A 65,723-nucleotide genomic window follows, 5' to 3' on the forward strand; every position below is an offset into this window, starting at 1 on the left:
AATGGTTTGCCAAGTTTGGTGTGGAAGAACTTGACTGGCCTGCACAGAGCCCTGATCTCAGCCCCACTGAACACCATTGGGATGAGTTGGAATGCTGACTGCAAGCCAGCAGCCTTATGGCCTAACATCAGCACCTGACCTCACTAGTACTCTTGTGGCTAACCGGAAGTGAATCCCCGCAGCCATGTTTCAAAGTCTAACGGACAGCCTTCCCAGAAGAGTGGTGGCTGTTACAACAGCAAAGGGGGGACCAACTCCATATTAATGCCTGTCATTTTGAAATGAAATGTTCAACAAGCACATATGGATGTGATGTTTGGGTTTCCACATACTTTTGGCCATGTAGTTTACATTGTATGTGTTTGTGAGTGAGTGAGAGACCATGTCTATGTGTGAGAGAGATTATGAGTGTTTGAGAGAGAGGGTATGTATATGTGAGAGAGCAAAAGAGCACGTTTATGTGTGTGTATGAGAAAGAGTATGTGTGTGAGAGACACTAACAAGTGAGAGCCAGAAAAAGTATGCACAACTGTGTGTCAGAGAGTGAGAGAGATTGTGTGCATATTTTCTGTCAAAGTATATGAGACTCGGGTAACAGTATTAATACCATTCTATAAGAGAGGGCACACAAAGATATATAAACATGCATACACACAGAAACATATGCACACACAGCATAATGTAAAGTGTGTTTGTGTAAAAAAATAGAGATAAAGCAAATGTGTGTTTGTGCGTGTCGATTTGTATGAGGAAGATACAGAGAAAGTGTGTTGGTGTGTGTGTGTGTGTGTGCGAGAGAGAGAGAGAGAGACAGAGAGAGATGGGGGGAATGTATGTTTATATGTGTGGGTCAGACAGAGAGAGCGTGTGTGTTTTTGTTTGTGTGTGTTCATATGAGTGAGAGTAACTATGGAAACCAGCAAGAAGCACCTGGAGCTCTTTCATTCATATTTATTGTTTGAGCCAAATCACCCTGGGGCAAGGATCTCTTCACATAGCAGCTGTGATGCTCTCTGGGTCCCTGTATGAACTCTCATGCTCACAGTGTCCCTGTAAGTACTCTCACACCCACAGTGTTCCTGTAAGAACTCTCACACTCAGGATGTCCCTGTAAGGACTCTCACACTCACAGTGTCCCTGTGAGGACTCTCACACTCACAGTGTCCCTGTAAGGACTCTCACACTCAGGATGTCCCTGTAAGGACTCTCACACTCAGGATGTCCCTGTAAGGACTCTCACACTCACAGTGTCCCTGTAAGAAATATCACACTCAGGATGTCCCTGTAAGGACTGTCACACTCAGGATGTCCCTGTAAGGACTCTCACACTCAGAATGTCCCTGTAAGTACTCTCACACTCACAGTGTCCCTGTAAGAACTCTCACACTCAGGATGTTCCTGTAATGACTTGTACACTCACAGTGTCCCTGTAAGGACTCTCACACTCAGGATGTTCCTGTAATGACTTGTACACTCACGGTGTCCCTGTGAGGACTCTCACACTCAGGATGTCCCTGTAAGGTCTCTCACACTCACAGTGTCCCTGTAAGAACTCTCACACTCAGGATGTGCTTGTAAGGACTCTCACACTCACAGTGTCCCTGTAAGGACTCTCACACTCAGGATGTCCCTGTAAGGACTGTCACACACACAGTGTCCCTGTAAGGACTCTCACACTCACAGTGTCCCTGTAAGGACTCTACACTCACCCAGATGTCCCTGTAAGGACGTCTCATCACACAGGATGCCTGTTAAGGACTCACACGTTCCTGTGGAAAACTTCAAATCCTGTGACTTAAGTTCACACAAAAGGATGTCATTGTAAGGCTTGACTGGTGATCACGTGGAAAAAATGCTTAATTAAAGGTCTTGTGTATAGATGGATGTGAAATGCCTCTTGTTGTTGGTGTGTAATTGTCGGACACTCTGGTGTACTGATCAGATGTCTTAGTTACGTGTGTGTGTGTGTGTGTGTGTGTGTGAGTACATGTGTGTCCAAGTGTGTATGTATGGACACAAACATAAACACACATGCATATACACAAACACACACACACACACACACACACACACACACACACGCACATATATATATAATGCCCCCCTTTCTCTGTCCCTGTCTCTCTAATAAAGCTGGCCCACAGGGCCTGGAATCAGAGATGCAGTGTAACTCTATACAGCCCTCTATGAGGGAAAACAGATACCGGCTTTGGCCAGTCCCACTGTGAGAGTGGGTCAGCTCCAGTGTCTCACTGCATTCAGAGAGACACAGAGCACAAAACAAACACAGAGAGAGCGGGAGAGAGAGGACAACCGGACCACAGCAGAGACAGAAAGAGAGAGAGAAAGAGCGAAGGAGCACAGAAGAGAGGAAGGAGAAAGAGAGAAAGAGACTGGGACTGTAGTGAGGCTTATACTGGTTTTGCAGAGAGTTGAACCATGTGGTGAGAGAGGGCTTTGTGCAAAAGGCGAGAGGCAATTAGCCCGACCCTGTCCCGCTCCACACCAGTCATCAGCCGCCCCAGGGCTTACCCAAATCTGGGGGGAAAATCTGGTAATCCAAGATGTGCTTAATTAAGGGCTACTCACAGCAGAGAGAATGAGACAGGGATAGACACTACCAGAGAAGGACAGGGAGAGAGAGGAAAGAGAGACAGAGACAGCGCGAGGGAGAGAGGGAGTCAGTGAGAGAAAGAGGGGAGAGAGAGGGGGAGAGGTGGTGGGATCAGGTGACGTCAGCATCTCGCTGGATTGAGGTGTTGAGAGCTGCTGATTATAATCTGGGCTGATTAGGAAACGGAAAGAATCGGAGCGTGTGGGAGAGAGACAGAGGAGAGAGGCCGTGAAGAAAAAGGAGGTTAGAAGGAAAATGATAAATTAACACAGGACAAGAACAAGGACAAAACCAACAAGGACTGGCAAAGGAATAGATAAACTGCTACAACAGCGGCATTCAGGAGAGAGAGAAAATACCTGTGAGTACAGCTCTTTCAGCTCTTTCCATCTGTTCAGAACAACCTGTTGGGGGGCAGGTGCTGGGGGTGGGGAAATAAGACAAATCGAAAGCTGCTTTGAGATCCTGTTTTTCTCCCCCCCCCGGCATAAATATTAACGCCCCCCCAGGAGGCCAACATGCCCACCAACGGGGTGAACAAAGCCCTGAAGCTGCAGTTTGGGCTCATTAACCACGAGAGCCGCTACCTGACGGCCGAGGCCTTCGGCTTCAAGGTGAACGCCTCGGGGCCGAGCCTGAAGAGGAAGCAGATCTGGACCCTGGAGCAAGACGAGCGCCACACGCAGGTGGTCTACCTGCGCAGCCACCTGGGCCGCTACCTGTCCTCCGACCAGGACGGCAAGGTGAGCTGTGAGGCGGAGGAGCCGGGGGAGGGGGCGCGCTTCCTGATCGTGGCGCAGTCGGACGGCCGCTGGGCCCTGCAGTCCCAGCCCTACCTGCGCTTTTTCGGCGGGTCTGAGGACCACCTGTCCTGCTTCGCCCAGACCGTCGGGGAGGCGGAGCTGTGGGCCATGCACCTGGCGCTCCACCCGCAGGCCAACCTGCTGAGCGTGAGCCGCCGCCGCTACGCCCACCTGAGCGGCGAGGAGGGGGAGGTGTCCGTGGACGGGAACATCCCCTGGGGGGTGCGCTCCCTGCTCACCCTGGTGTACCTGGGGGGCCGGTACTGCCTGAAGACCTGCGACAGCCGCTTCCTCAACCACGACGGCAAGCTGGTGCGGGAGCCGGGCCGGGGCACGGGCTACACGCTGGAGCTCCGCGCGGGGAAGCTGGCCTTTAAGGACTGCGAGGGGAAGTACCTGGCCCCCACCGGCCCCACCGGCACGCTGCGCGCAGGCCGCTGCTCCAAGCCCGGCAAGGACGAGCTCTTCGACCTGGAGGAGAGTCACCCGCAGGTGGTGTTCCAAGCCCCCAATGGGAAATACGTCTCCATCCGCCAAGGTAGGAGACCTGTCAATCACTGATTGATTGATTGAATTTTAATTAAGACCTGTGAATCATCAGCTCCACCTGTATGCCTGTGCACGTGTGTGTGAATATGTGTGTGTGTGCATGTGTGTGTGAATATGTGTGTGCGTGTGTGTGTACATGTGTGTGTGAATATGTGTGCGTGTGTGTGAATATGTGTGCGTGTGTGTACATGTGTGTGCATGTGTGTGTGCACATGTGCGTGTGAATATGTGTGCGTGTGTGTGTACATGTGTGTGAATATGTGTGTGCGTGTACATGTGTGTGCATGTGTGCATGTACATGTGTGTGAATAAGTGTGCGCGTGTGTGTACGTGTGTGCATATGTCTGCGCGTGTGTGTATATGTGTGTGTGATAATGTGCGCGTGTGTGTGTGAATATGTGTGCGCGTGTGCGCGCATGTGTGTGAATATGTGCGCGCGTGTGTGTGTACATGTGTGTGCATGTGTGTGAATATGTGTTTTTCTTTTGGTTGTCACTGTTGGGGTAACTGCTTTAGGACCGTGTAAGTTTGTGCGATTGGACAAAAGCATCTGTGGTGACGTAATGTGTTCCATCATGTGATTAAATTGCTAGAGAGATGAGACCTGGAAAGAGCCAGTCAGTGTCCTGCAGGGTAGACTTATGCAGAACACCAAAAGCACACAGTAAATCCAGAGAGCAGATATTGGTCTACAGCAGGGGTCCTCAATCTTATCCAGAAAGGGCCGGTGTGGGTGCAGGCTTTTGTTCCAACCAAGCCGTGACACACCTGATTCTACTGATCAAGGTCCTTAGCCAAGACTACTCTAGTGGTTGATTAGTAGAATCAGGTGTGTAACTGCTCGGTTGGAACAAAAGCCTGCACCCACACCGGCCCTTTCTGGATAAGATTGAGGACCCCTGGTCTACAGCTTTTTTATTATTTAAAGTATCCACAGGTTTTGTACTAAAGTCCTTCTCTAAAACCCTGTTCCACAAAATCCTCTTAATTTGTAGTTTTCAGAGCAATGGTGTGCTAGGGATACAGTCAGCAGGTCCAACGGGTCATGCAGGATTGATGATGGAGCAGGCTTGTGGAGTTGTGCTCATGGAAAATGTAGTTCTGGGCTCAGTGGTTGAATCTGTGCACGTGAATTTCAACTGTGACTAGCCTCTCCACCAATGGAGTCCCGCCAGCCCCTGCCCAGATCTGATCCAATCACAGATCTTTGGATTCTCATTTGGCGGTATGGGGGGAAAAGTGTGGTGTCATTGCTGGGCAGTGGAGGCTACACCCCATACACCCCGTACAGATAAACTTAAGCTAAAACTACATTACATTACATTACATTACAGGCATTTGGCAGACGCTCTTATCCAGAGCGACGTACAACAAAGTGTATATCCATAACCAGGAACTAAGTATGACAATCCCCTAAGAGAAGTACCGGTCCAAGTACAGGGAACAACCGCATAGTTCAACTTGGACCCTGGTGGTTAAACTGATTAACACTAACAACAAGAACGGCAACAACGCAATCTATGGAAAAATAAAAATAAATAAAAATACAAGTAGTCGTTAAGACTGGCGCATCAACTAAGTCACCTATTAAACAGCTGCCTAGTTACACCCCTAAGTTTAGTCATTTACAGGGGGGGAAGGGAGGGATGGGGAGAGGTGCAGCCTGAAGAGGTGGGTCTTCAGTCGTCGACTACAGCCAATTATCTTGAAAAATACAGCATCGAAAGCTCTTTCATCTCACTGGTTAATATTTGGTTGGTTTGTCTTCTCAAACTAAATTCTTGAAGTCTAAATTCTTCTCCTTTGTCCTCTGATGATTAACTGCCCTTGCCTGTATCAGGCAGCTATTTTCTATATTTTATTTTTTACACATGCTTTACACATATTTACCCTGGGTGGTTGGTATCCATGGTGATTCAGCGGTGCTACTCTCAGGCCTGGATTCAGTCAACATATGCCCTTTACCCGGACCTGACTTACAAGCAAATACAAATCTTATCTTTCTACACAAATTAAGTTTAACAAGAGAATTTTGTGGTTGCCAAACAAACTTTTTAAAGAAAAAAACATCTGGTGGGAATGGGTGTAGGTGTTAGGGCGGGGGATGGTTGAGGTGGTAGTTTGGGGAATGGGTGTTGGTGGTTGGGAGAGTGAGGGTGTAGGTGGTATGGTGGGGGTGAGGGGTAGGTGGTAGGGTGGGGGTATAGGCAGTAGGAAGTTTGGGGAATGGGTGTAGGTGTTAGGGCGGGGGATGGTTGAGGTGGTAGTGTGGGGAATGGGTGTTGGTGGTTGGGAGAGTGAGGGTGTAGGTGGTATGGTGGGGGTGAGGGGTAGGTGGTAGGGTGGGGGTATAGGCAGTAGGAAGTTTGGGGAATGGGTGTAGGTGTTAGGGCGGGGGATGGTTGAGGTGGTAGTGTGGGGAATGGGTGTTGGTGGTTGGGAGAGTGAGGGTGTAGATGGTATGGTGGGGGTGAGGGGTAGGTGGTAGGGTGGGGGTATAGGCAGTAGTTTGGGGAATGGGTGTTGGTGGTTGGGAGAGTGAGGGTGTAGATGGTATGGTGGGGGTGACGGGTAGGTGGTAGGGTGGGGGTATAGGCAGTAGGAAGTTTGGGGAATGGGTGTAGGTGTTAGGGCGGGGGATGGTTGAGGTGGTAGTGTGGGGAATGGGTGTTGGTGGTTGGGAGAGTGAGGGTGTAGATGGTATGGTGGGGGTGAGGGGTAGGTGGTAGGGTGGGGGTATAGGCAGTAGGAAGTTTGGGGAATGGGTGTAGGTATTAGGGCTCAAGTGCTTTCAGGTGTTTCGTGGGAAACTGGGCCAGTGACGATCCCCCTCCCCCCACTGCCCACCATCCCTCCCCTGTTCCTCGGACATCGGGGGTGGGGGGGAGAGCGGGGGCGGGGGGGTTGACCAAAACTGAGGAAGCGGCCGCAGTGGTGAAGTGCGCGGTGTGAATTATTGATGTGAAAAGGGCATTTCATTGATGGGGGGGTTCGCGTTTCTGTAACACAAGCTCCCGGGCCAGTGTGTGTGTGTGTGTGTGTGTGTGTGTAGTGTGTGTGTATGTGTGTGCGTGTGTAGTGTGTGTATTGTGTGTGTGTGTGTATGTGTGTAGTTTGTGTAGTGTGTGTGTGTATGTGTGTGTGTAGTGTGTGTGTGTGTGTGTATGTGTGTGCGCGTGTAGTGTGTGTATTGTGTGTGTGTGTGTATGTGTGTGTGTTTATGTGTGTAGTGTGTGTAGTGTGTGTGTGTGCGGCTACCCAAGGGGAATAGTGGGGTCTTTTGATGTGCGAAAGTGGGTGGGACTCACAAAGGACACCTGCGTGTGGAACACAGGTGGGACATCCACCTGCTCACTGACACCTTCCTGAAGCCATAAATCTGCAGCCTGCTGACTCTATTCAGCAGGGAATAACAGGAGGCAGGGGGCAATAACTGTGGGCGGGGGGGGGGGCAATAACTGGAGGGGGGGTGTGAGACCTCATTTTGCCCTGGAAAGAAAAGCGGACACTGGTCATGGTGATAGGGGTGGGATTAATAAAAAAAGAGAGGGAGAGAAAGAGAGAGAGAGTGAGAGAGAGCGAATGAGAAAGAGAGGGAGTGTAGAATTGGTTTACCGTTAATAATTAATAACCTTTTGCTGAATTACCTGTACCTGCTCCAGTCTGGGTTGACATGGTTCCAACCCCCCACCCCCAACCCCCCCAAACCCCACACCAGACATCACCGTAAGCCCCAGTTCAGCTCTGCTAGTCAACGTTGCCATCATATAAGAACTGCACTCGCTTTTTCCATTGGGGGAATCATGTGCTGAGTCCGAATCAGCTTCTGAACTACTGTGTCCTCAAAGTAGGTACTGTCCACTAAGCATACTACGTACTTTGTAGTACGCGATGGGCAGGATACCAAAAATTATTCTCTATACTATTTTCCTTTCACGGCCATGCTTGTGTTTCCTTGTTGCGGATCCTGAGTGCACTCTGCGCAGACTCTGCAGACCCTGAGTGCAGTCTGCGCAGACTCTGCAGACCCTGAGTGCAGTCTGCGCAGACCCTGCAGACCCTGAGTGCAATCTGGGCAGACCCTGCAGACCCTGAGTGCAGTCTGCGCAGACTCTGCAGACCCAGAGTGCAATCTGTGCAGACCCTGCAGACCCTCAGTGCAGTCTGCGCAGACCCTGCAGACCCTGAGTGCAGTCTGGGCAGACCCTGCAGACCCTGAGTGCAGTCTGCGCAGACCCTGCAGACCCTGAGTTCTGGCAGACCCAGAACGCTAGTTTGTGCAGACAGTTCTATGTCTCTGCACATACTTCTCAGGGTAGGGGCAATAGAGTTGCCATTGACAGGTGTGCATTGTTCAGTTAGAGGCTGGAGGGGAGGGGGGGTGACACCGCAGAAACAAATCAGCTTAAGTGGCCGTGTGGGACGGCTTTGCTCTCACCCCTCCAGTCAGCCCGGGGGCGGGGTTTAAATACAGGGGGATTAGGCAGAACCATGCTGAGATATTCTGGGTGGTGTCAGCTGACCCAGTCTGCTCTGAGCAGCAGCGAGAGAGAGAGCAGCAGGGCAGGAGGCTGGGTCCCACACAACAGGAGGTAACAAGTTGGGTCCCACACATCAAGAGGTAACAGGTTGGGCCCCACACATCAAGAGGTAACAGGTTGGGCCCCACACATCAAGAGGTAACAAGTTGGGTCCCACACATCAAGAGGTAACAGGTTGGGCCCCACACATCAAGAGGTAACAGGTTGGGCCCCACACATCAAGAGGTAACAGGTTGGGTCTCACACATCAGGAGGTTATGGGTGGGGCCCATACATCATGAGGTAATGGGCTGGGTCGCACACATCAGGAGATAATAGGTTGGGTCCCACATATCAGGAGGTTATGGGTTGGGTCCCACACATCAGGAGGTTATAGGCTGGGTCCCACACATCAGGAGGTTATGGGCTGAGTCCTGCACATCAGGAGGTTATGGGTTGGGTCCCACACATCAGGAGGTAATGGGCTGGGTCCCACACATTAGGAGGTCATGGGTTGGGTCCCACACATCAGGAGGTTATGGGTTGGGTCTCACAGATCAGGAGGTTATGGGCTGGGTCCGACACATCAGGAGGTAACAGGTTGGGTCCCATACATCAGGAGGTTGTGGGTTGGGTCCCACACATCAGGAGGTTATGGGTTGGGTCCCACACATCAGGAGGTATTGGGCTGGGTCCCACACATTAGGAGGTCATGGGTTGGGTCCCATACATCAGGAGGTTATGGGCTCGGTCTCACATATCAGGAGCTCATGGGTTGGGTCCCACACATCAGGAGGTAATGGGCTGGGTCCCACAAATTAGGAAGTCATGGGCTGGGTCCCACACATCAGGAGGCTATGGGCTGGGTCCCATACATCAGGAGGCAACAAGTTGGGTCCCACACATCAGGAGGTTGTTGGTTTGGCTCTGGGACCTACACAGTGGTACTGAACACTCAGGCTTGACATGTCAGTGAACTGGAGTTCCTGCAGAATGTGCTTTGGTCAGATAAATGAAATGGGGATTAGCTCCTGCCCTGCAAGCCACCCGGATTAAGTCCTATTATTACGGCAGCCTGTGCTGGATTAAGGAGTTCCACAAAGTACATTTTCCTTTCGCAATGAGACGGTCATTAACGTGAACCAATCACAGCCAAAGTCTTCCTTTCGGAAACAAGATGGTCACTACCATAAACCAACCATAGCTAAAGTCTATTTCAAATCATTCATAAATGACTACCCCTTAGCATGTCACCCCTTAGCATATCATCAGCAGCATCAGTGGACATTTACAGAAGGACCTGCTGTAAATCAGTTAACAAAAAACTGCTTTGAGGCTGAAGATATCCGAAAGGATTCCTATGTTGTACTAAGAAATAAGATGTCAAATGAGCATATATATATTTATTTGCATTATAATCTCACCCCTTTCCCATAATTAGTACTCACGTACATTTTCAGTTGCATAATTTGGGGTCGCTTGTTCTTCATTCTCCAGGGCATCCATTTCAATTCACAAGAGAGAGCAGCAGTGTGGATCAGTGATCAGAGCAGCAGTGTGGAGCCGTGGTCAGAGCAGCAGTGTGGTGCAGTGATCAGAGCAGCAGCGTGGAGCAGTGATCAGAGCAGCAGTGTGGAGCAGTGGCCAGAGCAGCAGCGTGGAGCAGTGATCAGAGCAGCAGTGTGGATCAGTGATCAGAGCAGCAGTGTGGAGCCGTGGTCAGAGCAGCAGTGTGGAGCAGTGGTCAGAGCAGCAGCGTGGAGCAGTGATTAGAGCAGCAGTGTGGAGCAGTGGCCAGAGCAGCAGCGTGGAGCAGTGATCAGAGCAGCAGTGTGGAGCAGTGATCAGAGCAGCAGCATGGAGCAGTGATCAGAGCAGCAGTGTGGAGCAGTGGTCAGAGCAGCAGTTTGGAGTAGTGTCCAGGGCAGCAGTTGCTGGAGGGTTTAGCTGCATTGATTTCTGTCACACACTCATTGTGATGTCATTTATTCCTACAGGGGTGAATATCTCAGCCAATCAGGATGACGAGACCGACATGGAGACCTTCCAGATGGAGATTGACAGGCAAAGCAGGAAATGCACATTCAGAACCAAGGAAGGAAACTACTGGACGCTGGTCTCCCATGGAGGCATCCAGTCCACAGCAACAGAAGTGTGAGAGTCAACTTCCCCTATTACCACAAAGTCCCCTACACCACCCAAACACCCCCCATTACCCCACATTCTACTACACTTCCCAAATACCTGCTATTACCCCAAACTCCCCCACACCACCCTAATACCCGCTATTACCACAAATTCCCCCACACCACCCAAATACCCGCTGTTACCACAAACTCCTCTATACCACCCAAATATCTGCTATTACCCCAAACTCCCCTACACCACCCAAATACCTGCTATTACCCCAAAGTCCCTACACCACCCAAATATCCCCTATTACCACAAAGTCCCTACACCACCCAAATACCCTCTATTACCCCAAACTCCCCAACACCACCCAAATACCCGCTATTACCCCAAACTAACCTTACACCACCCAAATACCCGCTATTACCCCAAACTCCCATACACTACCCAAATACCCGCTATTACACCGAACTCCCCTATACCACCCAAATATCTGCTATTACCCCAAAAAGTCCCCTACACTGCCCAAATACCCCCTATTACCCCAAACTAACCCTACACTACCCAAATACCCCCTATTACCCCAAACTCTCCTACACCTCCCAAATATCTGCTATTACCCCAATGTAATAGGAGGAGAATGGGGATGAATATATATATATATATATATATATATATATATATATATTGAGGGTGTAAAAACCCATTAGGAAGAATAGATCCAGCAAGAGAGATGGGGGTATAGTGCAGTCTGCGCAGACCCTGCAGACCCTGAGTGCAGTCTGCGCAGACTCTGCAGACCCTGAGTGCATATTTGGGAGGTGTAGGAGAGTTTGGGGTAATAGGGGGTATTTGGGTAGTGTAGGGTTAGTTTGGGGTAATAGGGGGTATTTGGATTAGGCTCAAGGGTTCCTCTATGGCCAGAATTTCACATATTAGACGAGGCAACTTCAACAAGATGCGAGCACTTCTTGACTGCAAGACTGTGAATGAAAAGTGGTGCAGGTTCAAAAGGGTTATTCTTGAAGCATAATGTAAATTTATTCCAAAGTTCAGAAAAAGTAAGTTTAAGAAGCAGTCCCCAGTGGATGTACAAAGCCATATGGGAGAGTTTGAGAGAGAAAAATATACTGTATAAGATATATTAAAATGACAGCACTGAGAGTAATAAGGCTGAATTTTGTATTATGTGTGCTAAAGTTAAAAAAGAACTACAGGAAGCTAAGAGGCTCTCTGGAAAGAAAAAAATGTAATCCTAAACATTTCTTTAAATACTGTAGTAGGAAAAGGACAGTGAAAGAAGATATCACAAATGAAGAAGGAGCATTGCTTTATAAGAATAAAGATATTGCTGATGCCTTAAATAGTTTTTTTGAGTTTTACTAGAGAGGAGGTTACTAATAGACTGGAATGCATATTCACTACTCAGCAGATTTTGATATAGAGGATAATGAAGAACTGGATGAATTCCTTAAACTAAAGACAAATAAGGCAGCAGGTCCTGATGGCATATACCCAAGGGTACTTAAAGAGGTAGGTGAGGTCATCTTTAAACCACTGGAAGGTATTTTTAGACAGTGCTTAGAAACTGGAGAAATACCTAAAGACTGGAAGCAAGGTAATATAATACCAATATATAAGAAAGGGGACTGTACTGATCCAGGAAACTACAGGCTTGTCAGTTTAACTTGCATCACATGTAAAATACTGGAATCTATCATTAGATAAGTTAAAAGTGTTTCTTGGAAATAGCAACATCCTAAGGGATGTTTTTCACAAGGGAAGGTCATCAATCAATCAAACACATTTCCGGCAGCGGGTGCAAGTCAATGTGTTCATGTCTGACAGACCTTCTGGTATTCTTTGAAGAAGCTACAAAGTGTTTTGAATATAATTTTGATTATATTGTGATAGTATATACTTAGATTTCAAAAAAGGCATTTGATAAAGTACCACATGAGAGACTTGTTAGCAAAATGAAGACACTGGGAATTAGAGGATGTATTTCAGAGTGAATACAAAACTGGCTACAGGGTAGAACACAAATATTAGTAGGAGGGATATTATCTGAGCAGGGAACTGTGGGCAGTGTCCCACAAGGATCAATGCTGGGACCACTGCTCTTTCTCGTTTATATCAATCACCTTGACAGGGACATATAAAGTACTTTAAATTTATAAAGTACTTTAAAAAAGTTAAATTTGCAGATGGTGCAAAATTGGGAGGCTCAGCTAATAGTTTGGAATCAACTGAAGTAATCCAAGAAAATTTAAATAAAATCCAGAAGTGTGGGAAACCTGGCAAATGAAATTCAATATAGCCAAATGTGATGTTCTTCATGTGGGAAATAAAAACATTAGGCAGGATTACTTTATGGGAGGAACAAATTTGGAATGTGCTCAATTTGAAAAAGACTTGGGAGTAATGGTTGATCAAAGCCTTTCGTGATTATTGAGTATAAATCCAAGGAAGTTATACTTATCTTATACAATGCATTATTTAAATCACACAAGGAGTATTGTGAGAAGTTCTGGGGACTGTACTACAGGAAAGATATAGAGGCTCTGGAAAAGGTTCAAAGAAGAGGAACTAAAGTGAATCCTGGTGTGAAAGATAAAAGATACGAGGAAAGACTTAACCTCTTCAAGCTTAGTAAAAGGAGACTTAGGGGCAGTGGCGTTACTAGGGTTGGTGTCACCCGATGGTGTCAACGGGGGTGGGGGGGTGGTGTTGTTGGACGTTGTCGACCGGGGTTATGCATTCAAACGACAAAGCTCTTCTCGTCACATTAATTAACCGCTAATTAAATCAACCGGCAGTAAACTGCATCTGAAAAATTAGCTGTTTCAACGCCTCGCTACAAAAAACACTGCACAAAAATTTTATTGCCAGTCATTTCGGTGTCACCCCCCCCGATGGTGTCACTCTGTGCAGTCCGCACCCCCCGCACCCCCCTAGTGACGCTTCTGCTTAGGGGTGATTTGATTGAAGCTTTTAAATTCATAAAGGGGCTCAAAAAGTGAACTACAAGAAATTCTTCAGGTTGAGTTCAGTTAGTGGAATGAGGGGACATAAATGGAAATTAGCAAAAGTTAAATTCCATACAGTCATAAGGAAGAATTTTTTTCACACAATGAAAAGTCAATGTGTGGAATAGCCTACCAGATCACGTAGCAGAGGCAGAAACTCTGGGGATTTTCAGAACTAGGCTTGATACAGTGTTAGATACTATCTAACACCCCAATCTTACCTATACCATTCAAATGCCCTCTAGTGCCCCAACTTGTTGGGCTGAATGGCCTTCTCTCATCATTATGTTAACATCTCCTATACTACCCAACTGCCCACCAGTACCTTAAATTCCCCTATAGCACCAAACTGCCCTTCAATACCCCAAACTCCACTGTATCTCCTCACTAACCTCTAATACCTTAAATTCTCCTATGCTTGTGTGGTGTCAGTATTTCATTACATTACATTACAGGCATTTAGCAGACGCTCTTATCCAGAGCGACTTACACAACTTTTACATAGCATTTTACATTGTATCCATTTATACAGCTGGATATATACTGAAGCAATTCCGGTTAAGTACCTTGCTCAAGGGTACAACGGCAGTGTCCTTACCCGGGAATCGAACCTACGACCTTTTCCTCTGCCCCCCTACCCTCGCTCACTGCTCTCTGCTGCCCCCCACAGGGCAGCTAACACCATGTTTGAGCTTCAGTGGTTGGGCCGGAGGGTGGCTCTGAGGGCCAGTAATGGGAAATACGTCTGCACAAAGAAGAACGGGCAGCTAGCCGCCGTGAGCGACTCCGTGGGTGAGTGATTCAGTGACTCCGTGGGTGAGTGATTCAGTGACTCTACGGGTGAGTGTATGGCTCAGTGACTCTGTGGGTGAGTGATTCAGTGACTCTACGGGTGAGTGTATGACTCAGCGACTCTACGGGTGAGTGTATGGCTCAGCGACTCTGTGGGTGAGTGATTCAGTGACTCTATGAGTGAGTGTATGGCTCAGCGACTCTGTGGGTGAGTGATTCAGTGACTCTATGAGTGAGTGTATGGCTCAGCGACTCTGTGGGTGAGTGATTCAGTGACTCTATGGGTGTGTGTATGGCTCAGTGACTCTGTGGGTGAGTGATTCAGTGACTCTACGGGTGAGTGTATGACTCAGGACTCTGGGGTGAGTGATGCTCAGCGACTCTGGGGTGAGTGATTCAGTGACTATGAGTGAGTGTATGGCTCAGCGACTCTGTGGGTGAGTGATTCAGTGACTCTATGAGTGAGTGTATGGCTCAGCGACTCTGTGGGTGAGTGATTTAGTGACTCTACGGGTGTGTGTGACTCAGTGACTCTACGGGTGAGTGTATAGCTCAGCGACTCCATGGGTGACTGTGACTCTGGGAGAGTGACTTAGTAATTGTGGATAAGTGTGAGACGCAGTGACTCTGGGTGAGTGAGTCATTAATCAAGATGTGTGAGTATGTGGCTGTTGGTGTGTGACTCAGGATGTGTGAGTATGTGGTTGTTGGTGTGTGACTCAGGATGTGTGAGCATGTGGCTGTTGGTGTGTGACTCAGGATGTGTGAGTATGTGGCTGTTGGTGTGTGACTCAGCATGTGTGAGTATGTGACTGTTGGTGTGTGACTCAGCATGTGTGAGTATGTGACTGTTGGTGTGTGACTCAGGATGTGTGTATGTGGCTGTTGGTGTGTGACTCAGGATGTGTATGTGACTGTTGGTGTGTGACTCAGTATACAGATTCGATTTCATATTAGCTAGTATATTATCATGTCCTCTGAAGTTAAATGTGATCATGTGTGATGGCAGATCTGATTGGTGTTCCATTAATCAATTATGCACTAATTAGCAATAAGAGTAGCAGCAGCTTAAATGTTCAGAACACAAGTTTGAATTATTCTTTCACTCTGAATGGTTTCCAGCGTTCTACAACAATCTTTCATTGCCAGCTGTGTAAACAACTCTCTCCTTCCGTCCTTCCCTCACTCTCTCCTTCCTCCCCTCCCTCAGGGGAGGATGAGCAGCTCTTGTTGAAGCTGATAAACAGGCCGATGCTGATCCTGAGGGGGGAGAATGGCTATGTGTGCCACCACAAGGGCTCCAACACGCTGGACGCCAGCCGGTCCGTCTACGACATCTTCACTCTGCACTTCAGCGACGGAGCGTACCACATCAAAGGTTCCCACAATGCCATGCTCTCGCACTCCGGCCAGATACTCAGCTCCTGCATCCCTCTGTCCTCTCTGCTTCTGACAACAGGAGGTTCTGTGTGGAGTAGTAGGTTCAATTGGGAGCAGGGGGTCGTGTGTGGAACAGGAGGTTCTGTCTGGTGCAGGTGGTTCTGTGCGGGGCAGTCGGTTCTATGTGTATCACACATATCTTATCTTAATCCTCTAGCACTTTCATGTTACACTGACATCTTCCTCCAGCATTTATAATGCACTTGTTATCTTGATGTTGTAGGTCTATCATATCTTGCAGTCATGCCTCATTCAAGTTTGACTTGTCATAACTTTCTGACCTAGCCTATCCTTACAGTGTGAACTGGACTTGATGTTCATAGCTATGGATAACTCTACCTTATCACCCCCACCCAGCACCCCTAATGTTTACACTAATTATTTGCCTGGATGCTGAAATGGCAGCAGATTCAACTGCTTAGTTGGAAAGATGATTTATATACCGGCCAGTGAGCCCCCCCCCTCCTTTGTCCTTTCCTTTCCCTCTCTTGACCTTTTTCTCTGCGTCTTTCTCCTCCCCCCTTCACTGTCTGTCTCAGGGGTGGACGGAAAGTTCTGGTACGTCTCCAGCAGTGGGCTGGTATGCGCCGATGGGGAGGCCCCCGAGGACTTGTTCCTGGAGCTGCTGGAACACGGGCGGATGGGCATCAGGACCCAGAGCGGGCAGTATCTCCGTGGCGACCAGGGCGGCACGCTGAAGGGCGATGGCCAGGCCGCTAACTCCGCCTCCCTGTGGGAGTACTGACCCCTGGAGGACACTGGAGGAACTGCGCCTGATTCTACCAGCAGCTCAGGCAAAGGGCACCGACAGTGGGTTGGGGGGGGTATGTGTTTGCCCCCCCAGGATGATTACTGATTTGGAAAGGGAGGGGCTGCAGGAGTGTGTTCTCTGCTTGAATACTTTTATACGTTTTCACTTCACTTTGTTCTCCTTGCGGGCGGAGTTTCATGTGGGAGTGTACAGACTTTCTGTCTCCATGGTTACAAACTAGACCAGTGACCTTTAGGGCTCAGGGGTCCAACTCGCCCTAGAACACCATGCAGGTATTTTAAACATCTCTGTCCCACGCCCTGGAACATGGCTGCTCTTCATAAGGAATACTGCTAATAATGCCCCTGTCACTGCTGGCTCATGCTAAAATAAACATTTACTTTGTGAAAACAAGCTCAACCTTTTTTTTGTTTTATTTTTACAATGGAAATTTCACATCCAGGAAAAATGAGCGATGATAATAATAAAAAAAAATCCTAAATGTGAAGATCACCTTTGAGGCATTCAGCCTGCATATGCACAACACTACAATGCATGATAATACTGTGTGAGATGTTATCAGGAGATGAAAACTAAGTTAGCAAGCAGGAGGTCACTCTAAAACATTCCAAATTCTCTGCAGAAGTAGGTTGCTATGAACCTAAACCAGAATTTGAGGAAATGTGTGTTAGTACTTCTTCACACAATAACTGACACCTCCAACAACAAAAAACTCTTTGCTGTAAGATGTAAGTTAGCTGTGTAAGCTGTGTGAGTTGCTCTGGGTAAAGAATGGAAGCAGAGTGAGTTGCTCTGGATAAAGAATGGAAGCTGTGTGAGTTGCTCTGGATAAAGAATGGAAGCTGTGTGAGTTGCTCTGGATAAAGAATGGAAGCTGTGTGAGTTGCTCTGGATAAAGAATGGAAGCTGTGAGTTGCTCTGGATAAAGAATGGAAGCTGTGAGTTGCTCTGGATAAAGAATGGAAGCTGTATGAGTTGCTCTGGGTAAAGAATGGAAGCTGAGTGAGTTGCTCTGGATAAAGAATGGAAGTGTGAGTTGCTCTGATAAAGAATGGAAGCTGAGTAGTTGCTTGGATAAAGAATTTGGAAGCTGTTGAGTTGCTCTGGGTAAAGAATGGAAGCTGTGAGTTGCTCTGGGTAAAGAATGGAAGCTGAGTGAGTTGCTCTGGGTAAAGAATGGAAACTGTGAGTTGCTCTGGATAAAGAATGGAAGCTGTGAGTTGCTCTGGATAAAGAATGGAAGCTGTGAGTTGCTCTGGGTAAAGAATGGAAGCTGAGTGAGTTGCTCTGGGTAAAGAATGGAAGCTGAGTGAGTTGCTCTGGATAAAGAATGGTAGCTGTGAGTTGCTCTGGATAAAGAATGGAAGCCGTGAGTTGCTCTGGATAAAGAATGGAAGCTGTGAGTTGCTCTGGATAAAGAATGGAAGATGTGTGAGTTGCTCTGGATAAAGAATGGAAGCTGTATGAGTTGCTCTGGATAAAGAATGGAAGCTGTATGAGTTGCTCTGGATAAAGAATGGAAGCTGTGTGAGTTGCTCTGGATAAAGAATGGAAGCTGTGTGAGTTGCTCTGGATAAAGAATGGAAGCTGTATGAGTTGCTCTGGATAAAGAATGGAAGCTGTGTGAGTTGCTCTGGGTAAAGAATGGAAGCTGTGAGTTGCTCTGGATAAAGAATGGAAGCTGAGTGAGTTGCTCTGGATAAGAGAATTTGCCAAATGCCTAAAATGTAAATGTAAAAAGGAAACAGATGATAGATGGTTGGTAAAGGCCCTTTTTATTTTAAAAACCCACTCACATTAGAAGGCAGGCTGAGCACAGTTCACTTTTTAAATACTTAGCGCCCATGTTTCGACACAGCTGAGTGTGAGCGTCAAGACATGCCTTTGAATGTGTTTGGCAGAGATCACCTGTCTCCAGTGACTTCAATGTGCAAGCCAGGCAGCTAGCCAGTCTGTTAGCCAGTCCGTTTGCTGACACAGATTGGCTTCACAGTGAATGACCCAGCGCCAGTGAAAGACGCACATCTTTTGCTTGCAGTAAAAGTTACATGAAAAACATTTAAGGCTTTTTGCACAAATTCTTCAGGACCATTTTCCACACCTCATCAGGAAGTGTATATTCTCATGGGCACTCAAGGTCTGCGGAAACTCAGTGAAAGTGTGCCTCTAGTGCCCTCTGCTGGACGGCTGTAACCTCACACACTAAATAGTATTTGCACTGTAACAGCCAGTAGTTAATAATGACAGCTTAAACAAAGCATGCAACCTATAATGCCACAGGAAAGATCTAGCAGTGTAAGTAAAAACTATGTTAAATCTGCACCACAAAAATAATGTAAGATTATCAGATCCATTTGACTTTGTATCTGCAGATTTAACTCCAGTCCTGGAGGGCCGCAGTGGCTGCAAGTTTAACTCCAGTTCTGGAGGGCCGCAGTGGCTGCATGTTTAACTCCAGTCCTGGAGGGCTGCGGGGGTAAAGAGGGACCCCACGGTGGTGTGCAGTGGTACGGGGTGAAGTGCAGGGGTACAGGGTGGAGTGTAGGGGTACAGGGTGGAGTGCAGGGGAGTGCGACGGGTGGAGTGCAGGGGTACAGGGTGGAGTGCAGGGGTACGGGTGGAGTGCAGGAGTGCAGTGCAGGGTACGGGGTGGAGTGCAGGGTAGGGTGGATGCAGGTAAGGGTGGGGCAGGGGTACGGGGTGGAGTGCAGGGGTACGGGGTGGTGTGCAGGGGTACGGGGTGGAGTGCAGGGGTACGGGGTGGTGTGCAGGGGTACGGGGTGGAGTGCAGGGGTACAGGGTGGGGTGCAGGGGTACAGGGTGGTGTGCAGGGGTACGGGGTGGTATGGGGGACCCCCGTGTGGCTCAGAGACAGAGAAGCAGACCCTCTCTCAGCCGCTGGTAGGCCTGGATCAGTTTGTGGGCGATCCTCTCGGGCTGTGCCACGCCCAGAGCAGCAGGAGCGCGGGACTCCTGTATCTCCTCACACAGGGCCTGAGAGCAAGAGGAGGGGCTATTAGTGCTAGGCAACCACAGAACCATTCCTGCCATGGCAGCAATTGAACCTATTCCTGACTTTCTGAACATCAGATGAAGTCTGTTGATCATAGCACTAATAATAATAATAATAATAAGAAGAAAGACATTAAATATTAATATCCATCCATCCACTATCTATACCTGCTTATCCTGACCTCAGCCTGCAGTAAGACCCTGCCCCCTGCCCTCTGACCTCAGCCTCCAGTAAGACCCCGCCCCCTGCCCTCTGACCTCAGCCTGCAGTAAGACCCTGCCCCCTGCCCTCTGACCTCAGCCTCCAGTAAGACCCCGCCCCCTGCCCTCTGACCTCAGCCTGCAGTAAGACCCCGCCCCCTGCCCTCTGACCTCAGCCTGCAGTAAGACTCCGCCCCCTGCCCTCTGACCTCAGCCTGCAGTAAGACCCCACGCCCTGCCCTCTGACCTCTGCCTCCAGTAAGACTTGTTGGAGTCTTTGTCCTTGCAATTGCAGGGGGGGCTCTGTTGTCGTGGCAACCTCCTTAAACAGAACCTGAAAAAGGAGGAATAACCAAAGCAGATAAAAACCAGTTCAGATCAGATTTCAAAACCTCATACCCTGGGTCCCCACAAGAAACCTCACACTCTGGGTCCCCAAAGAAACCTCACACCCTGGGTCCCCACAAGAAACTTCACACTCTGGGTCCCCACAAGAAACCTCACACCCTGGGTCCCCACAAGAAACCTCAAGAATTCTCCCTACATGTCAGCTAAGGAGGTGTCAGCAGGTTTCCTGGCCACTGTGGCCTCTGGCTAGCTCTGTAGGAGTCTAGGCCTGAGTAAACCAGCATACAGCGATAAATCCTTTGTTATTTGCGCTAGATGAATAACATTTAACCTCTTAGCGTAAAGCCCCTAGTGGTCGGCACGCTGGCGTGCCAAGATAACTAAACTCAGACATTCAGTGCTACTGCAACCAAAGTATGAGTTAAAAACAGAAACGTGTTGTTTTAGTTTCATTAGTAGATGATACACAACAACTATGCTGAATACGGAGTTTCGCAGCGCCACCATTGTCACTCTGGTCGTTCATTTAACACGCACCCCCTCCCTGCAGTCTCATCTGCAACTACACCCCCCACCCATGACATAATGGACAATACTGTCTATCTGGGTATTCATAAAAATATTCTTTCACCACTCAAAAATCATATTCCGTCATAGCAACAAGATAAACCCAACAACAGCCCTAAGATATGCCTATACAGCAGTGAAAACACTGCTCACTGAATAACGAAATAAATGAGAAAAAGTTTTAAAAAATGATACCATGTCATTCTACAGTCAATATCTGGGACTAAATATTGAATAAATATACAACCCTACTGTTGGTTATACGTGTAGAGATGTCTCTTTTGAGTGGTCATATATTGTCTTGGACAATTCATTTGTGAAATATACACGCATTTATGATGCCTGGGTACCTTCCAAAATAGCTGTGCGTAATACCACACGTGTTGTTTATGGCATTGTCGCCCTTTTTAGTACAGTCTGGCTTGATTGACAATTCATTTATTCAGTAGGTGAGAGTATAAGCTTTCTAACGATGTATAACATGTCTAATTTTGCTTTTGGAATAGCGTTTCATAGGTCAGCGTAATCGAAAGTTTTGTTATCATTGCATTCACTTTCGCATTCGCACTGTGGTAGCAGTAAGGCTGGATTCACACCAGATCAGGCAATGTGGCACCTTGCCACAGGGCTGTGCGGCGGTGTGGGCGTGTCACTACATGGCCCATTTGTGTGACGTCATGTTGTGAACTTGAACCCCTCCCCCTGTCCGCTACTCCAAAAAAGAAAAAAAAAACAACAAACCGAAGGAAGCTTCTTGCAATCGTTATTTTGCAGCGTAGACTGCCAGCCACACGCAGACTCGAAGCTGGGTACACAAATAAACAAGCGAGGACACAACTGGTAGAGTATCATCGTTTGGTCCATGAACTCCATAGTGCTAGGTACAATAAACTAACATGCAAGAACTGCTAAATAGCGAATCTTTTATACAGCTTAATCCGACGTTGGATTTGATTTAGCTAGTAATTATGTTCGTACTCGCTTACCGTACGTCAAATCACGATGCGTCATCATCAAATCTTGAAATGAATAATCATAATCATCTGCATTGCTCGTAAACAGGACTGCTACATGGTAATTCAAACAACTTACGTGATGGGCCACTGCAGCGTGATGTCAGGTTGCGTTCCGGCAAAAGTTGATTCTGGTTCTGCTTTCTTGCCGCAGGCCGCTACGGTTTTTTCCTGCGCCCCATGCGGTCCCCACTGCCGCAGCCTAAACGCACTGCCCCCATTCAAATGAATGGGAAGACTGCCGTTTTACCGCATTGCCTGATCTGGCGTGGATACAGCCCAAAAGACACTGCACCTAACCAAACGTTGTCAACGATTTTTCGTAATTTCTTGGAAAATACTATTATTATTGAGGACTTCTGGGCATAGCTAAGCCATATGTTTGCTGACAGACCTAGCTGACATCATTTTCTGGTGTAAGACAGAAGCGGATAGAACAGTATCATTGATTTACTCTCTGTCTCTGTCTCTATCTACTGAAAACAGATAAGATTTCATCATTGCTATGTAAGTATTACTGTGCAAAATATTTCGGTTATATACGTTATTTTTTAAATTGAGTGTCTTTAAATAGGTTAGTGGTATTTTATAATGAGGATATTTCACACTGTAATGTAAGCGTTCGTTGGTAGTCTAGTAGTTTTTGTGAAGCATGCAACAGTGATGACCAGAGTGTTGGAACATTGCCAAAACGTGGTGATGGACGGTTGAAAATTGTTTTCATATCGTCCCACCCCCATACAAGAGAATAGAGTACATAAATACATACAAGAGTTAATTATTACACATTTAGGTACTGTACAGCATTGTGTGACAATATTTTTGCATTATTGTTAAATCTGACATCAATGTTTCACCTTAAACCTTCATAAGGGGCTCATTCATATGCTTTACAATTGACAAAAAGCATTATATTCCCTTTTGGAGAGATTTTGGATATGTTTCTGGACCCCTAGATATTTTAGACCACTGTACTGATAGAGAGCTTGTAATTACCACTTGGAAATGATGCAAGTGAGTTTCTTGAGTAAAAACAGTTGATTTGTAGTGAAATACGTGAATATGCTGTGATTTACAGCAATGCATAATTTAGACATTTTGGGTAGATTTGGAGACGCTGGGTACACTGCTTAGTTTTTGCTTCGTAGATCTTTAGTAGTTCTACATATCCACCCTTAGATTTTATGAACTTGTGGTCAAGAAGTTTTTGATCCAGGACATGTATACTTTTTTTTTGCCAAGACAATTGCATTTGTGGCACTTTATTTCTTCCAAAATTATGAACATAAAGTAATCTAAGCTAGTATTGTAAATTGTACAAATGTCCTGCTTCATTTAAGCTATTTTTCAAGTGTCTGTGGTGTTCACATCTGGAGTTATAAAGCTTTAAATAGGGTACCCCCTAAATGGGCAAGGATTGGCCAGATTTGGCGTGTGCGCTGAGGGTTTAACTGACTGAAAAGTCCAGGTTATTAACAGCCGCTTGCAGAACCCTCAGAACCTGCAGAGTGTTACCTGGAGACGGCGAAGCAGGGCATGGTGCAGTACACACACCGCCCTCAGGGAGGCGCTCTCCACCCTCAGCTCCACAGCACAGACTGGCCCGCCTCCACACACCTGGCTCACCGTCACCTGCAGCATGAGCGAAGAGTGCGTTTATAACAGTGAGCGGACAGTGCGTTACAAAGAGCGAGGAGTGTGTTGAACAGTGAGTGCAGAGTGGGGCTGGGCAATATATCGATATTATATCGATATCGTGACATGAGACTACACATTGTCTGGGATTTTGTATGTCGTAATATCGTGATATGGCATGAGTGTTGTCTTTTCCTGGTTTTAAAGGCAGCATTACAGTAAAGTGATGCAATTTTCTGAACTTACCTGACTGTTCTAGCTGTTCTATCATTTGCCTTTACCCACTTATTTATTACATAGGCATTACTGATGATTATTTATCACAAATCTCATTGTCTAATTTTGTACCAATATTCATCCCCACAATATCGATATTGAGGTATTTGTTAAAAAAAATATTTATTATATTTGATTTTCTCCATATCGCCCAGCCCTAGTGCAGAGTGTGTTACACAGTGAGTGGAGAGTGTGTTAAACAGAGCAAAGAGTGTGTTAAACAGTGAGGAGAGAGTGTGTTACACAGAGCAAAGAGTGTGTTACACAGTGAGCAGAGAGTGTGTTGCACAGTGAGAGGAGAGTGTGTTACACAGTGAGTGGAGAGTGTTACACAGTCAGCAGAGAGTGTGTTGCACAGTGAGTGGAGAGTGTGTTACACAGTGAGCAGAGAGTGTGTTAAACAGTAAGTGGGGAGTGTGTTACACAGTGAGTGAAGAGTGCGTTACACAGTGAGCAGAGAGTGTGTTACACAGTGAGCAGAGAGTGCGTTACACAGTGAGTGGAGAGTGTGTTACACAGTGAGCGGAGAGTGTGTTACACAGTTAGCAGAGAGTGTGTTACACAGTGAGCAGAGAGTGTGTTGCACAGTCAGCGGAGAGTGTGTTACACAGTGAGCAGAGAGTGTGTTACACAGTGAGTGGAGAGTGCGTTACACAGTGAGTGGAGTGTGTTACACAGTGAGTGGAGAGTGCGATACACAGGGAGGAGAGAGTGCGTTACACAGTGAGCGGAGAGTGTGTTACACAGTGAGCAGAGAGTGTGTTACACAGTGAGCGGAGAGTGTGTTACACAGTGAGCGGAGAGTGTGTTACACAGTGAGCGGAGAGTGTGTTACACAGTGAGCAGAGAGTGTGTTACACAGTGAGCGGAGAGTGTGTTACACAGTGAGCGGAGAGTGTGTTACACAGTGAACAGAGAGTGTGTTACACAGTGAGCAGAGAGTGCGTTACACAGTGAGTGGAGAGTGTGTTACACAGTGAGCGGAGTGTGTGTTATACAGTGAGCAGAGAGTGTGTTACACAGTGAGCAGAGAGTGTGTTATAAAGTAGTGGTGTTTCACCTCTTTGGCGGTCAGCTTCAGTGCGTCTCCCCCAGGACCGTGGGCGTATACAGGGGGGCACCCCTGACCCCCCCTCTGGAACCCGCGTGCATCAGACAGCAGCCAGCCCAGCAGAGCGTTTGGGGTGGGCTCCATCCCCAGCGTGGTCTTCAGCCCACCGCAGGACACCCTGACAGACGCTGCAAACGCTCCGCCCTGGGACACGCCCGCGGCCCCGCCCTGCCGTGGCTCCGCCCCCCGGGAGCTCAGGAAGGTCTGGACCAGATCCGCACCAGAACCAGAACCAGGAGCAGGTCCAGGGGCATTTGTGGGGCCTGGTGGGCAATCCAGGTGCAGACAGTCCAACCAGTCGAGGGTCTCGCAGTTCAGTGGCAGGCTCAGACAGCCACACCCATCCCCCCCAGCATCTCGCAATCCCAGCATGCCTTGCAAAGAGTACACCAGCCAACTCCGGACCATCAATGGGAGGGATAAGCCGTCCTCTCCCGCCAGTGGCAGAGTCTCCTCCATGCTGCCGTTCTGAGTGAGGGTTTTTAGGGGGAACGTGTAGGTCCTGACGGGGGGTCCCCCCTGCGTGTGTGGGGCACGGGACAGGGGTGCCAGCTGCAGGCACAGAGCCCAGCCTGACTCCAGAACAAAACTGCTGGAGTTTTCCAGAACACAGCTCAACATCAGACAGTCCTGCTGCAAGGAGCTGGCCCACCTGACCGCCACCCGACACCTGATTGGCTGCTGTTGGGCTGTGTCTTCACCTTCCTGATTGGGCCGCAGGAGGCTGCAGACATTCAGGACGTGGTTCAGGCTCCGAAGTGCTGTCCTTTTGGACTGGATACTGTCCTCTAGGGAGGACGCTCTGGGTAAAAACAGAAAGGACGGGATCCTGCTCTCTGTGGAGGACACTCTGGGTAAAAAGAGGCTCACTCTGTACGATGTGCTCAGCACCACGCCTGAACGTGGCCAGCGCAGACTCACCTGTGAGCCACGTGCCCGATGCCGGCAAGCAGGTCTGAGATTCTCTGGCCCACCTGCGCTGCAGACACCAAGGATGCATAACTGCTGTCTGTCTCCTCAGGTAACGTCACCTCTAGGAGTCTCCCCGTTAGAGACACACACAGCAGCTGCACTGCACCTGTACACATACACACACACACGTACGCACGCACACACACATACGTACGCACGCACACACACACACGTACGCACGCACACACACACACACGTACGCACGCACGCACGCACACACACACACACGCATGCATACGCACGCACACACACACGCATGCACACACACATACACACACGCACGCGCACACACACACACACGCACGCACGCATGCACACACACGCACGCACGCACACACACATACACACATGCATGCACGCACACACACACACACACACACACACAAAGAAATATACCTCATTTGCTGTACAGAGCAGCAAGATTCTAAACTCTCAGGAGATTGTGAATCTTCAGGAAGTGTGAGTGAGAGGCTGGAAGTCTGAGTGAGAGAGACAGGAAGTCCTGTTCAGGAAGTGTGAGAGAGGCAGGAAGTGCTCTTCAGGAAGTGTGAGTGAGAGAAGCAGGGAGTGATCTTCAGGAAGTCAGAAAGCGAGGCCCTGTACCTGAGGGGTCCTGTGTGGGCGTAGCCAGCCCTATCACCCTGGTGACGTTCAGGCTGAGTGGCGTCTGAACCGCAGGATGGGGAAGGTTGGAATCGGTGTCGGGGGAGGGGCTCCTGGCGAGCGACAGGGCCAGTAGGTCCGTGCAGGTGCTGTAGTACAGGTGTGTGTCGCTGACGCATGCACACTCCACCGGCCCCTGCACCCTCCGCTCCTCAAACCCAGCCACTGCGCCCTCCGGCCCCTCCTCTGCCCAAACCTGCAGCACCGCCCCGCCCCGCCCCACCACCACCAGGCAAGTGGGCCCGCCCCCCATCGCCACAGAGCTTCCGATGAACCTGATTGGCTGCTCCAGGCTGTGAAGCACCCTAACTCTGCAGCCCTGACCCCTGACCTCTGACCCTCCGGGGAGCAGCAGGGGTAGGCAGCAGAGCCGCCCGTCCGGCAGGCCGCAGAGGATCATGGGAGAAGAGAGGAGAGAGGCGTCCACACCGAAGAGGAGGCGGAAAAGGACAGGCTCCAGGAGAAAATGGCCGTCACCTCCCCCTGCCCCTGACCTCCCACCCTGCGCACAGACACAGCACAGTACAGGGAGCATGAGCGCCCCCTGCCTGTCAGCTCTCGCCGCTGCGCTGGGGCCTGCGGTGGAAACCGCCGGAACACTCAGCTCTGCTAGTCTGCGGTAGCAGGAGGAAGCATCGCCTGGGATCTGGGGGGGGCAGAGTAGCACAATGGTTAGGGAACTGGGTCTGTAACTCAGGGCTGCAGGTTCAAATTTGCAGGTGGGGGCACAGCCATTTTACCCATGAACAATGCACTTATCCTGAATTGCTTCAGTAAATATTCTGCTGTGCATGCGTACTGTTTGCAGTTCTGTGGATAACAGTGCCTGAATGCATAACTTCACCGGCACACATTTTGCAGAGTCTTATACAGAATGGCTTATACAGAATGACTAGCATAAGTGCACACACAAATACTAATACACTGTACCTCATACAGCCCAAACTGCCAGACACCGTCTCCCAATGCAACTGCCACCAGAACCTTCTCCGTCACCACAAACGAGCGGATCTGGGGATCCCTGATCACACAGGACTCAGACACCACCCTGAAACAGGCTGGGCTAGGGGAGTCGCCCCCTGGGGGTCTGGAGGACAGAGTTCTGCAGGAGAGGAGAGGAGGAGAGTGAGTGAGTGAGAGTGAGAGAGAGTGAGAGAGAGAGAGAGAGCGAGAGACAAAGTGAGTAAGTGAGAGAGTGTGCACGGTTAAATTGACCTTGACAGGTATACATGCTGCAAACATGACTGCTGCTAAACCCACACACCCCGCAGAAACACGTCTGAGTAACGAGCCTTACCGCCATCTATAATACCAAAAGTAATATATCACTGTTCGATATTTGGAGTTAAAATGCAGCACACCAGTCCACTCGCATGTGCCCAAAGCACCAGTCTAAAACATAGTTGGTTTTGCTGATATGAAGCGAAGCTTAGAGGGACCTGTAGTCTTTGTTGTTTGGGGATGTACCTGGGCTGCTGTGGTAGAGACGTAAAGTAAACCCCGTCGCGCTCACAGAGAACGTAAACTCCATGTCCGTCAGCACTCGGCACTAGCTGCGTCACTCGACCTGAAAATGTATGAGTTTCCTGCGGAAGAATACAGCGGTTTTCACTGCGTGTGCTTCTGGTTCCTACAGCAACCTCTGATTTTTAAACAGCTCTTAAACGTTGTTATTTAGAAACTTCGCGTCTATTGAAAGATAATTTAGCCTCTAAAGGTCACATTATGTCAGAATAGCAGTGCACCCTATGAAGGGACTTTTAATCAGTCCGCTCACCTAAAGCTTCATCTTCTGTGAAGTGCTGTACGGCAAATTATCCCCTTATAAAAATGTTTTGATGGATTAAATTACAGACTGACAGACCATATTCAGATAAGGAGAACCGTGTGACAGTGAAAAACATGAAAGAACCTCTCTTGACGCAATGCTAACAGCGATATAACTGCACAGTAAACCAGATCCACACACTCAGAATCATTTCATAAAACATTAGCTAATAGCAAACATCACAAACATTCTTAATATCACGTTAGCAACCTGTGCTAGTGTAAAACTAACCATAGTCGTTTAAAAACTACGTTTGCCATCATGTACATTTTTATCATTCATATTATTAGTAGTAGTGATGTCATTATCTGACACTTGCCGTCACTCCTCGCTCCAAACCACTGCAGGTGAACACCTGGCTGGTTCCGTTGCTGATGACGGTCTTGGGTTCCGTCCCAAAGCGGATCACCTGGGCAGGTTTGGAGGAAGCTTGAAACTCCGCCAGAGATTTTACCGAACATCGCATTCCTGTCATCGCCACAAAGTACCTAGCTATCCAGCGCTCACCTACAGCTAGATCGGACTTCACTCGGCTAAGCCTAAACCCAATATGCAAGCCAGCAGCCTCTGCTAGCAGAATTAACCAGCTGTCCTTGCATAGCAGTTAGCCAGCATGAAGCTGTCAGTTCTGTTAATTCTGAATTACTTTAGTTGTATGTTATATAACTTCCTAAATAATGCTGATTTTCTTTAGCTACATGTAGCAACTTAGTAAACCATGTTGTAAACATGCCCTCTTCTACCAACTGTGCCGCGCTTGTTATTCAGCCAATCACAATCGCTAAACCGAAGGGACGTGACGCTTTGCGTAATGACGTCTCTCCAATGAGTAAACCCGCTGAAAATTTAAACCTACTGGAGACCTTTGTGAAGGACGAGTGAGTGAAGAGTGGCAAGCGGAAATCGAACTGGGGAAAGATATGGAGCTTATGAACGAGGAGCACATCAAAATGTACTTTTATGAGAACAGATTGAAAACATATATGGGATGGCCATTTGAGGAGGGCTGCGCGTGTACTCCAGAAAATGTGAGTAAAGTTGCTGTCGTGCGCTAACGCTAGCAGGCTAGCTTAGGTAAGGTATCATAAAATGGTGAATTGGGGTTGTGTTCCACAATCTAACGTTTCTACAGTAGGTCATGTGTATTGATACTGTTTAAGGGACGCCACATGCTCGACTGACGCTCCAGCTGATAATATTTGTTCCTAGATGGCCAGAGCAGGATTTATCCACACTCCCGCGGAAAACTGCCCGGACGTGGCCCAGTGCTTCTTCTGCTATAAAGAGCTGGAAGGCTGGGAACCGGAGGACGATCCAGAGTAAGTTGTGCGTTTTATTTTAAAAACACCCGACCGGTAATTTATCTTGCGCTATTCAATAAATGCATATGATGTTAGGGAATTTGCATGATTTTCAGGTAATTAACATTTCCCTGTATGTATGTGAATGTGCGATGGTCTCGGTACTTCAACTACTTCTAGTGCTAGTTAGCAATGGCGGCTCCTGTTTACATCCTCTGCCAAACGCTCGCTATATCGCGTAGAAAGCCACTTTATTCCATCTCAGTATGTTAATTGTAACGTTAGCTTAGTGTTTTGGTTTCTCTTCCACAGAAAAGAGCACAAAGCTCATTCGCCGTCCTGCAATTTCATTAGTCTCAAAAAGGACGTGATGGAACTCAGCGTGGAGGAGTTCCTTAAACTTCAGAAGGACAGACAGAAGTTCCTGATCGTAAGTCGCTGGGATCACCACAGACCTGGTTACCAGTCTCGGGCGGTTTACTTCGAAAATGTATTCCAGTACATACAGTATTACAAATGGCATGACTAAAATGTTATTTTTTAATGTTATCTGTTGTATTTCTCAATGTCTAAGCTGATTACTTTTGAACTGCCTGTGCCCTCAATAACACCCAGGTATAGAACAGCACGTGAACGGCTGGCTTTTGACGAACTTTGTCCCTGTAGGAAACGCAAATATGGCTTTCTACTCCGCAATGTAGAGTTAGTTTGATCACTACACTGAGTAAATCCTGGAACTCTCCCAAATCTGGAAGATGGACTGAAGTGAAAGGAACTGTTCCAGGCTTTACTCAGTGCAGTTATCCAGCGAACTGTTATCTTGCTTCATGAAACAATCCCCTGATCTTTTCCATTTAAAATCCACATTATTATGAAGTTGACACCAATGGCATAACTTTGGTCTGAATTGGGGGGGGGGGGGGGCATTAAAAAGCATACTGCACAATATGGGGGGGGGGGGGGCTGGGTAGCAGATCTGGGCTTGCGGTGGAAAACTACTTCAGAAACATTGAACCATGAGCTGTGCTCCTGGACAGGGTGCTTGCTGTGGCGCAGGATTTCTACGCTTTTCTTTTCATTCTTCACCACTCATTGCATTCGTATCTTTGTTAAATCATTCGGTGGTGGAGATTCCGACTGTAAACTGACCTCCCACCCTCCTCCCCTCTCCCTCCCTCCTCCCCTCCCCTCTCTCTCTCCCACCCTCCTCCCCTCTCTCTCTCTCTCTCTCCTTCCTTCCCTCCCTCTCTCTCTCTCCCTCCCTCAGAAAAAGAAGTGTGGTCAGGTGATTGATAAGTTCGAGCAGGCGGCACAGTTGCGGAGGATGGAGATCATAAAGACGGCGATGGAGGAGGAGTGAGCAGCAGTGAGGCCCCGCCCACATCCCATAGCCCCGCCCACAGCCGTGCCGGCGGGCACGTCTCTCTCTGCTGCCTGTCGCGGTGTGGCCATGCTGGGACCCTCTGTGGCTTTATTTATATTCTGTATGTACATATTTTAAATATTTTTAATTCCAAAAGGAATTTACAAATTTCAAATTTTTGTAAGATTTTCTTTTAAGAATTGTAAACGACTTCTCTTCTGTAAATTTTAGTTTTTATGTGGGGGGTGGTGGGGGGTTGTTGGCATTCTCAGACTGGCTTATGTAAAATATGGTTAAAGCTGCTCTTTAAGACCATACTAATGAAGTTACTCAAGTTCCTGTTTATTTTTAATTCCTAAAAAGCTGTAAAACCTTTATCAGGGAGAGGATAATACTTGCTGGTCTTCATGGTCCTGCTGGCCTGGTCCTGGGCTTACTGGACTTTATGGTTCTGCTGGCCTGGTTCTGGCCACATTGACCATTTCCATAGTCTTAAGAGCCCATGGATGCAGTCCAGTCATAAAGATCTGAAACCATATTTTACTTTGGATATGACATCCAAACACATGGTCAAAAAGCTGCATTTTGGCCTCTTTTTCCTTCTGCAGTTTTAGTACTTGTTGTTCAACACAGGTTTTGTGTGTACTAAAGAGACTTTCCCTGTATGATGATCATGTCAGTGACTAATCCTGTGTTTAGAAAAGTGCTGTGGTTTTAATCTGGAGTTGAGGTAAGAGAATACAGAATAAATGGATTTACATTTTTTATTTGGCTGGATGAGATTTTATTTGAAGAATAACTGAGGTTTTTCTTCCAACTGGAGAGTTGTTTTAACCTTGTATACTCACTTTAGGAATAAAGGTCTGAAAAGTGTGAAAGGTAAATGCTTACCCCCTGGGGTAGCACCCTATAGATATGCACCAGGTACTTTAAGGGCACTGTACGTGTGGGAAATTGGCCCTGGTAGCTGTTTATCCACTTTTATTCCGTTTAACCGTATAACCATTTGTAACTGTCTTGAAGTTTTATCCACACTGTCCAATCGACTTTTGTCTGCACAACCCCTGCAATTTTGAGTTGGGGTGGGGGTGGGGCAGGGAGCGGGCACTGTTCCAGAGGTGGGGGCCATATGAGTGGAAAGCCACCACCACAGGCTTTAGTCGTAAATTTAGGAATTTTTCAAATTAGGGAGTCTTGTGGGTCTGAGTGCTCTGCTAGGAACATATTTAGGAAGCAGATCAGTAATGAATTCAGGGACAAGTGCATGAACAGATTTAAAAATAATCTTAAGATCAATTCTAAAATGAATGGGTAACCAGTGTAAGGACTTTAAAACAAGTAATGTGTGAAGCCCAGAGAACAGTGCGCTGCAGTAGTCCAGCCAGCTTGTAATAAAAGTGCATTAGTTTCTCAGTCACCTTGAGTGAGAACAGGTCTGATCTTAGAAAGGTTTCTCAAATGGTAAAATGCAGTTTTGATCGCATTCCGGATGTGTGGCTCAAATCTCAGAACACTGGCAAAGATAATACCTCAGAGTTTTGATGTTCTGCGATAGCATCTTACATTACATTTATTTAGCAGACGCTTTTATCCAAAATGATGTACAAAAGTGCATATCATGTTCATTGGACAACTACAAAACAGGTTCTAAAAGGTACAATACTCATTTTGTACAGCTATTTCTAGCCAAGAACACAGTTCAGTTCACACAGTGAACACTATTCTGACCTAACTTATGCCAAGCCAAACTAGAAAGAAGAACAAACTACAATATTAGGACACATACAAATTACGGAAAGTGCTGGAATGGGGGTACATGTAACATGAGTGAAAGGGGGGATTTAAAGTGAAATGATACGCAGAGTGGTGGCCGTTAGTCCAGGTATAGTCTGAAGATCTATATCTTTAATTGTGTCGTTTTCTCTCGGGGTGCTTGGGGTCCAAATATCTGTATCTTTTGTTATTTAGCAGTAGATGTAGATGTTTATCAGCGATACTAATTCCGGCGCCTTGTCCTTATCAACACGCGCGGAGGGAAACCTCGGAGTGCGCGTGTGGAGCGCAGAACTGCGTGCGCGCGATGCTCCCTATAAAATGCTGTTCTGATGGGAGAGGAGCTGTTCGCAGACTGCGATTGAGGCTAAGGGGACTCACACACGAACGGACTCATTTTAGGGGAATGTTTCGTGATGGCACGTCTAAGCGCAATGCTTATGTTTTGGAGAGCGAGTAACTGAATGATTTCGGTTGCTCAGTAGCCTACCTTGACGTACAGTACCGGGGGCCAGCTGTATTTCGGTTAATTTACATGTCGCCAATCTGGTGTTCAGTGGCTGCTGATTTTCACCCCACTATTCTGTATAGTTAAACAAACATTGAAAATGAAAATGAATTTCGGAACTGTGGTTGTTGTTGCTGGCTTCGCGGGGATGTTAAGTTTTGGATTCCTGGCTGCAGCCATCGGGAGTGAGTACTGGTATATTATAGAGGTGAACAAACTGAACCAGACAGACTCGGAGGAACTGAACTCTCATTCTGGACTGTGGACGACGTACGAAGGTATGTCCAGACTTGGCCAATATTATCTCGCGTTATTGAAAGGCTCGCGCTCTGAGGTGGGAAATATTAACGTACTTATGTCACTACATCGTTTTTTATGGATGTATACGATTTGTGATTGTGATGACAATTTAATGCTGTAAGTCTTAAATGTTATCTGTCTTTCTTAAATCGGAATGCCCAATCATGCCGACAGGCACGCGACGCTTATCGCAGCCTCAGTTGTTGAATCCTCTGCGGGGATAATTAAGCGCTTCCTAGCCCGGGAAGCTTCCGTTTATCCCCGCAGTTCGCAAGTCGCGCGCTAAAACTTGAGAGGAAGACCCTCCATGCGCACCTTGGCAGGTGTCAGACAGACTGCGAGACTCATTTGTGCGCTGGGAAGGACACCTTGACACAACGAGCTTTCCAGCGTTACATAAAAAAACACTTGGTTTCACGAGATTTTATTTCAACAAGAAAATAGCCCATGTTACACTAACATCGTTAAAGCAGACAAATGGCCTTTACAATGTGATCTCATATCAATTTAATGCAAGGCTGTGTGGAGTGAAGGCACGTGATGGTCTATGTGCAATACTGAACTTTATCCTCACACAAATAGATTATTAATTCTGTCGATCAGTGCACATTCCAGAGTGCGACCAAATGTTATCTATTAGGAGTTGAATTAACACTTTTCAAGTTTAATTACCATGGACATTTTATTGTGCACCTTTATTATATTTCAGTAATATAATATTAGTGTCTGTAAAGAAACCACTTTAAAAAGAATACACCAGTGGGCTAAATTCCCATGAGCTAAGAGTGGATGGATGGTGTAGGCCTACAGGCTTGCTTTGTTGTTTGTGCCACATTTACACAAGAATTCTAACCCCATTGCACTTACGTGCTTACTCACTACGCACATTTCTGTTTCCTGTAGTAATGTTGCTAATTTCCTCTGCTGGTGCTTATAGGAGGGGATGTTATTATCTGGAGCTTCTGCGTTTTACTGCTCGTACCAGAGCCCTCAGGACACGCTAACACTTCCTCCGTTTTCATCTCGCACAACTGAGCTCTTTCTGCACAGATGGAATAAAATAAACTGCTATTGTCTCTTTGCTTGGCAACTTAGTCTGACCTCTACCAGATTACAAAGCCCCCATTTACATATGTTTACATTTATACAGCTGGATATTTAGTGAAGCAGATCAGGCTGTGCAGCTCACTCAGCTGCGATGTGAACCTGCAACCTCTGGTAAAAACCTTGTGTAGAGGTGCTCTCCTGGTGGTGAACTGTGACCTGGTTACCCCTCTAGATTCCCAAATTTTCTCCTGCCTTTTGGGGAACATATATCTTTTCTGTGATCCCCTGTCCTGACTGGCTCTGAGCATGCACAGACATTAGGACTTGTAGGATACTGTGCAGACTGGCTCTGAGCATGCACAGACATTAGGACTCATAGGATACTGTGTAGACGGACTCTGAGCATGCACAGGCATTAGGACTCAGGATACTGTGCAGACTGGCTCTGAGCATGCACAGACATTAGGACTCATAGGATACTGTGCAGACTGGCTCTGAGCATGCACAGACATTAGGACTCATAGGATACTGTGCAGACTGGCTCTGAGCATGCACAGACATTAGGACTCAGGATACTGTGCAGACTGGCTCTGAGCATGCACAGGCATTAGGACTCAGGATACTGTGCAGACTGGCTCTGAGCATGCACAGACATTAGGACTCATAGGATACTGTGCAGACTGGCTCTGAGCATGCACAGGCATTAGGACTCATAGGATACTGTGCAGACTGGCTCTGAGCATGCACAGACATTAGGACTCATAGGATACTGTGCAGACTGGCTCTGAGCATGCACAGACATTAGGACTCAGGATACTGTGCAGACTGGCTCTGAGCATGCACAGCATTATGACTCGTAGTGATACTGTGCAGACTGGCTCTGAGCATGCACAGGCATTAGGACTCATAGGATACTGTGCAGACTGGCTCTGAGCATGCACAGGCATTAGGACTCATAGGATACTGTGCAGACTGGCTCTGAGCATGCACAGGCATTAGGACTCATAGGATACTGTGCAGACTGGCTCTGAGCATGCACAGGCATTAGGACTCAGGATACTGTGCAGACTGGCTCTGAGCATGCACAGACATTAGGACTCATTGGATACTGTGCAGACTGGCTCTGAGCATGCACAGACATTAGGACTCATTGGATACTGTGCAGACTGGCTCTGAGCATGCACAGACATTAGGACTCATTGGATACTGTGCAGACTGGCTTTGAGCATGCACAGGCATTAGGACTCATTGGATACTGTGCAGACTGGCTCTGAGCATGCACAGACATTAGGACTCGTAGGATACTGTGCAGACTGGCTCTGAGCATGCACAGACATTAGGACTCGTAGGATACTGTGCAGACTGGCTTTGAGCATGCACAGACATTAGGACTCATTGGATACTGTGCAGACTGGCTCTGAGCATGCACAGACATTAGGACTCGTAGGATACTGTGCAGACTGGCTCTGAACATGCACAGGCATTAGGACTCATAGGATACTGTTTAGACGGGCTCTGAGCATGCACAGGCATTAGGACTCAGGATACTGTGCAGTCTGGCTCTGAGCATGCACAGGCATTAGGACTCATTGGATACTGTGCAGACTGGCTCTGAGCATGCACAGGCATTATGACTCAGGATACTGTGCAGACTGGCTCTGAGCATGCACAGGCATTATGACTCGTAGGATACTGTGCAGACTGGCTCTGAGCATGCACAGGCATTAGGACTCATAGGATACTGTGCAGACTGGCTCTGAGCATGCACAGGCATTAGGACTCATAGGATACTGTGCAGACTGGCTCTGAGCATGCACAGACATTAGGACTCGTAGGATACTGTGCAGACTGGCTCTGAGCATGCACAGACATTAGGACTCATAGGATACTGTGCAGACTGGCTCTGAGCATGCACAGACATTAGGACTCATTGGATACTGTGCAGACTGGCTCTGAGCATGCACAGACATTAGGACTCATAGGATACTGTGCAGACTGGCTCTGAGCATGCACAGACATTAGGACTCATTGGATACTGTGCAGACTGGCTCTGAGCATGCACAGACATTAGGACTCATTGGATACTGTGCAGACTGGCTCTGAGCATGCACAGGCATTAGGACTCGTAGGATACTGTGCAGACTGGCTCTGAGCATGCACAGACATTAGGACTCATAGAATCCTGTTCAGAGTGGGCTGTCAGACTCATGCCATGGATGCAGTCTGTCCTGCACAGCGGGAGAGAGAGTAATATCCCATCACCCTGGAATGTAGGCCAAGCAGAGTCTAGCAGCTACATTCAGAACCACAGTGCAAAACCATAATGTCTGCAGCTCCTCGCTGGCAATCAAACATAAAAACCCTCCGGGAACATAACTGCTTCATCGTGAAAACCTGATAATGATACATAATACCTGAAGCTGTTAATCAAGTATCTTGATGATCCGACTTTTGTAATAACAGCTCATTCATATCTCCTGTGTACAGCTGTTTAAGCAGAGAACTCTGTGATCATGCTGTAGAGCTGTTTAAGCACAGAGCTCTGTGTTCATGCTGTAGAGCTGTTTAAGCACAGAGCTGTGTTCACGCTGTAGAGCTGTTTAAGCACAGAGCTCTGTGTTCACGCTGTAGAGCTGTTTAAGCACAGAGCTGTGTTCACGCTGTAGAGCTGTTTAAGCACAGAGCTCTGTGTTCATGCTGTAGAGCTGTTTAAGCACAGAGCTCTGTGTTCATGCTGTAGAGCTGTTTAAGCACAGAGCTCTGTGTTCATGCTGTAGAGCTGTTTAAGCACAGAGCTCTGTGTTCATGCTGTAGAGCTGTTTAAGCACAGAGCTCTGTGTTCATGCTGTAGAGCTGTTTAAGCACAGAGCTCTGTGTTCAGGCTGTAGAGCTGTTTAAGCACAGAGCTCTGTGTTCATGCTGTAGAGCTGTTTAAGCACAGAGCTCTGTGTTCATGCTGTAGAGCTGTTTAAGCACACAGCTCTGTGTTCATGCTGTAGAGCTGTTTAAGCACACAGCTCTGTGTTCAGGCTATAGAGCGGTTTAAGCACAGAGCTCTGTGTTCATGCTGTAGAGCTGTTTAAGCACAGAGTTCAGTGGGAGTTTGACGGCCTCCTGTTTTTCTTTAAGGGAGAAGTGGCAGTGCTCATTCCATCTACTCCTTCTATGACTCCTCTGGATACAACTACACCGAGCCGGAGCAGCGCATACGCAGTGTGTACCACTGTGTGATGAGTACCGCTCTGTGTGATTAGTACCTATGCGTGATGAGTACCACTGTGTGATGAGTACTGCCCTGTGTGATGAGTACTGCTCTGTGTGATGAGTACCACTGTGTGATGAGTACTGCTCTGTGTGATGAGTGCGTGCGTGATGAGTACCACTGTGTGATGAGTGCGTGTGTCATGAGTACCATTGTGTGATGAGTACTGCTCTGTTTGATGAGTACCACTGTGTGATGAGTACTGCTCTATGTGATGAGTACCGCTCTGTGTGATGAGTATCACTATGTGATTAGTACTGCTCTGTGTGATGAGTACCACTGTGTGATGAGTACTGCTCTGTGTGATGTGTTATTACTCTGACGTAGTGCTCTCTGGTGCCCCCTCCAGGCATGCATAGGATGATCGTGATCCTGCTGCCACTCAACCTGGTGCTGCTGGTGTTCGGCGGTATCTGTGGCCTCGTTAGCGCCCTGTCACGGAGCCCCGCCCTCCTAATTGGCTCCGCCTCCTACATCTTCCTCTGCAGTAAGTGTGTGGACCCCAGTCCTCTGAACCCAACATATTTAAGATCACTGTCGACAAAAGTGATTAATCAAAAAGGTTACATTTTTATGCGTGTCTGCATTTGTGTGTCTGTGTAAGAGAGAAATATTTATTTGCATGCATTTTTAAAACATGTAAGTAGTGAACAAAAAAAGTGCAGATCTCCGCCAGGTCTGTTAGCTTTGCTGATGCAACAATAGAGGCTACACAATCAATTCAAACAGACAAATACAATATTACAAGTTTTTACATTGTGCCACTGAAAATCCCCAAAACACTGATTCAGTGAAGTAACGTTAAAGGTGGTGACATGTTAGCTAATTTTATTCATATCAGCCACGATGTGTTAGAAAGAGCTAACGTTGATGTTATAGTCTGGCACTTTCATTTCAAATCTGGACAGGAACAATTCCAAAAGACCAGCGATGTAAAATATCAATTTCAACGTGAAAATGGCAACAAAATAATTGCACAGATTCAAACGTTAACGTATCCCGTTAGTTGGAAGATTATTTTGTTGGCATTTTAACATTGAAATTGACATTTTACTTCGCTGGTCTTTCATTCCAAATGGAAGCAGTTGTTGATCACTTGCGGCCTCTACCGGCCGGTTAGGAGGAGTGTGGCGTTAGCACTCAATGTATTTCAATGGACAATGATGGAAATTAATTAAAATAAAACTTGTCGTTGACCGATTTGCAAAATATTAGAGAATTCAGGTCCTTGGGCCGCTGTCAGCAGGCACAACAAGTATTAGGCTGATCGGCCCAGTAGCATGCGAGATTAGCTGCGGACAGATACACAAACAAAAACACATGGGACCAAATGCATAATCCCCTCCAGGCTCTCGCCTGGCGGAGATAATAACAGTTGTTGGCACAGGGTCACTCATTACAGCCCTTTCCCACTGTAGAGCTGAACCAGGCTGGCTCATTATAGCCCTTTCCCACTGTAGAGCTGAACCAGGCTGGCTCATTATAGCCTTTTCCCACTCTAGAGCTGGAACCAAGCTAGCTCATTATAGCCCTTTCCCACTGTAGAGCTGGAACCAAGCTAGCTCATTATAGCCCTTTCCCACTGTAGAGCTGAACCAGGATGGCTCATTATAGCCTTTTCCCACTGTAGAGCTGAACCAGGCTGGCTCATTATAGCCCTTTCACACAGTAGAGCTGAACCAGGCTGGCTCATTATAGCCCTTTCCCACTGTAGAGCTGAACCAGGCTGGCTCATTATAGCCCTTTCCCACTGTAGAGCTGAACCAGGCTGGCTCATTATAGCCTTTTCCCACTCTAGAGCTGGAACCAAGCTAGCTCATTATAGCCCTTTCCCACTGTAGAGCTGAACCAGGATGGCTCATTATAGCCTTTTCCCACTGTAGAGCTGAACCAGGCTGGCTCATTATAGCCCTTTCACACAGTAGAGCTGAACCAGGCTGGCTCATTATAGCCCTTTCCCACTGTAGAGCTGAACCAGGATGGCTCATTATAGCCTTTTCCCACTGTAGAGCTGAACCAGGCTGGCTCATTATAGCCCTTTCACACAGTAGAGCTGGACCAGGCTGGCTCATTATAGCCTTTTCCCACTCTAGAGCTGAACCAGGATGGCTCATTATAGCCCTTTCCCACTGTAGAGCTGAACCAGGATGGCTCATTATAGCCTTTTCCCACTGTAGAGCTGAACCAGGCTGGCTCATTATAGCCCTTTCACACAGTAGAGCTGAACCAGGCTGGCTCATTATAGCCCTTTCCCACTGTAGAGCTGAACCAGGATGGCTCATTATAGCCCTTTCCCACTGTAGAGCTGGAACCAGGCTGGCTCATTATAGCCCTTTCACACAGTAGAGCTGGAACCAGGCTGGCTCATTATACCCCTTTCCCACTGTAGAGCTGGAACCAGACTGGCTCATTATAGCCCTTTCCCAGTGTAGAGCTGGAACCAGGCTGGCTCATTATAGCCCTTTCCCACTGTAGAGCTGGAACCAGACTGGCTCATTATAGCCCTTTCCCACTGTAGAGCTGGAACCAGGCTGGCTCATTATAGTCCTTTCCCACTGTAGAGCTGGAACCAGGCTGGCTCATTATAGCCCTTTCCCACTGTAGAGCTGGAACCAGGCTGGCTCCTTATAGCCCGTTTCACACTGTAGAGCTGGAACCAGACTAGCTCATTATACCCCTTCATAGAGCTGGGGGGGTGGTTAGATATGTTGGTGAAACAGGACTATTCAGCTGTTGTTGGTCAGACAAACACATTAGAAAGAGGTGCTGTTGAATCACTATGATTTTGAGAGGGGAGGTTACTATTATTTTAAAATTCTAAATTGCTGCTAGTGAAATTTCTGGCACTCTCCTCCAACGCACAGTGTCATGGCGCTCTGAATGTATGAGAGTTCCTCAGCTGCAGATGTGTGTGGAGCCTTGTGGGAACCTCGGGCCTCTCTGGCCCCTCAGTGGAGACAGTCACTGTTGCCCACGGATACGAGTCCATGACAGGCAGGGCTGATGAGTGTAAGCTGATTGGACAGGCCCTGTAATGGGTCGGTATCCACGGGCAACCAGCTTCGTTTAACCCATCTTGGGTCTCAGAGGTAATGCAGAGATGCTAATGCCAGCCTGCTTCCTGTTTGCGTTTCTGTATGGTAATGTGTTTTTTTTTTTGTTGTTGCTTGTTTTTTGCCCTGCTATTACAACCCATTTCATTAAAAAAACAAAACAAAATTGTTCAGAGACAAGAAGTGGTTCAGGAACATTTGTTCAAAGTAATTTTGCGAAATGGGTTTAAATTTCTGTGCCTGTCATCTCTTCATTAGGAGCATTGTGTGGAAATCACTGAGATGAAGTTTCTAGACAGTGTATAAATATACAATGAGCTCCATAATGTTTAACAAAGACATATTTATTCTTCATTTGGCTCTGTACTCTAAACTTTTACATTTGTAATCAGACAATTTACATGTGGTGAATTCCCAGCTTTTATTAAAGGGTATTTTTTATACGTTTTTTGTTTCACCATGTAGAAATTACGACACTTTATATACATAAATCCTCTCATTTCAGGGTATTATAATGTTTAGGACAAATGGCTTTACAGGTGTTTTTGATTAGTCAGGTGCATTCAATTGCTTCCTTGCATGTTTAAGAGCTTTCAATATCTAGTGTTGATTCTAGGGTTTTAATTGCCTTTGAATTCTGTTATTGGCATTTGTCAACATGAGCACCAGAGTTACATTACATTACAGGCATTTAGCAGACGCTCTTATCCAGAGCGACATACAACAAGTGCATCAGTTCAAGGTGCAGAGGTGCAGAAAAACACACTAAGCGAGTGGTGCCCGTGGAAGCTTTTAACAGGCTGATAAATAAGAACAGTCAGAGACACAGACCAAACTTCAAGCAGTCATTACATGCAAAGGGAACAAAGTACTAAACATAACTACTTGCATTTACATAACATTATTATGTTCCGAACATTATAGTGGGCTATCTGTGAAAAGTACTGTTATTTCTACATTGTGAAAGCAAAGTGTATAAAATACCTTTAAATAAAATATGAGAATCTGCACTTAAACCACATGTGAATTGTTTTATTACAAATCTAAAATTGAGTACAGAGCCAAGTCAAGGAAAACATGTCTCAAACATTATGAAGCTCAATGTAGGTTTAGAATATTATTTTCTAATGAATTTATATTTACGCATTTCACACCAAGTGTGGCTGGAGTTGGCTCAGGTGCTGCTCATATTCTAATCTCAGTATTAAAGCTTGACAGAGCACCTCATTACTGGTGTTGTATATGAGAGGTCCTCATTACTGGTGTTTTATATGAGAGGTGCTCATTACTGGTGTTTTATATGAAAAGTCCTCATTACTGGTGTTTTATATGAGAGGTCCTCATTACTGGTGTTTTATATGAAAGGTCCTAATTACTGGTGCTTTATATGAAAAGTCCTCATTACTGGTGTTTTATATGAGAGGTGCTCATTACTGGTGTTTTATATGAAAAGTCCTCATTACTGGTGTCTTATATGAGAGGTCCTCATTACTGGTGTTTTATATGAAAAGTCCTCATTACTGGTATTGTATATGAGAGGTCCTCATTACTGGTGTTTTATATGAAAAGTCCTCATTACTGGTGTTTTAAATGAAAAGTCCTCATTACTGGTGTTTTATGAGAGGTGCTCATTACTGGTGTTTTATATGAGAGGTCCTCATTACTGGTGTTTTATATGAAAGGTCCTAATTACTGGTGCTTTATATGAAAAGTCCTCATTACTGGTGCTTTATATGAAAAGTCCTCATTACTGGTGTTTTATATGAGAGGTGCTCATTACTGGTGTTTTATATGAGAGGTCCTCATTACTGGTGTTTTATATGAAAAGTCCTCATTACTGGTGTTTTATATGAAAAGTCCTCATTACTGGTGTTTTATATGAGAGGTGCTCATTACTGGTGTTTTATATGAAAAATCCTCATTACTGGTGTTTTATATGAGAGGTCCTCATTACTAGTGTTTTATATGAAAAGTCTTCATTACTGGTGTTTTAAATGAAAAGTCCTCATTACTGGTATTGTATATGAGAGGTGCTCATTACTGGTGTTTTATATGAGAGGTCCTCATTACTGGTGTTTTATATGAAAAGTCCTCATTACTGGTGTTTTATATGAAAAGTCCTCATTACTGGTGTTTTAAATGAAAAGTCCTCATTACTGGTATTTTATATGAAAAGTCCTCATTACTGGTGTTTTATATGAAAGGTCCTCATTACTGGTGCTTTATGAGAGGTCCTCATTACTGGTGTTTTATATGAACAGTCCTCATTACTGGTGTTTTATATGAAAAGTCCTCATTACTGGTGTTTTAAATGAAAAGTCCTCATTACTGGTATTGTATATGAGAGGTCCTCATTACTGGTGTTTTATATGAAAAGTCCTCATTACTGGTGTTTTATATGAAAAGTCCTCATTACTGGTGCTTTATGAGAGGTCCTCATTACTGGTGTTTTATATGAACAGTCCTCATTACTGGTGTTTTATATGAGAGGTCCTCATTACTGGTGTTTTATATGAAAAGTCCTCATTACTGGTGTTTTAAATGAAAAGTCCTCATTACTGGTATTTTATATGAAAAGTCCTCATTACTGGTGTTTTATATGAAAAGTCCTCATTACTGGTGCTTTATATGAGAGGTCCTCATTACTGGTGTTTTATATGAGAGGTCCTCATTACTGGTGTTTTATATGAAAAGTCCTCATTACTGGTGTTTTATATGAAAAGTCCTCATTACTGGTGTTTTAAATGAAAAGTCCTCATTACTGGTATTGTATATGAGAGGTCCTCATTACTGGTGTTTTATATTAAAAGTCCTCATTACTGGTGTTTATATGAAAGTCCTCATTACTGTGCATGTAGTAAGGAGGTCTTAATTATGGTGTTGTAAAATCCTCATTACTGGTATTGTATACGAAAGGTCTGCTCCAATCCTACCAGTGCAGAGTCCACAGGAGAGTCAGTAGATTGATGAATGTGGATCCCCCTCTCTTCTGTTCTGTTCCCCAGGTCTCCTCACCCTGTGTGGGGCCTGCCTGTACCTCAGCTACTCCCAGCAGGCCCTGGAGGAGTTGCAGCGGCAGGTGGGACTGGAGCTCATGGCCCATGTGCACTTGTGCTTCGGCTGGCCTGGCTGGCTGGCTGCCTTCAGCCTGAGTCCTGACTGGGACCTCCTCCACGGCTGCCAGGATCCTGTGAAGCCACCACGCAACCCAGCAAATATCTGCACCTCCTCCTATACATACTGCACCTCCTCCAACACCTACAGCTCCAATACCTAAACCACCTCCTCCAATACCTACAGCTCCAATACCTACTACACCTCCTCTGATATCTATTGCACCTCCTCCAACACCTACAGCTCCAATACCTAAACCACCCCCTCCAATACCTACAGCTCTAATACCTACTGCACCTCCTCCAATACCTAGTGCACCTCCTCCAATACCTACTGCACGTCCTCCAATACTTCAACCACCTCCTCCAACACCTACAGCTCCACCACCTCTAACACTGACAGCTCCACCACCAACACCGCCACCTCCAAATCCTACAGCACCAACACCACCACTGCCATCACCAACACCTAAACCACCTCCATCTCCCAACACCTACGCCACCGAAACCACCCCTCCAGCACAGCCAATTACGGCACACATGCACCCAGCCACTGCACGATGAACGAGCATAGCTAACATACTGCAGTTTACACCCATTTCTGTGTGGCATCCAAACTAATAACCAACATTTATATTGTTATGTGGCACACTGGACATGTTGTTTGTCTACATTATTAAGAAATTAAAACATTATTAATAACATAAATTATTGACAGGCCCATAACATAATAAAAGGTGTAAGAAGTGTGTAACTTTTACTGTGCCACTGCTGGTAAAACTCTTGTACCAAATTAATGAAAATATGTAGATACATCCGAATTGAATCAAGCTATTCATGTGAAAGATACCAGCAATTAAACGTCATGCATCCCGGATTCTATTGTTACATATATATTTATTCTGTGAGACTTGGACTTGAAGATCTGCAGTGTTATTTCCAGCGCTGATGGTGCGGTGAGTGAGAGGGCGGTTCCTGGCTTCCATGTTAAACTCCATCAGCAGCAGTGGCCTTGAGCTACAGAGGAAAAGGATTTCTACAGCCACGCCTTTCAGAAGCATTCTCATTGGACAGGTGAGAGCTGGGAGGAAGCCCGTTTTATCCCACTTGGCCAGTTTGCCTGGGCTGTTTGGACCAGGTTCTCCTCCCATTCCTACTGCTCCATTGTGTGGTCATTATTTAAAGTCAGACTGTGGGAAATAATTGAATTTAATGAGAGATTCCATGCAATTTGACAGGAAATGAGCATGGAGAGGAAATAAGTGTGGAGAGAGAATATGAGCATGGAGACAGGAAATGAACATGGAGAGGAAATAAGCGTGGAGAGAGAGGAAATGATAATGGAGAGAGAAAATGAGCATGGAGACAGGAAATGATAACGGAGAGAGGAAATCACAGAGCTGCTCTTACAGCACCAGTCACAGAACACCAATCACATAGCTGCTCTTACAACACCAGTCAAAGAGCACCAATCACATAGCCGCTCTTACAGAACCAGTCACAGAACACCAATCACATAGCTGCTCTTACAACACCAGTCACAGAGCACCAATCACAGACCTGCTCTTATAGCACCAATCACAGAGCTCCTCTTTACCATTCTGTACAGTACCAATCACAGAGCTGCTCTTACCAATCCCAGAGCACCAACCACAGAGCTGCTCTTTCCCCAGGAGTGTTTCATCTTCACCTCTGTACCATTATGCAGGAGCTAGGTGCAGTTAAAAGATCTTCCAAACACGCCATTCCACTTTTGGCCAATAGAGGGCGGCAGCTCCACAGTGAGTGAAAGACTTTCTCCAGCTCACTGCTGCCTCCACAGGACATGAAGTTTCACTACAGGTAGGTAGCACTGGACTTTCTGGAGAAAACACCTTCTGCGTGTCCTAAGCGTGGGAGCTGGGAGATGTATGCAGCGACAGTACTGCTGACCGGAGATCAGATTCCCTGTGGGTTTAAGGAGGAACAGGCAGCTATTCCTCATCTACACAAAGACCTGACATGGGCACCACATATGCTGACCACAACACAACCAGATACGGGTGGGTGCTTATGCCCCCTTTGCTTCTGAGATCATATTGGTAACAATGGAGGACGTTCTTGGGTGAAATGGATTTTGGGGCAGATTTGTGTGTTTTTGATGAAAAACGTGCAGCTTTAGAAATACTGAATGCCATTTTTTCAGCACCACGGTGATGTCATAGCTTCCACGGCGGAATATTTTTTCATCTGGAGCGCTTGGCCAAGCCCTTTCCTGCTTGCCATTTTCCCAGGATGCATCTGTGATGTTTTAAACATAATCTGCAAGAAGGTTCAGAATGTCACTTGTTCCATGTTTCTGACCGAACTCGGTCACATGACTTTGCGGTGATTATGCGCGATTAAGGCCATTTCTCATGATCTGATGCTCATATCAATTTCAGGCTTCATAGAGAGCTCCAGAATATGACTTGCTAGTGATATTTAGCCTCAGACAGGCTGCTTTGGGCAGGATGGAGGCTGTGATGTGTGCAGCAAATGCACGCTAATTTGGCAGGGTTTGATCAGGGTGACAAAGCCCCGCAGCCTTTGGTGTTATTTATTTGGACTCTGATTTCTGACATCATCGTGCAGATGCTGGCATCACTGCACAGTAGAGTGGGTCATGGCTGAGGCTCGCAGCCTTGGACCGGATCTGGACTGGATCCGGACCGGATCTGGACCGCGCCGGTGCTGACTGTGGCCTGTAGCTCCACAGGGTCGTCCAGGGTACGGGAGAGTTCAGCTGGTCATTGCTCTAGGGCAAGCCCCACTGACCAAAAAAAGCACTCTTAAGATCGCATGTCTTATGATTGTCAAAGCCGCATGCGAAAGGTCTTCCTCTGACGGCGCTCTGTAGCGAGTTTAGCTGTGATCTGCGACACAAAAACAAGTAGCTGATGGACGCCACATGGTCCCGAGGAGACGGCTGAGCTCGGCGGGCTCGGCCCAGCGGCTCGCACATGGAGCGCGGCTGCGCATGCAGACAGATCCACATTCCAGGCCGGGGTGGGAATCGCACACACGCAGCATGAATTAGCCGCCAGCGCTGGATCGCGTTGCGCTGTATACTTTGTGTGTCATGTATGAGCATTATGGCGAATGATTCATGATTCTCACGTTTCTGTGCAATTGTAAATCAGAAATAAGCACTTCCCTAACGAAAAGGAGATGTCAAAGCACATATGAATCTAGACTGCATTTCTAGACATGACATATTAATTATAGAGAACTAAACAACCCATGCATGATATTCTTATAGTTATTTCATAGGTATTAAAAATGTGTTCAACTTGTGATTAATATTCTTGTAATAATTTTAAAAACCAGCAGGACTAATTCAAGCTCCTCATTGAAGGAGACTGAAATAAACATCATGGTGATCCTACAAGATTCTCTGCGCATTTTGATGTATTTAATTGAGTGTTCTATAGAATTTTCCAAAACCCCATCGGACCTGATAGAAAAATCCATTAGGCTTAATGGTCCTGTAGAATTCTGATTAAATTCTGACAAACCCCCATTAGATTTTTAGTTTATAGGGGATCCAAAAATCCTGCAGGCCCTTTTTACACAGGCTCACTGCTTAAGCAGCCTCTCCAACTTCACCTTTCTTTTTTCCGACTATCGTCCCTCTTTCTCCCCCCTCCCTGCCCTCCCACTCGCCCTCTCTCCCCCTCCCCCTCTCTTTATCCCCCTCCCTATCCTCCCTCTCTCTCCCCCTCCCTGCCCTCCACTCCCTCTCTCCCTCCCTTGCCCCTCCCATCTCCCTCTCTCTCCCCCTCCCCTCCCTCGCCCTCTCCCCCTCTCTTTCCCCCTCACCCTCTCTCTCCCCCTCCTCCATCCTTCTCTCCCTCTCTACCCTCTGCCCTCCTCTCTCTTTACCCCCTCCCCCCCTCTCTGTCCTCCCTCTCCCATCTCTTTACCCCCCATCCCTCCTCTGCCCTTCCCCTCCCCTCCTTCCTCCTACTCACCCCTCCTCTACCCTTCCTCTCCCCTTCTCTCCCTCATCTCTCCCCTCCCTCTCACCCTCTTTACCCCCCTCCCCCTCTCTCTGTCCTCCCTCTCCCCCCCTCTCCTGTGTGCAGGTGCTTTGGGGAGCTGGGGAGAGGGAGGTGGGGGGGTTAGCTTAGGTTAAGCTTACAGGAAAGCAGTAATCACGCAAATCTGCGTGTGGTTTGGCTGCTCCCTGCCAATACCTCTCACTCTGCGCGTCCCGGACTTTCTCCCAGGGCTATCCGGTCCCCCCCCCCACCCGCACACAAATGGTTTGAATAAAGGGCTGCACGACGAGGCCGTGGCTTTGGGAGGAGGGCCCGAGGAGGGCTCATTTACTCAGAGGAGCCGGAGACACACATGCTGCTCCTCGGCTGCGGTTCTCTCCCTGTTCTGGAAAGCTCCGGAAAGAGCCCACGCTTTGCAGCTCCGTCTCTCTGCGGCCGCTGGAACACGCGCTCTACCACAGTGCACCTCTCTGATTGGCAGGAAGGCACCCGGCATGCTTCCTGACCTCTGCGTGACCCCTGACCTCTGTGTGACCTCTGAAGGGCCGTGTTGCGCTCAGGCCGGTATGGGCAGTGCCGGCCCGTTTCCAGCTCTGTCCTCTTCCCGGGGGCTCCGGGTTCGAGTCCACACCACAACACTGCTCTGCTGAGAACACGGCCAGCCAGCGGAGGATGGGCTCCCCCTCTAATGTCGGGCTGCTTCCCAAATATCTTCCCACCAGGGTGATTGTTTTTACCTCAGTGTTATTTTGGGGGTTCAGGCAAGGTTGTCCTTTCCTGTGACGCATCTTAGGGGCTGTGTCTGTGCAGACAGGACTGGTGAACAGCGCAATGCTGTGGAGCACACAGGCCTGTAGGGGGCTCTGTCTAGCTGCGTTTCTGCAGGAGTTGAGAAGGGCAGGGTCTGCTTTCAGGGTGACTGAGGTTCCCTGTCCCAGCCGAACACCGCTGCTTTTAACTCCCCTCCCCCACCCCGCTGGCACGGATCCGGAATCACCAGCATGTCTGAGATCCACAAAGACCTGTTTGCACGACAGGAAGCCTCGCTCATTACCCAGCATGCCCCAGGGCTGGGGAGGGGGGACTGGAACCATCTGACCCTGTAATCACGCCCAAAAGCAGGTGCTGTGCAGTTCAGCATCATCAGAGACACAGAGACCCCAGACCTGCTCATCACACTCAGTCACATAGACCCCAGACCTGCTCAACAATCAGAGACACAGAGACCCAAGACCTGCTCAAAACAGTCAGAGACACAGAGACCCCAGACCTGCTCAACACAGTCAGAGACACAGAGACCCCAGACCTGCTCAACACAGTCAGAGAGACACAGAGACCCCAGACCTGCTCAACACAGTCAGAGACACAGAGACCCCAGACCTGCTCAACACAGTCAGAGAGACACAGAGACCCCAGACCCGCTCAACACAGTCAGAGACACAGAGACCCCAGACCTGCTCAACACAGTCAGAGACAAAGAAACCCCAGACCTGCTCAACACAGTCAGAGACAAAGAGACCCCAGACCTGCTCAACACAGTCAGAGAGACACAGAGACCCCAGACCTGCTCAACACAGTCAGAAACACAGAGACCCAGACCTGCTCAACAGTCAGAGACAAAGAGACCCCAGACCTGCTCAACACAGTCAGAGAGACACAGAGTCTCCAGACCTGCTCAACACAGTCAGAGACACAGAGACCCCAGACCTGCTCAACACAGTCAGAGACAATGAGACCCCAGACATGCTCAACACAGTCAGAGACACAGAGACCCCAGACCTGCTCAACACAGTCAGAGACACAGAGACCCCAGACCTGCTCAACACAGTCAGAGACACAGAGACCCCAGACCTGCTCAACACAGTCAGAGACACAGAGACCCCAGACCTGCTCAACACAGTCAGAGACACAGAGACCCCAGACCTGCTCAACAGGTCAGAGACACAGAAACCCCAGACCTGCTCAACACAGTCAGAGACACAGAGACCCCAGACCTGCTCAACACAGTCAGAGACACAGAGACCCCAGGCCTGCTCAACACAGTCAGAGACACAGAGACAACAGACCTGCTCAACACAGTCAGAGACACAGAGACCCCAGACCTGCTCAACACAGTCAGAGACACAGAGACCCCAGACCTGCTCAACAATCAGAGACACAGAGACCCAAGACCTGCTCAACACAGTCAGAGACACAGAGACCCCAGACCTGCTCAACACAGTCAGAGACACAGAGACCCCAGACCTGCTCAACAGGTCAGAGACACAGAGACCCCAGACCTGCTCAACACAGTCAGAGACACAGAGACCCCAGGCCTGTTGCTAATCCTCCACTGTGCTCCTACATGCCACAGTAACGCTGCACTATGCTACGCTAATGATACACTAAAGATAATGCTAATGTTCATGCTAACCTAAAGCCTCCCAGCCAGCTGAGGGCTGCCCCCCTACACAGGCTCCAGGGGCCCAAGCCGTGTGTCTCAGGACCTCCAGGACGTTTTTGGAGAAAGTGATATGAAGACACTAAGTCACAGGTAGCACATTTCCAAAAGGAAGCAGCAGCCCCTCACTGTGGTATTAATCCCCACTCATCCCAATACAGGGATTGATCTCACTCATCCCAATACAGGGATTTATCCCACTTATCTCAATACAGGGAATTATCCCAGTCATCCCAATACAGTGATTTATCCCACTCATCCAAATGCAGGGATTTAGCCCACTTATCCCAAAACAGGGAATGATCCATCATCCCAATACCGAGATTTATCCCAGTCATCCTAATGCAGGGATTTATCTCACTTATCCCAATACAGAGATTTATCTCACCCATCCCAATGCAGGGATTAATCCCACTTATCCCAATACAGGACATTCCCCCGCTCAACTCAACACTGGACCAGACGAGCAACATTCCCGCACCAAAATGAACCACACGGGGAGGGGAAAGTCGCCTGGAGGAGCAGAGAGATCTGGCTGTGGTGGAGTCAGAAGACCAGTGAACCTGTATCACTCAGTGGCCTGTGTGTGTGTGTGAGAGAGAGAGAGGGAGAGAGAGACAGAGGGTGTGTGTGTGAGAGAGAGAGACAGAGGGTGTGTGTGTGTGTGTGTGTGTGTTCGTGTGAGTGTGAGAGAGAGAGACTGAGGGTGTGTGTGTGAATGAGTGTGTATGTGTGTGTGTGTGTGTGTGAACGTGTGTATGTGTTTGTGAGTGTGTGTGTGTCTGTGTGTGAGTGTGAGAGAATGAAAGAGACAGAGGGTGTGTGAGTGAGTGAGTGTGTGTGTGAACGTATGTTTCTGTGAGTGTGTGTGTGTGTGTGTGAGGGTGAGTGCATGTGTGTTTGTGTGTGTGTGTGTGAGAGGGTGAGCGTGTGTCTGTGTGTGTGTGTTTGTGTGTGTGTGAGGGTGATCGTGTGTTTGTGTGTGTGTGAGGGTGAGTGTGTGTTTGTGTGTGTGTCCGTATGTGAGTGTGAGTGAGTGAGTGTGTATGTGTGAGAGACAGAGGGTGTTGTGTGTGTGTGTGTGTGTGTGAGAGTATGTGTGTGTGTGTGTGTGTGAGTGTGTGTGTGTAGGTGTGTTAGCACGCTTCAGCAGACTGTAGACAAGTCACATGGCTGTCTGCCACACAACCTGTAATACAAGCATCCATTCCCCAGGCCTGCACTGACCTCACCATGAAACTCCCCATGACCTTCACCCTCAGTTACTCACACACTCACACACACACACACACTCTGTCTCTCTCTCTTTTGTGCACACAAACACACACACTGTCTCTTTCTCTCTCTCTCACACTCACTCACACACACACACACACCCTCTCTCACACACACACACACACACACACACACACATACTCTCTCCCTCTCTCTCACACACGCACACACAGTCTGTTTCTCTCTCTCTCACACACACCCTCTCTCTCACACACACACACACACACTCCCTCTGTCTCTGTCTCTCTCTCACACACACACTCTCTCTCACACACATACACACACACACACTCCCTCTCTCTCCATGAGGGGAGGTGTTGGCGGGAAGACACTTTGTGACTGAAGAGAGGAGAGCACAGCTTTCTCTGCCACTCACCCCTCACGTGCGCGTGACAGAAGTAAGAGCAGCAGCAGGAGTAAGAGCAGCAGGAGGAGTAAGAGCAGCAGGAGGAGTAACAGCAGTAGCAGCAGCAGGAGTAACAGCAGCAGGAGGAGTAACAACAGGAGGAGTAACAGTAGCAGGAGGAGTAACAGCAGTAGCAGCAGGAGTACCAGTAGCAGGAGTAACAGCAGTAGAAGGAGTAACAGCAGGAGGAGTAACAGCAGCAGCAGGAGTAACAGCAGTAGTAAGAGCAGCAGCAGGAGTAGCAGCAGTAGCAGCAGGAGTACCAGTAGCAGGAGTAACAGCAGTAGAAGGAGTAACAGCAGGAGGAGTAACAGCAGCAGCAGGAGTAACAGCAGTAGTAAGAGCAGCAGCAGGAGTAGCAGCAGCAGCAGTAAGAGCAGTAGCAGTAGTAGCAGCAGCAGGAGTAACAACAGCAGCAGGAGTAGAAGCAGCAGGAGGAGTAACAGCAGCAGCAGGAGTAGAAGCAGCAGGAGGAGTTACAGCAGTAGCAGGAGTAGCAGTAGCAGCAGTAGTAACAGCAGCAGCAGCAGTAACAGCACCAGGAGAAGCAGCAGGAGTGACAGCACCAGGAGGAGCAGCAGCAGGAGTAATAGCACCAGGAGTAGCAGCAGTAGCAGGAGTAACAGGAGGAGTAACAGCAGCAGGAGTAATAGCACCAGGAGTAACAGCAGGAGCAGGAGTAATAGCAGCAGGAGTAGCAGCAATAGCAGGAGTAACAGCAGCAGTAGCAGGAGTGACAGCAGCAGGAGGAGTAACAACAGCAGGAGTAACAGCAGCAGGAGGAGCAGCAGCAGCAGGAGTAGTAATAGCACCAGGAGTAACAGCAGCAGCAGGAGTAGCAGCAATAGCAGGAGTAACAGCAGCAGTAGCAGGAGTGACAGCAGCAGCAGTAACAGCAGCAGGAGGAGTAGCAGCAGCAGGAGGAGTAACAGTAGCAGGAGTAACAGCAGCAGGAGTCACAGCTGGTGGGCCCGTTGGGACTAATGTGTGCTGGGGACACAGTGCCTCAAGAGGTATCACTTCCTGCTTGCCTGGCCAATGATGATCACATGATAAATTCCTGGTAAATGCTGTAGCCTGGCTCATTCCTCCATTCATCCAAACCCTGAAAACTGCAGCTCATTCAGTCCCTTCAACTGACAAATAAATGTGAAAGTTTGTTTGGTTTCTTCACAAACAGTCTGGCTGGATAATTAGCCTTTCTCTCGCCACAATATTGAAAAAGGAAGTGAAGCAATTTAGACGTAAACCAGAGTCCTGCTAGTAGGAATGCGATGTGATGAAAGGGTGGTATGTGAAACAGTGCATCTTTCACAGGTACACCCTGCAGGTACACCGTCTTTCACAGGTACACCTTACAGGTACACTGTCTCTCACAGGTACACCCTACAGAAACAGTCTTTCACAGGTACACGGTCTCTCACAGGTACACCCTGAAGGTACACTGTCGCACACAGGTACACCCTACAGGAACAGTCTTTCACAGGTACACCCTACAGGTACACTGTCTTTCACACGCCCAGTGCAGGGATCGAACCAGCAACCCTCCGACTGCCAGACAACCGCTCTTACCTCCTGAGCTATGTCGCCCCGACACAGACACACAGGTACACCCTGCAGGTATCCCTAAAAGAATCACATTGCGGTCAGATGCGTAGTTGCTGTAAGAGTGTTAAGATCAGTGTGGGAGCTGAAAGTCATGTGTTAAGATCAGTGTGGGAGCTGAAAGTCATGTGTTGAGGTTAGTGTGGGAGCTGAAAGTCATGTGTTAAGGTCAGTGTGGGAGCTGAAAGTCATGTGTTAAGGTCAGTGTGGGAGCTGAAAGTCATGTGTTAAGGTCAGTGTGGGAGCTGAAAGTCATGTGTTAAGGTCAGTGTGGGAGCTGAAAGTCATGTGTTAAGGTCAGTGTGGGAGCTGAAAGTCATGTGTTGAGGTTAGTGTGGGAGCTGAAAGTCATGTGTTAAGGTCAGTGTGGGAGCTGAAAGTCATGTGTTAAGGTCAGTGTGGGAGCTGAAAGTCATGTGTTAAGGTCAGTGTGGGAGCTGAAAGTCATGTGTTAAGGTCAGTGTGGGAGCTGAAAGTCATGTGTTAAGGTCAGTGTGGGAGCTGAAATTCATGTGTTAAGGTCAGTGTGGGAGCTGAAATTCATGTGTTAAGGTCAGTGTGGGAGCTGAAATTCATGTGTTAAGGTCAGTGTGGGAGCTGAAAGTCATGTGTTAAGGTCAGTGTGGGAGCTGAAAGTCGTGTTGAGATCAGTGTGGGAGCTGAAAGTCGTGTTAAGATCAGTGTGGGAGCTGAAAGTCATGTGTTGAGGTCGGCGTGAGAGCTGGAGCAGCGTTATGTCACTTCGCATGCGACGCCCAGCACGCACACACATCTGCGGCACACAGACCTGCTGCAATCACAGACGGAGCGTGCTATTTGCGTTTCCGCAAGATGAGGTATGAGGACGAAGAAGCCCAACACGGCACAAGTGCCAAAGAAACAAATATTTGTGCTATTACGGAAAGCCCTGATTCCCAGCACTCAGCTCCTCTCTGCTTTAATTCCACAGACACATGCTCACATTCACCCTCAAACAGACACACGCTCACATTCACCCTCAAACAGACACAGGCTCACATTCACCCTCAAACAGCCACACGCTCACATTCACCCTCAAACAACCACACGCTCACGTTCACCCTCAAAAAGACACATAACTCACATTCACCCTCAAACAGACACAGGCTCACATTCACCCTCAAACAGACACAGGCTCACATTCACCCTCAGACACAGCTCACTTCCCTCAGACACATCTCACATCACCTCAACACACATGCTCACATTCACCCTCAAACAACCACACGCTCACATTCACCCTCAAAAAGACACATAACTCACATTCACCCTCAAACAGCCACATACTCGCATTCACCCTCAAAAAGACACATACTCGCATTCACCCGCAAACAGCCACACGCTCACATTCACCCTCAAAAAGACACATGCTCACATTCACCCTCAAACAGACACAGGCTCACATTCACCCTCAAAAAGACACATAACTCACATTCACCCTCAAACAGCCACACGCTCACATTCACCCTCAAAAAGACACATGCTCACATTCACCCTCAAACAGACACAGGCTCACATTCACCCTCAAACAGCCACACGCTCACATTCACCCTCAAAAAGACACATGCTCACATTCACCCTCAGGCACATGCTCACATTCACCCTCAAACAGACACAGGCTCACATTCACCCTCAAACAGCCACACGCTCACATTCACCCTCAAACAGCCACACGCTCACATTCACCCTCAAACAGCACACGCTCACATTACCCTCAAATACCGTCACACACCGCTCAAAATCACACCGCACATTCACGCAACAGACACATGCTCACATTCACCTTCAAACAGCCACACGCTCACATTCACCCTCAAACAGACACAGGCTCACATTCACCCTCAAACAGCCACACGCTCACATTCACCCTCAAACAGACACATGCTCACATTCACCCTCAAACAGCCACACGCTCACATTCACCCGCAAACAGACACATGCTCACATTCACCCTCAAACAGCCACACGCTCACATTCACCCTCAAACAGACACAGGCTCACATTCACCCTCAAACAGACACATGCTCACATTCACCCTCAAACAACCACACGCTCACATTCACCCTCAAAAAGACACATAACTCACATTCACCCTCAAACAGCCACATACTCACATTCACCCTCAAAAAGACACATACTCACATTCACCCTCAAACAACCACACGCTCACATTCACCCTCAAAAAGACACATAACTCACATTCACCCTCAAACAGCCACACGCTCACATTCACCCTCAAAAAGACACATGCTCACATTCACCCTCAAACAGACACACGCTCACATTCACCCTCAAACAGACACACGCTCACATTCACCCTCAAACAGACACATGCTCACATTCACCCTCAAACAACCACACGCTCACATTCACCCTCAAAAAGACACATAACTCACATTCACCCTCAAACAGCCACACGCTCACATTCACCCTCAAAAAGACACATACTCACATTCACCCGCAAACAGACACATGCTCACATTCACCCTCAAACAGACACACGCTCACATTCACTCTCAAACAGACACAGGCTCACATTCACCCTCAAAAAGACACATACTCACATTCACCCTCAAACAGACACATGCTCACATTCACCCTCAAACAGACACACGCTCACATTCACCCTCAAACAGTCACACGCTCACATTCACCCTCAAACAGTCACACACTCACATTCACCTTCAAACAGCCACACGCTCACATTCACCCTCAAACAGTCACACACTCACATTCACCCTCAAACAGACACAACTGCACTGGAACAGGAGCGCATGTTCTGAGCTCTACTGACAGCCCCCATCACCTGTACACACACACGCACGCACACACACACACACTACACACACACTATACACACACACACACAATACAGGCACGCACACACACACACACACACACTACAGGCACGCACACGCACGCACACACACGTACACACACAAACCACATCCTCATCATACCTGCGCACACACACGCACTCCACATCCCCATCACACCTGTGCACACATATCCACTGCATTGCAACCAGACAGGATGATGATTATATAAGGGGCTTTGTTTCCATGCATGCCCATACCACACAGACAGGAAGTGGCACCAGCATATTTCCTGTTGACCTCGGACAGACAGACCTCCGGTTCTCACAATATCCAAAAATAAACATGACTCTCAAAGTATCACGTTTTCTCCTTGTTCTTACTTTCTTTTGGTTTCTTGTTCTCCAAGGCCCCATGTAATTTTTAATAGAGATAATCTGAAACAAATGGGCCATATTTTTATAGTATGAAATGATTTCATAGTAATTTTTAATGATTTCTTTCAGCCGTGTTCATTTTTTTTGGTTTGTTTCTGATTTTGAGCAGTGAGCGTACCACGGGGCCTGCTGGACCAGGCAGAGGGTGAGCTCATTTTGGGGGTGCAGGGAGCCTGCAGGACCAGGCAGAGGGTGAGCTCATTTTGGGGGTGCAGGGAGCCTGCAGGACAGGGTGAGCTCATTTTGGGGGTGCAGGGGGTCTGCAGGACAGGGTGAGCTCATTTTGGGGGTGCAGGGAGCCTGCAGGACCAGGCAGAGGGTGAGCTCATTTTGGGGGTGCAGGGAGCCTGCAGGACCAGGCAGAGGGTGAGCTCATTTTGGGGGTGCAGGGAGCCTGCATGACAGGGTGAGCTCATTTTGGGGGTGCAGGGGGTCTGCAGGACAGGGTGAGCTCATTTTGGGGGTGCAGGGAGCCTGCAGGACCAGGCAGAGGGTGAGCTCATTTTGGGGGTGCAGGGAGCCTGCAGGACAGGGTGAGCTCATTTTGGGGGTGCAGGGAGCCTGCAGGACAGGGTTGACCATGAGGTAATTTTGGGGGTGCAGGGGGTCTGCAGGACAGGGTGGAGCATAAGGTCATTTTGGGGGTGCAGGGGGTCTGCAGGACAGGGTGGAGCATAAGGTCATTTTGGGGGTGCAGGGGGTCTGCAGGACAGGGTGGAGCATAAGGTCATTTTGGGGGTTCAGGGGGTCTGCAGGACAGGGTGGAGCATGAGGTAATTTTGGTGGTGCCGCTGGACAGAGTGGGGAGCTCGCTGCTGTGTCCGAGTCCCATAGGAGAGCAGGTGTCAGTGTCTGTGACATGTTGCTGCCTCTTAGGACCCCCCAAAAATCCCTCCCCTTCCCATCACATCTCTTCCACTCTCTCCCCATAGTGTGTGCCCCACCACCAAAATGTAACGGGAACACTGTGTCAGGCTCCTCAAAATGCTCTCTTAAGCAACACACACACATACACATCCATACACAAACACACATACAGACACACACCCACATCACACAAACACACGCACACACACGCACTCACACACACAAACAGGGCTGTGGACTTACAGCCATTGAGAAGTCTACAGTCCATTATCTGTGCAGATCAGGTAAACCATGCACTACCCCAAACATGAAGTCAGAATCTACCAGACACATAATCTAGCTAAGGGTAACCATGACTCTAATCATGACCTCATATAACCCCATGCCCAACACATCCCTCAGAATGACCTCATAACCCCATGCTCCACACATGCCTCAGAATGACCTCATATAACCCTATGCCCAACACATCCCTCAGGATGACCTCATAACCCCATGCTCCACACATCACTCAGAATGACCTCATAACCCCATGCTCCACACATCCCTCAGAATGACCTCATAACCCCATGCTCCACACATCCCTCAGAATGACCTCATAACCCCATGCTCCACACATCCCTCAGGATGACCTCATAACCCCATACTCCACACATCCCTCAGAATGACCTCATAACCCCATGCTCCCCACATCCCTCAGGATGACCTCATAACCCCATGCTCCACACATCCCTCAGGATGACCTCATAACCCCATACTCCACACATCCCTCAGGATGACCTCATAACCCCATGCTCCACACATCCCTCAGGATGACCTCATAACCCCATACTCCACACATCCCTCAGGATGACCTCATAACCCCATACTCCACACATCCCTCAGGTTGACCTCATAACCCCATGCTCCACACATCCCTCAGGATGACCTCATAACCCCATGCTCCACACATCCCTCAAGATGACCTCATAACCCCATACTCCACACACCCCTCAGACCTTATATAAACCCATGTCAGGCACATCCCTCAGTTTGATGCCCTGCAAAGGTCTGACTGTGGAACCGGACCTCTGTGGAAACACTGGAACAGGAGCTCTGTGGAAGGAGTACTGTGTATTATATATGTATATATGTATTTATAGTGACGTGTGTAAGCCTTGATTGTGCACGTTCTTGGTACTAACATGGCTCTAGGCATAGCACACCCAATCCTGCACCTCAGTGAATCAGGGAAATTCAATTAGCACCTGCTGCCCTAGAGCGCATTACCTTTTAGAGGCCTATTCCAGCCTCTCACCCTGAGCTCATTTTCACCCAAACCACAACCATCTCAAACACCTCACTTATTTCTCTAATTGATTCTTTTCTTTTTTTGTCTCCAAAGCACTTGGACAGCTTTTTTTGCGTTATGATTTTGCTAAGCATTACAAAGTGTTTGTTCTGGCCCAGGCCCTGGAGCTGCTTTGGACAGACATTGTTCTTAGAAAGAAAGAGAAAAAACCTCCAGTCTGGTTCCACCATGGCTGACTTCTCTGCTACCTGACTGCGCCCCAGCTGGTGAGGCTGAGTCACCACGGCAACCGGCCAAACGCAAGGGGCATTGATGCTCTCATTTACCCATTAACTAATGTCAGCGAGTACAACAGATACAGCAAACACAGCGTGTGTGTGTGTATGAGTGAGTGTGTGAGTGTGTGTATGAGTGAGTGTGTGAGTGTGTGTGTGAGTATGTGTATGAGTGAGTGTGTGAGTGTGTATGTGTGTGTGTGAGTGTGTGTATGTGTGTATGTGTGTGTGAGTATGTGTGTGTGTGTGTGTGTATGTGTGAGTGTGTGTGTATGTGTGTGTGTGAGTGTGTGTGTGTGAGTATGTGTGTGTGAGTGTGTGTGTATGTGTGTGTGTGAGTGTGTGAGTATGTGTGTGTGGTTAATTGTTTAATAATAAGTGGATATTTATCTTCATTCACACCCCGTCCTGCACCAAACTGCACTAACACCCCGTCCCACACCAAACAGCACTCCCACACACCCCGTCCCGCACCAAACAGCAGACACACACACCCCGTCCTGCACCAAACAGCAGACACACACACCCTGTCCCGCACCAAACTGCACTCACACACCCCGTCCCACACCAAACAGCACTCACACACCCCGTCCTGCACCAAACAGCACTAACACCCCGTCCCACACCAAACTGCACTCACACACCCCGTCCCGCACCAAACAGCAGACACACACACCTTGTCCCGCACCAAACTGCACTCACACACCCCGTCCCACACCAAACAGCACTCACACACCCCGTCCTGCACCAAACAGCACTAACACCCCGTCCCACACCAAACAGCACTCACACACCCCGTCCTGCACCAAACAGCACTAACACCCCGTCCTGCACCAAACAGCACTCACACACACCCCGTCCTGCACCAAACAGCACTAACACCCCGTCCCACACCAAACAGCACTCACACACACCCCGTCCCGCACCAAACAGCACTAACACCCCGTCCCACACCAAACTGCACACACACACCCCATCCCGCACCAAACAGCACTCACACACCCCGTCCCACACCAAACAGCACTCACACACACCCCGTCCCGCACCAAACAGCACTAACACCCCGTCCCACACCAAACTGCACACACACACCCCATCCCGCACCAAACAGCACTCACACACCCCGTCCTGCACCAAACAGCACTCACACACCCCGTCCTGCACCAAACTGCACTCACACACACCCCGTCCTGCACCAAACTGCACTCACACACCCCGTCCCGCACCAAACAGCACTCACACACACCCCGTCCCACACCAAACTGCACTCACACACCCCGTCCTGCACCAAACAGCACTCACACACCCCGTCCCACACCAAACAGCACTCACACACCCCCGTCCCACACCAAACAGCACTCACACACACCCCCGTCCCGCACCAAACTGCACTAACACCCCGTCCCGCACCAAACTGCACTCACACACACCCCGTCCTGCACCAAACAGCACTAACACCCCGTCCCGCACCAAACAGCACTAACACCCCGTCCCGCACCAAACAGCACTCACACACACCCCGTCCTGCACCAAACAGCACTAACACCCCGTCCTGCACCAAACAGCACTAACACACACCCCGTCCCACACCAAACAGCACTCACACACACCCCGTCCCACACCAAACAGCACTCACAACCCCGTCCCGCACCAAACAGCACTCACACACACCCTGTCCCGCACCAAACAGCACTCACACACCCCGTCCCGCACCAAACAGCACTCACACACCCCGTCCCGCACCAAACAGCACTCACACACCCCGTCCCGCACCAAACAGCACTCACACACCCCGTCCCACACCAAACAGCACTCACACACCCCGTCCCACACCAAACAGCACTCACACACACCCCGTCCCGCACCAAACAGCGGACACACACACCCCGTCCCGCACCAAACTGCACACACACACCCCATCCCGCACCAAACTGCACACACACACCCCATCCCGCACCAAACTGCACTCACACACACCCCGTCCCGCACCAAACACAGTCCTTTCCAGGAAACGGAGAAATGTGAAGTGCGCTGTGCTACATGCCAGATGATTCTGGGCTTGCATAACGAGCCGCGGGCGGGGGAGGGGGGCGGGGGGCGGGGGGCGGGGGAGGGGCGCCGGCGCTGGACTCAGGCTCCCGCTTGCACATGCCAGAGTGTTTGTGCGTTGGTTAGCACGCATGTGTTAGCGCGCTATAAACAGCACATTCAGTGACACATCGCTGCTCTCACACCACAGCAGTCTAACCGGCCCGCACAGGGCAGAGAGGCTGCTGGGTAAACCTGCTCTCACACCACAGCAGCCTGACCGGCCCGCACAGGGCAGAGAGGCTGCTGGGTAAACCTGCTCTCACACCACAGCAGCCTGACCGGCCCACACAGAGCAGAGAGGCTGCTGGGTAAACCTGCTCTCACACCACAGCAGCCTGACCGGCCCACACAGGGCAGAGAGGCTGCTGGGTAAACCTGCTCTCACACCACAGCAGCCTGACCGGCCCACACAGGGCAGAGAGGCTGCTGGGTAAACCTGCTCTCACACCACAGCAGCCTGACCGGCCCACACAGGGCAGAGAGGCTGCTGGGTAAACCTGCTCTCACACCACAGCGGCCTGACCGGCCCACACAGGGCAGAGAGGCTGCTGGGTAAACCTGCTCTGAGACCACGGCGGCCTGACCGGCCCACACAGGGCAGAGAGGCTGCTGGGTAAACCTGCTCTGAGACCACGGCGGCCTGACCGGCCCACACAGGGCAGAGAGGCTGCTGGGTAAACCTGCTCTGAGACCACGGCGGCCTGACCGGCCCACACAGGGCAGAGAGGCTGCTGGGTAAACCTGCTCTCACACCACGGCGGCCAGACCGGCCCACACAGGGCAGAGAGGCTGCTGGGTAAACCTGCTCTGAGACCACGGCGGCCTGACCGGCCCACACAGGGCAGAGAGGCTGCTGGGTAAACCTGCTCTGAGACCACGGCGGCCTGACCGGCCCGCACAGGGCAGGGTCTCCTCCACCTGATCCATCAAACCTCGACCCAGCACACCTTCACCCAAACCTCCACCCAGCATACCTCCAACTGTCCCATCAAACCTCCACCTAGCTCACCTCCACCTGTTCCATTAAACCTCCACCAAGCTCACCTCCAACTGTCCCATCAAACCTCCACCAAGCTCACCTCCACCTGTCCCATCAAACCTCCACCCAGCTCACCTCCACCTGTCCCATCAAACCTCCACCCAGCATACCTCCAACTGTCCCATCAAACCTCCACCCAGTTCATCTCCACCTGTCCCATCAAACCTCCACCCAGCTGATCTCCACCTGTCCCATTAAACCTCCACCCAGTTAATCTCCACCTGACCCATTACATCGCCACCCAGCTCACCTCTACCTGTCTGACTATCACACCTCCACCTGTCTTCCCTCACAGGCACATCACATTGATAAATGTCTATTTTGTAGATGACAGAGAAAGCCAGACCACCCTGACTTTTATTTTTCCCCTCTGTAATGAGAGAGATACATTTCCTCCTCCTCCTCTCCTTTTGGAAAACATGAATCACCCACTCATTTAAGATCTGCTTTGAAAGTCAGATCAAATTCAAGATGGTTTTTTTATGGTTTTGCAGAGGAATTCTGCATATTTCCAGTTGGAAAAGGGTCACTTCCTGAGCCTTTCCTGTTTTGCTTTACTCAAGGTTAACTCTGCACTCCGAGGTGAAGCGCCTGTGCTGCTTTACTCAAGGTTAACTCTGCACTCTGAGGTGAAGCGCCTGTGCTGCTTTACTCAAGGTTAACTCTGCACTCCGAGGTGAAGCGCCTGTGCTGCTTTACTCAAGGTTAACTCTGCACTCTGAGGTGAAGCGCCTGTGCTGCTTTACTCAAGGTTAACTCTGCACTCCGAGGTGAAGCGAGGGTAAGGCATGTGGTTCTCTCTCCACAGAGCTCCACACCCAGCGGCCCACCTTCACCCCCAACGACTGGCCTCTAAATCCATCTCCCCGGGGCGGGTAATGAGCGGTGGGGGGCAGAGGGCAGAGGGCAGGGGGCGGGAGACGAGGGGCGGGTTGCAGGGGGCCCACAGACACGCTGGGAGGGGCCCACAGACGCGCTGGGAGGGGCCCACAGACGCGCTGGGAGGGGCCCACAGACGCGCTGGGAGGGGCCCACAGACGCGCTGAGTGGGCAGACGTGCAGGGTGGGGCCCACAGACGGCCTGAGTGGGGCCCATAGATGTGCTGGGTGGGGCCCACAGACGGCACAGGAATCCTCACGAAAAGCGTCCAGCGGAGAGAGCGCCACACTCATAACATCCCAGAGGCCTGAACTCATCCTGTACGGCTACTCACTGGGGAGGGAGGCTGCTCTAACACTATAAACACTACGAACACTATGAACATTATTACTGTTCTATTCTATAACACTATGAACACTATTACTGTTCCATTCTATAACACTATGACATTACTACTGTTCTATTCTATAACACTATGAACATTATTACTGTTCCATTCTGTAACACTATGACATAACTACTGTTCCATTCTATAACACTATGAAAACTATTACTGTTCCATTCTATAACACCTTGAACACAATTACTATTCCATTCTATAACACTATAAGCATTACTACTGTTCCATTCTATAACACTATGACATTACTACTGTTCCATTCTATAACACTATGAACACTATTACTGTTCCATTCTATAACACTATAAACATTATTACTGTTTCATACTATAACACTATGAACATTATTACTGTTCCATTCTATAACACTATGAACATTATTACTGTTACATTCTATATCTCCTATCACACATACTAAACAATTATCACTGTCATACATAACACTATCAGACATTATTACTGGGTCTCATCATCTCATACCACTACGAATCCATTCATACAGTTCACATTCAAGCGATCTCACTCAATCCAGCACAGTCGCCACTAAAGAGCGAATCTCAATCCAGCACTGAGTCGCCACTACAGAGCGAATCTCACTCAATCCAGCACAGAGTCACCACTACAGAGCGAATCTCACTCAATCCAGTACAGTCACCACTACAGAGCGAATCTCACTCAATCCAGTACAGAGTCACCACTACAGAGCGAATCTCAATCCAGCACTGAGTCACCACTACAGAGTGAATCTTACTCAATCCAGTACAGAGTCACCACTACAGAGCGAATCCCAATCCAGCACAGAGTCACCACTAAAGAGCGAATCTTACTCAATCCAGCAGAGTCGCCACTAAAGAGGGAATCCCAATCCAACACAGTCGCCACTACAAGCCCCTCTCTGTCTTTTTCTCTTTCCTCTTCATCATCGATGATGGTAAATCCATTTTCTTTCGTCTGAGTGGAAAATTGGTGCAGATTTTTCCATAAGTCGCGTGCTCAGCTCCATGAATCATGGGAGTGATTCAATACAGTAAAATATTTCCCTTTCAGATTTATTAAAAACAGCATTGTGGAAAAACACAAAAAACAAATGCTGCTAAAATGTTTCACATAAATCACTGAGTGTTTTCATCCGCTGCTCCTCCTGAATGAAGATCTAAGCAAATCCACATGATGGGCGACAGCCTCTTCATCTTCAAAAGCTTTCCATCCACTTAATCAGAGCGTTCTCACAAGAGACAGCACCGCATGGGGGAGGGGGGGGGGGGGGGGGGTGGTGGCGGGGAGCTGGAGTTTGCGTCTCATTAAATGTCCGTAATCCTCCTACTGTAGATAGGCTTACACTATAAATGGTAAATGGACTGCATTTATATAGCGCTTTTATCCAAAGCGCTTTACAATTGATGCCTCTCATTCGCCAGAGCAGTTAGGGGTTAAGTGTCTTGCTCAAGGACACTTCGACACGCCCAGGGCGGGGTTTGAACCGGCAACCCTCCGACTGCCAGACAATCAGTCTTACCTCCTGAGCTATGTCGCCCCCTATAAATATATATAAATCTGACAATACACTCTGCCAACAATAAGCTTTGTATCCTGATACAGGGCTCACATAAAAATGTTGAATAAAAAAAAAGCCTCAACACAGGTTTCGTATTTACTTAAAGGAGTAACATGGTGGTTGAATGTGACACCTGCCAGTTGTCTTTAGGCAACAACAAAACAAATGTGCATAATTTTTTTTATTATTCAGTGATTCAAATGTATTTAAAAACGTATTTTTCTAAGCCTAAATTTCCCACTATAAAAATTCACCCGAACTGTCTGGGCGTGGTAATGAGAACCGTCAGTTAGCTATGATTGACAGACCGT

General features: G+C 48.3%; 4 protein-coding genes across 4 annotated transcripts; 3 read left to right on the forward strand and 1 right to left on the reverse strand.

Moving 5' to 3' along the window:
• Nucleotides 1-2,294: 2,294 nt before the first annotated feature.
• Nucleotides 2,295-17,042, forward strand: LOC135249424 (fascin-2-like). Its single transcript, XM_064325064.1, has 6 exons — nucleotides 2,295-2,975; nucleotides 3,124-3,955; nucleotides 10,484-10,640; nucleotides 14,316-14,437; nucleotides 15,648-15,815; nucleotides 16,417-17,042. Exons 2-6 carry the CDS (start codon nucleotides 3,133-3,135, stop codon nucleotides 16,620-16,622), a joined length of 1,476 nt encoding a protein of 491 aa, XP_064181134.1. The 5' UTR covers nucleotides 2,295-2,975; nucleotides 3,124-3,132; the 3' UTR covers nucleotides 16,623-17,042.
• Nucleotides 17,043-19,336: 2,294 nt separating this feature from the next.
• On the reverse strand, nucleotides 19,337-29,023 carry faap100 (FA core complex associated protein 100). Its single transcript, XM_064324943.1, has 9 exons — nucleotides 28,595-29,023; nucleotides 27,915-28,033; nucleotides 27,378-27,549; nucleotides 26,388-27,093; nucleotides 25,734-25,890; nucleotides 24,762-25,614; nucleotides 23,306-23,422; nucleotides 20,110-20,196; nucleotides 19,337-19,643 (listed from the first exon to the last, which is right to left on the reverse strand). The coding sequence occupies exons 1-9, from the start codon at nucleotides 28,748-28,750 to the stop codon at nucleotides 19,515-19,517; spliced, it is 2,496 nt and encodes an 831-aa protein (XP_064181013.1). The 5' UTR covers nucleotides 28,751-29,023; the 3' UTR covers nucleotides 19,337-19,514.
• Nucleotides 29,024-29,053: 30 nt separating this feature from the next.
• Nucleotides 29,054-31,704, forward strand: LOC135249441 (baculoviral IAP repeat-containing protein 5-like). Its single transcript, XM_064325093.1, has 4 exons — nucleotides 29,054-29,303; nucleotides 29,485-29,594; nucleotides 29,889-30,006; nucleotides 30,844-31,704. Exons 1-4 carry the CDS (start codon nucleotides 29,196-29,198, stop codon nucleotides 30,934-30,936), a joined length of 429 nt encoding a protein of 142 aa, XP_064181163.1. The 5' UTR covers nucleotides 29,054-29,195; the 3' UTR covers nucleotides 30,937-31,704.
• A 1,321-nt stretch (nucleotides 31,705-33,025) lies between these two features.
• Nucleotides 33,026-44,159, forward strand: LOC135248645 (transmembrane protein 235-like). The gene is made up of 4 exons (XM_064323462.1): nucleotides 33,026-33,498; nucleotides 37,697-37,780; nucleotides 38,179-38,316; nucleotides 43,888-44,159. Exons 1-4 carry the CDS (start codon nucleotides 33,321-33,323, stop codon nucleotides 44,157-44,159), a joined length of 672 nt encoding a protein of 223 aa, XP_064179532.1. The 5' UTR covers nucleotides 33,026-33,320.
• The last annotated feature ends 21,564 nt before the right edge of the window (nucleotides 44,160-65,723 follow it).

Source organism: Anguilla rostrata, chromosome 2 (assembly GCF_018555375.3).
Source record: "Anguilla rostrata isolate EN2019 chromosome 2, ASM1855537v3, whole genome shotgun sequence".
Taxonomy (NCBI): domain Eukaryota; kingdom Metazoa; phylum Chordata; class Actinopteri; order Anguilliformes; family Anguillidae; genus Anguilla; species Anguilla rostrata.

What these genes read in the sequence shown, in the direction of transcription:
- LOC135249441 (XM_064325093.1), top strand. Translation starts at nt 29,196, where the DNA reads ATGGAGCTTATGAACGAGGAGCACATCAAAATGTACTTTTATGAGAAC. An exon ending in GCGCGTGTACTCCAGAAAAT is followed by an intron (nt 29,304 to 29,484) that starts GTGAGTAAAGTT and finishes ATTTGTTCCTAG; the next exon opens with ATGGCCAGAGCAGGATTTAT. An exon ending in ACAGACAGAAGTTCCTGATC is followed by an intron (nt 30,007 to 30,843) that starts GTAAGTCGCTGG and finishes TCCCTCCCTCAG; the next exon opens with AAAAAGAAGTGTGGTCAGGT.
- faap100 (XM_064324943.1), bottom strand. Translation starts at nt 28,750, where the DNA reads ATGACAGGAATGCGATGTTCGGTAAAATCTCTGGCGGAGTTTCAAGCT. An exon ending in GCCCACACAGGACCCCTCAG is followed by an intron (nt 25,891 to 26,387) that starts GTACAGGGCCTC and finishes GTATGTGTACAG; the next exon opens with GTGCAGTGCAGCTGCTGTGT. An exon ending in AAGTCTTACTGGAGGCAGAG is followed by an intron (nt 19,644 to 20,109) that starts GTCAGAGGGCAG and finishes TCTTGCTCTCAG; the next exon opens with GCCCTGTGTGAGGAGATACA.
- LOC135249424 (XM_064325064.1), top strand. Translation starts at nt 3,133, where the DNA reads ATGCCCACCAACGGGGTGAACAAAGCCCTGAAGCTGCAGTTTGGGCTC. An exon ending in ATACGTCTCCATCCGCCAAG is followed by an intron (nt 3,956 to 10,483) that starts GTAGGAGACCTG and finishes TTATTCCTACAG; the next exon opens with GGGTGAATATCTCAGCCAAT. An exon ending in CGGAGCGTACCACATCAAAG is followed by an intron (nt 15,816 to 16,416) that starts GTTCCCACAATG and finishes TGTCTGTCTCAG; the next exon opens with GGGTGGACGGAAAGTTCTGG.
- LOC135248645 (XM_064323462.1), top strand. Translation starts at nt 33,321, where the DNA reads ATGAAAATGAATTTCGGAACTGTGGTTGTTGTTGCTGGCTTCGCGGGG. An exon ending in GCCGGAGCAGCGCATACGCA is followed by an intron (nt 37,781 to 38,178) that starts GTGTGTACCACT and finishes TGCCCCCTCCAG; the next exon opens with GCATGCATAGGATGATCGTG. An exon ending in CTCCTACATCTTCCTCTGCA is followed by an intron (nt 38,317 to 43,887) that starts GTAAGTGTGTGG and finishes TCTGTTCCCCAG; the next exon opens with GTCTCCTCACCCTGTGTGGG.